Consider the following 72,089-nt stretch of genomic DNA (forward strand, 5'->3'; position numbering starts at 1 on the left):
CGTTCCCAACAATATGGACCATACCTATAAATTTGTAAACCATTTATTTTATTTTATTGTTTAAGCGTCTACTATGTCTTTTCTTACATTTAGAGGACAATTTATGAAAGAAATCCGTCTACTGAAAGAAAAAGGACGAGACCAAAAAGGAGAAATGACGCCGGCTGCAGCAACATCTATTCAAAAAGTTTGGAGAGGATTTATAGCAAGACGGGAAACTAAAAGGAGAAAGAGAGCCGAGCAGCTACTGATAGGAATGGATCTTCCTACATATATGGAGTCAATGGAAATCAAAAAAGCTGAAGAGGTACTCTTGACATGATAAACTTTAGCTGCAAACCGTATTGAAAATAGTCAGGAGATAGTTAGTAGTAGCACATTGTAAGCTGATTTTAACTTTGATTCCAGATCTTGCAAACTATTTGACGTTGTCTGTTTATTAAAGTTATACTCGTAACAAAATAGAACAAATAAGTCAAACAGGATATTAAAATATTAGTAAGGACATTAAAAAAATTGCTAGAAAAGTCACTGAAATATGATTTTCAAATTCATTAACAATTTTTGTAATATATTTAATTACTGTACATTATGAACACATATGTTTGTGCCTAAGAAATTTTTGAACATTCCAGGTCAAAGACTTCCGTCGTCAGCTACAAGTTCAAAGGGAGAAAGAGTATCAAGAGGCCTTAGAGAAAATTGAAGAGCAACTCCGTATTCAAAACGGTGTAAAGATTAATGAACAAATAGGAGACGAACTAAGGCGTTGGATTAGGGAATACTACGATAGAACTGGAAGGTTCCCGGAATTTCCTTCTGAAGATGCTGGTGGTAGTAGAACTATGTATAGCCGACAAGGTATGCATGAGCAAACTTAAATGAGAACATTGTTTTTGTTTTAATTTTAACCTGTATACGTTTTAATATTTTAAAAAAGGTCAAAAACCTCAGAGCATAATATCAGTTGATTTTGTAAGTCGAATTGTAAGCTCGCATGAGTACGGAAATCATAATTGGAATAAAATAAGAGATAAATATATAAAGAGACTTTGAATTCATATGTTGAGATGCTTTGCAGCGTTTTTGTGCTGGTCTCAAGATTTATTACCACTAAAATCGAACTTTTAAGAAAGAAAACATCACGGTATGTTGCACCAATATTTATTGATTTATTCTATAGGTACTGGTGTTGATAGTGATTTAAGCAAATCATCTCCTGTCTCATCAAAAGAATCGAAGAGAAGCAAAGAAAGTAAAGACAAGAAGAACAGCAAAGCAGAAGAGAGCAAGAATAAAGACGAAGTTGATGATTTACAAATGTACAAGTGTCGGAGCTCTGCCTTCCTGCAGGAAATAACAAATGCGAATGAAGAGTATGGTGCTTTTTACTATTAGATAGTATCTATCGAATAAATTCAATTGTTGAATTAAGGATTTATCTAAAAACTAGAGGCTAGATAATAATATTTTACTTGTCATTTAAAAGAAGCTAAGTTCATCCAAATATACAAAGGCGAGCTTAATCTGATTATACGTTTTTATTCAGAAAACTATCAGTAGACACAAATGGCATATACATATTATTGAATGACCTGACCCAAATTTTTAAAATATACCTAAAATATTTCTGCTTTAAAATTTGGTGTAAATTGTGCTATTATAATAATCCGTAATACTACAAATGACCAAATACGATTAATTAATGGAGCGGAAAGAGATATATTGGTTGATTATATTTTAAAGTGATTATGTTTGGATGTGAAGTCATACGGCAAGTATAAAATTTAATAATAATACAACTTCGTTACACAGATTCGAAGATATCTGGAAGTTCAAAGATGATGCTGATAATCCTCACGAGCGATACTATAAAGACATGATAGAAAGAGAAAAGATGGTGAAAATAGAGCATGAGATACGAAATGTAGTGGATGAGATGATGAGAAGTGAATTGGAACTATTACAGGCAGCTTTCGATAAAGATAGAGCACACAAAGGAAAGAAATCTAAGAAACCACAGAAAAAGGTTATAGAGTGTATTGAAGATTATTTTACATATTTCCAACTGGCATCTTTTAACTAAGATATTTGAAATAAATGTCATAATGAGGCTATTACTAATTAAGCATAACATTTTAGGTACGGCGTGGAGGTAAGAAGAGTAAGAAGAAAAAAGAAAAAGACTTAACACCAGACAGAACGACTGAATCACTTTTCGAAGAGTTAGTCATGAATGGTATAATAAAACCCTATCCAATAGTTAAAATTGATGATTATTTGGGAGAAAAGTGCTACGTTGGCGGCGAATGGAGAAATGAAGGAAAAGAAGCGACACCATGTCTTGGAGATATAAGACAGCTGATCAAAGAATATTGTATACTACCATTGGGTTCAGAACAAGTAAGAAGTCAGACCCCGTTAGTACGATCTGTTCTATTAACTGGTAAGACACGTAAAATTAATTTTGTATTGCAGTTCATTCATAAACCTATTTATTTTAAGTCTATGTAAAATATAAGTTATACATAATATATAAATAAGATATTATTGAATAACTATATTAATGTTATGAATAAGGTTATGTATTGCATGCTGTCGAATACAGATAGTATAGATAAGTCGTCGTCACTAAACTAATTTTGTTATTTACACCATTCACATTTATTTTATACTATATAAAGTTTGCTATTTAAGAGACCAGTCAAACTTACTAGTACATTAATATTGCAGGACCAGCAGGTAGTGGAAAGAAATTTTTACTCAAAGCAATTTGCAGTGAAGTTGGAGGAACACTTTTTGATCTAACTCCAGCCAATATAGTTGGGAAATATCCTGGTAAATCAGGATTGATCATGTTGATCCATTTAGTTATGAAGGTGTCCAGATTGTTACAGCCATCTGTTATTTGGATGGACGAAGCTGAGAAGCCATTTGTAAAGAAAATACCTAAAACTGATAAGACTGATCCGAAAAGATTAAAGAAGGATTTAGTAAAAATTATAAAGGGTTAGTATCAAATTTGATATTTTCTTTTGTCAGCAAATTCTTTTATTTTGTAAACTTTTTCCGTTAAAATAAAATCAGATTAGTGTTTCAGTACATTTTTATAACAATAAATATTAACCCTTAACACGCCTAATGTCTTTAATTTGAATTCAATATTTTTTATTTTTTCAACTTTTATTTTTCTGTTTAGGGATATGTCCGGAAGATAGAGTGTTATTCATTGGAACTTCTAGGACTCCGTGGGACGCTGAACAAAAATTACTATTCCAATGTTACCAGAAAGTGATACAGATTCCCAGAGCTGACTACGGAAGCATATCTTTGATGTGGAAAACAAAACTGCATAGAGCTGGTGCACTATCTCCCAGATTAGAAGTCTCATGTTTATCTAGGATTTCTGACTCTTATACTATTGGTATGTATTTATTTCATTATCAATCGCAGAGTAAAAAAGAACAATTATTGTTGATTTCCGAGGGTGCCCTTAAAAAAACCGTGGCCGTATTAAGTTCTTTTTGCACATCAAAACAACCAAGGTTATAGATCACGATCATCTGAGTTTTTTGAACCTAAAAATGTCTCTGGGAAGATAGGGATAATGGAAAAGGTTCCAAAGCGTCTAGACATTTTCGAATAGCACGTTGATCGAGATGCCTTAGTTCAGAATAGATCCACCAAAACTATCAATTGGGTGTCATTAAAGGTAACTAAAAGATTTACCCGAGAAAGGACAGCAGCATTCCCAAGCAGAGTCCACCGTCTCGCAGAAAGAGGCAGTGGATGAGAGAGGGAGAGCTTTTTTTCCCTCTCGGCGCCGTGCCGCTGCCGCCATATCCCGGGCACCAATGTCGTTGGTCGTCGACTATTGCCTCGACGATAAATCGGTCGGGCGTCCTCGGGGTGGTGTCGCGAGTCTTGTAGTTATTTCCTGCAAGAGCCCACTACTCTGCCCGGGCTCTAACCTCGGGTGGAGATCGGAAATCAGGTGAGAGAGTGTAAGGCGAGTCATTTGGTGCGTAAGGTCCCAAAAACAGGCCCGCAGTCCGCTTGCACCATCTGCGAACCATCAAGACTCACATACCCCGTGCGCCCCCTAAGCGAAGAAGCATCATGCATATGGTTCCCGAAAAAAGTGTATACTGTATGTTTCCAAATAAGTAAAGTACCACTGTCCTTTGCATTTCTGCCCTGAAGCATTCAAGCGTTCTGGCTTGAAATGTCAAACGGCCGGAACACAATAGAATCGAGACTTCAACTATATGCCTTAAGATGGGTGGTAGCGTTGATTTCGCACCAGTTTTGAGCAGCTCCATGTTTAATGATACTTTTTTTGCTATCAAAGGTACACTTCTGTCAGTACTAGATGAAGTTCTAACTACGAAGCGACGGCTACAACTCCGAGTACGTGCTTTAACGGCTCAAGAAATTGCTGTACAATTGAGTTTCAGAGAACCGGTCTATGTCGAACATGTAATTGATTTTTTTCTTGTTCGAATACAACTTCACGAAAACGACTAAAGAGGTCTTACTACCGGAAAAATCTCATTGAACTTCCTGGCAGTAAATCATGGGCTTATACATCAGAATGTGAAATTGAATTAGTTTTGCACTAATTCAATATGCACATGAAGTCTGGATCTTATTTTATAATAGTATCTCACCTTTCAAATCGGAATGCAAGACTTTTTTTATTGTTTTTATGGGAGGACAAGCTCACAGCCCACCTGATGTTAAGGGGTTACTGGAGCCCATAGACATCTACAACGGTAATGCGCAACACATCTTGAGATATAGTTCTAAGGTCTCAGTATAGTCACAACGGCTGCCCCACCCTTCAAACCGAAACGCATTACTGCTTCACGGCAGAAATAGGCGGGGCGGTGGTACCTACCCGTGCGGACTCACAAGAGGTTCTACCACCAGTAAGTCCTCCCGTAAACCTACGAATTTGGAGTTAGCGTAGTGTTCATTGGAGGCATCGATTTGCTCTATTTCACCTAACCTTAAAGATGATGTGGACTACACTGTAAAGGCTTCAAACAGTAATTTTAAGTACATATTATATACATGAATTTTGTACCTAGATGTTAAAATTACGAGCGCGATTTTTATTGCCTAGACCCGCGACTGGAATGTATAATAAAAATAAAAAAAATCTCCAAATTCAGAATACGATATTGATGAGAAAAATAATCACATGCCCCTTGTAAGATACACAAAAGATCACCTTTGTGACGTCATCATAGTTCTGCCTGTGTCGTCGTGATTTCGAGCCTAGTCTTTTGTTACTTATGACTTCGAAGATGACAAGTTACGAGGTCAATGAAAATAGGTCTGTGTGGATGTCGATTTGTTGAAAAACCTTTGCTTCTACAGTTACGTAATAACATCGACCGTTGATATGTGAACCGTGTTAATGATCGTCTACCGCGAGACTTGAGTTCCAACTTTAAATTGTTTTCGTCACAAATGAGCAGAAGAGCATACGGTCTATCTAATATAAAATAATTCTAAAACCCTTTACCATATTGTGGTGGAACTCTTAATTTAGTGTTGAACGGTGACCGTGTTCTACAAATCGGAAAGCTCTATTGCTTCCTGATATAAAAATACAGAGTGATGGTACCTATCCAAGGGACTAAGAGCATACTCCAAAATTTGCATTCGCTTTCACACTTTTTACTGGTGGTAGGATCTCTTGTGAGTCCGCGCGGGTAGGTACCACCACCCTGCCTATTTCTGCCGTGATATCAGTAATGCGTTTCGGTTTGAAGGGTAGGGCAGCCGTTGTAATTATACTTGAGACCTTAGAACTTATATCTCAAGGGTGGTGGCGCATTTACGTTGTAAATGTCTATGGGCTCCAGTAACCACTTAACATCAGGTGGGCTGTGAGCTCGTCCACCCATAGAAGCAAAAAAAATTTTTAATTAATTTCAATATTTTCAATCAGGATGCTCTAGCAGAGGCCTGGATGTTTAAAACGCCTTTGGAAAGAAGAAAACAGAAAGCCCTGCAGAGACTCCAAGAACTGCAACAGGAGGCAGAAGCTGCTGCCAAGTAGACCACGAGATCTTGTCATATATGAGGCAGAAGAAATAAAAGCTATATACAGAAGTATCGAAGGCAGTACGAGTATATTTTTAATGCGTTCGTTTTGTCATTACCAACATGTATTGTTTAAAGAGACGTATAAATTTATATAACATAAACAAATATGAGCTTTATTTTTATACTTATTAAGTTTTCAGATCGTAAATCAAAACGGTAACGATCTCGTATAAAAAGTATCTCACAAATAGACAGTTAAGTGAGGTACTTAAAGAATTTAAAACTCAGTCATTCACGAGCCGAACATTAAAATTCGAGATTCGCAAAAAGGGAAATTCCCTAAGAGAATCGCGTATAAAAGTACTTTGTAGTCGAAACTTATGTGCCGTGGATTGTCGAAAAACAGATATGCTATTTTTTTATTTACCAATACCTATTTAGTATTTATTATAAACACTAAAATAATGAGTAAGATAAATTTAAAGCAAATTCACGGGTGAATACAATATGCCGCATTATTACTCAAAGCATTGATTGACGAGACGAATCGGAAAACTATTACTTAAAGCAATTGTAGATGACCAATCAGTAGTGATCAATGTCACTGATGGACCATAATGATGTTAAAGGCACAGCCAAAGAAGCTGCCACAGTGAAATCTTTTCTAATCTAAATTGAAGATAGACATACAGTGCCAAAATCTGAGGAGAAATCATTCTAGAGCCAAAGTAAGCCAGAGGCAAACTTGAATTTCTCGGTCAAACACGATGCTTCTATTTATCAAAAAAAAAAAAAAATTTATTGCTTAGATGGGTGAATGAGCTCACAGCCCACCTGGTATGAAGTGGTTACTGAAGCCCATAGACATCTACAACGTAAATGCGCCACCCACCTTGAGATATAAGTCCTAAGGTCTCAATTATAGTTACAACGGCTGCCCCACCCTTCAAACCGAAACGCATTACTGTTTCACGGCAGAAATAGGCGGGGTGGTGGTACCTACCCGTGCGGACTCACAAGAGGTCCTACCACCAGTAATTACGCAAATTAGAATTTTGCGGGTCTGATTTTTATTACACGACGTTATTCCTTCACCGTGGAAGTCAATCGTGATTTTGTTGAGTACGTATTTCCTTAGAAAAATTGGTACCTGCCTGGGATTCGAACACCGGTGCAACGCTCAACACGAAAGCACCGGACGTCTTACCCTTTAGGCCACGACGACTTCAAAATTCTTCAACGACTGTTCAAGGGTCTCTTTTAATTGCCTTTTTGGTCTGGAAATATCCCGAAACCAGATTCAATTTTATTTCGTCGCGCATTGTACAGACAAAGAGTTTCTTCTTTGTAAAAAGGGGTGCCTGGAGAGGTCTGCAAAAATTCACACCTGTCCTTTCACACGAGAATCAGATATAGAGGGTATTATAGTCGGGTAATATCCGATCGAACGCCCTTTTCAGTCGTTGAGTTATGTTCATTTCTATATCTGCAATTATTGAAATACATTAGAAGAGCTTATTAGTAAGGTATGGTGGAATCCCAGAACTGTACTCCAGGTCTGATTCTTTATACAACGAAGCAATCCTGCATTCCAGTTGGAGTTATGACAGCGATTAACTTCGATCATTACGTGTTAATACATCGTCACGTTAACTAAGAGTTCATATGATAGCTTTTGTTTAATAAAACTAATAAAATCTATTGATAAAGCAAATTTTACATATTATTCAATTAGAATATTATTACGAAGCCTACAAAAGACGTCGACTATGAAAATAAAACACATTACTTTGCACACACAAAGGTACTCTTACAGAGATTTTCAGTTTTCCCTTTGTGAAGTTCCCTCTTTGTAAGAGGTACAAAAATAGTGGAACTCGATTTTTAGGGTACCGTTATAAGGTGATAGATGCTTTACGAATAAACAATATTCTAACGGAGAAGATGTTCATACAACAGACAGACACCCGCTTTGCTAGGTAGACGAAGAGTCCAATTGGAATTGTTATTGTTCTAGAAATTTCTGGATTCTCAATTTTTTTACACTTTTGTTCGATTTATGTTGCATATTAAAAATAAAAATATCAAACATTTAGGGAAAACATTTAGGGAAATCCGGGCACCACTAATGCCACAGATTTTGGACGTAAGCTTGGAAGTTAAGCGTAAAAATACTATTGTTCTGGCAAGTGTATACGTCGTAAGCGGATCCTCTTGTTTATGTTTGTTAATATTGCTTAAAACACTTGCCACTAAGTGAGCTGTGAGATCGCTTGTGATTTCCGAAATTGTTAATATTAAAACATGGGTACGCTATTTCATAGACTGGGACAGGAGAAGCAAGCCTTTTCGCCAATCGCGCAAACAGCATCTTGGTTACAAGCCGACACTGATATTTTATACTGAACTCTAATCTCTGTTCACAGGACATTCTTGACCAATATTTTTTGCGTACCAGGATTCGTTTTGTGCATTCTCTGGGTTTTTTTTGTGAGGCCTGTTTGCTTCTGACGTCAAGCATTTTAGCTGCAAACGATTATTTAACTTTATTTACATTTTACTGTTGCCAACTTCTAATTTACTGGTGGTAGGACCTCGGTGAGTCCGCGCGGGTGGGTACCACCACCCTGCCTATTTCTGCCGTGAAGCAGTAATGTGTTTCGGTTTGAAGGGTGGGACAGCCGTTGTAACTATAATTGAGACCTTAGAACTTATATCTCAAGGTGGATGGCGCATTTACGTTGTAGATGTCTATGGGCTCCAGTAACCACTTAACACCAGGTGGGCTGTGAGCTCGTCCACTCATCTAAGCAATAAAAAAAAAGGGTTTTATAGGAAGTGGATGTGCCGGCCTCCCCCCGGTGAAGGTCAAGGGGCGACCTGAGGGGGTGAGGCCGCGCGGCGCGCTACCAGCACTCTAGCGCGCTGCCGTGGAGTGAATAGAGCGACCGGTCGACGGTGTATCGCGTCCCGACCCGGCAGGCTGGTTCTGGTCCAGCGGGGTATTCCGGGACACCAGCGGCACCGTCTGGGCGGCCCGACGGGCTGCCGTACCGAGACGGCCGACGTTTCAGAGCCTTCGATTCGCCTCGAAAGCTCCGTCGGCTGGGCGTCCTTGGGGTGAGCCGCGCCGTCTGGTTGTAGTGTTGACCGCGGTAGCCCCCCTACCTTATCCGGGTTCTGACCTCGGAGGGGATCGGACGTCGGGTGTAAGAGTGCAGAGGAGTCGTTTAGTGGGTGGGCTCTAAAATCCTTGGGCCCGCGGTCTGCTCACAACACCATGCAGATCGTTGAGTCTCACATACCCCGCGCGCCCCATTTGCGCGGGGACCTCGTAGGAGGTTCGGCCCTCTACCCGAAAAAAAAAAAAAAAAAAAGGAAGTGGATGTGCAAAGGGAAAGTTGAAGGCAACAGATCTAGAGGCCGCAGCCATACTCGTTGGTCCGATCAGATCCGCACCGCTTTGGACAGTACAGTGTACAGCGCGCTGCATGACGCCGTGGACAGGGGAAAGTGGAAAAAGATCCTAAGATTGAAGCTCATGGGTGATGGTGGTCACGACCCTTAGACATGAGGAACACGACTCGAGGAGGAGGAGGATGTGCAATAAGCTCTTGGCTATGCGTGCTGTGAGACTAAAGGAGTAAGTTACTTTGATAGACTGAAGAATATAAGAAAGTAATTGAAACAACACCAGCGAATTCTCTTAATACTCACCTTTAGACCTTTACAAGTCGAAACAGGGTACCCCAACGTCCATTAAAGAATCATTACCGTAACTGCTTTTACGGACCGTTTAGAGCCTATTCGTTGATCGGATAAACAACGTAGGCTAGGTTTCGGTACAGGGGCGTATTCAGGAATTAATAACATTAACCCCCCAGAGTTTTGATTACTTGTTTATTCAATACAAGCAGCCCGCTCCGGCTCCGCACGGGTCTTTAACAAAAATTTCAACGATATTTCAGGTTTATTTTTAAATAACACTTTTTGCGGCATAACTATAATAGTTAGACATATGCTGTCACGACACTTTTTGTAAATAATAATGACATTATTGTGTTCTACAAAGTCGTAGTGCATTATTTTATTCTATCATCAATAGTTCTCGCAGGCCACGCGATGTAAATAATATTTTAGGTAATTTTTTTACACCTTGGGTTACATACATTGTTTGAGTTTTAGTAAGGATTACAATATTTTTCAAAAAAAATTATATATAGCCTATGTCACTCGGGAATAGTGTAGCTTCCAAACAGTGAAAGAATTTTTCAAATTGGTCCAGTAGTTTCGGAGCCTATTCAGTACAAACAAACAAACAAATCTTTCCTCTTTATAATATTAGTATAGATTAGCGATCGAGCCTATCGTTCTGAAATGCATGTTGGATCATCTCCGTTACAATGTAATTGATGTCAAATCATTTAACACAAAAGCGGCTCCTAATAATATTTTATTCGAGTTTTCAATGGCAAGGTATAACCTAATCTTAATGTAATAGACATTGGGCTTGTTTTAACTCTTTTTAATACTTTTGTAGGCAGATGAATATGGACCACAGCAAAACCTGAAGTACTGCCAAGGTTCTTCCTGCCCAACTTATGTCACTCTTGATCCTACAAAATTTTCGCTCTTCTCCTCAAACTGCTCATACTGTGAGGTGGTCCAGAAAATTAATTCCGACCCAAAAAAGTATTATACAAATTATTATTGTAGAACCTGTTTTTAAAACATGATATCCGATGTATCGAATCTTTAGTATCCGTTGTACCGGAACATTTGAGACAATAATAATGATAATAATAATAATTCATTTATTTGTATAGAATGCAGGTACATAGTCTTAGTATAAAATATATTCAATCCCACTACATTCTGCCTGTTGGCATACAAATTTGAAGGAGAAACTTACTAATTTAAACTAGGTAGATAAATTTAAGAATGGGTGAGATAAATTTAAGAATAAGATCACAAAAAGTTTATTATAAAAATTGAGATCTTAATAAGGAGAGTGTTACAATTCATTATTTAGGAAATCAGTAACAAAGTAATAACACTTCTTTAATAGCAGCGAAGACAGGAGTTGTTTAAATTTTCGCAAGGGCTGATTGTTGAATATAATAGGAGCCATACCAATAACGACAAACACAAGATAATGCTTGTAATTCGGACCTATGACTAAATTCCAAAATTACATAAATAATTTAATAGATAAAGATATAACACCTGATATATGACATCTTTAAATTTCAATCAATAAATACAACTATAATAATTACAAATTAAAATTAAAGAATCCTAATCAGTCTTACCAGCGTTTAATTATGTTTATCGAGAGTTGTATAATTTGAAAATCAAACTGCATTATTCTTAATACTGCCCAGGGCAATGAGGGCGTAGAATATTCATGTGTGGCAAACACTGTCCCTGGAAATGCCTCGTTGCTTTCCCGTAATTTGTTCCCCCGTCTTGTTCGATCCGGGCTAAGGTAAACACGGTAATGGGAGCCACCAATTCTGATTTAGACTAATAGCCGAACCGATAGATTTCGAACTTTACTCGATTAGGTTAGGTAAGAAATATCAAGAATTACATTCCTATTTACAAAGAAAAATAATTAATCCACGTATGGATTCTTTTTAAATGTTCTTTAATATCTTGTATTGCGTTAATTTAATGAAGTCGTCGCGGCCTAAAGGATAACACGTCCGGTGCATTCGTGTTGAGCGATGCACCGGTGTTCGAATCTCAGGCGGGGGTACCAATTTTTCTAATGAAATACGTACCCACCAAATGTTCACGATTGACTTCCACGGTGAAGGAATAACATCGTGTAATAAAAATCAAACCCGCAAAATTATAATTTGCGTAATTACCGGTGTTAGGATATCTTGTCAGTCCGCACAGGTAGGTACCACCGCCCTGCCTATTTCTGCCTTAGAACTTAGAATTTATATCTCAAGGTAGGTGGCGGCATTTACGTTGTAGATGTCTATGGACTCCAGTAACCACTTAAAACCAGGTGGGCTGTGAGCTCATCTAACCAACTAAGCAATAAAATAAAATAAATCAACATTAAATCCATTAGGACCGGTGACACAAGTGAGATGTAGACTCTTTTACCTCTAAAGACAATGAAATAAGTACTTTCAAATATGTATGTACTAATGCGTTTCATATTTGTTGCTTATGAAAAAAAAGGATACTATCATATTCTTCAGCAAACAAAAGATTGAAGACAATTTTCATTTTATAGTCATAGTCACATTTCAATAAAGTTCAGTCTAGTTCCGGTACGTACTTATTGACCGCAGCCCTGCCAAGTCTTATCTGCAAGAGAAGCTTATGGTTTTCATTTGGTGTATGTGATAGAATTTAGCGATTTTTTATTTATTTAATATTATTGAATAGGTTTTGGTTTTTTGCCGACCGAGAGGGCTGGTGGTCGTGGCGCCGACGACCGCCAGTCCGGCGTCCCGAGGGGGAGAGATGTGCTCCGCACTGAACGCTTCACTTTCCCCATTTTGCCTTTTCATGAGCTCTGTCTCATACGAGATTTGGATGCTGGTTGTTGAGCGACAGGAGCTTTTAGTCGGTTCGACTCCGACATGTCCCGCCCTCCATCCCCAGTGAAGGGCGGAAGTCCGGCGATTTCCTCCTGACAAAAAAAAAATAATCTTATATTGTATATTTTCTTATATTGCTATTTAGCAAACCAACAGTAACCAATTATTGATTCATATATTGTATAGTTCCAACTATATCGATAAATCTAACGATGCTACCTACAACAACCTGTATAATTTATGATTTTAGAGGCCCAAATAATTAATCACCTAGTCTATATAGCAGTTTGTCTAGCTACTGTGTCGCGCTCAGTAGATTGCGCGGGTACCGGGCAAGTTGGCGGGAGATTTCAAAATGTAAACCCCAAAATCGAACAGCTACTAAAATTCTAAATAATTTCTGAGGACATGTAATAAAATCGCTTGGAATTATGATTCTTTGAACTCTAATGTACAATGGATTCTATGGAATCAAATAAATAATCTTTCGAGATTCTACCATCGCACCGCCCGGAGTTCATCCATACTACCTAGAACCACTACGTTTATCTACAGGGCATTTCCAGAGATCTCTTCAGCCGCGTATCATCCGGATTTAGAATGAACTCCCTTTTACGGTGTTTCCTGGTCATTATGACATATCCTTCTTCTAACGAGGTCTGTGGAGAGTATTCAGTAGTAGGCAGCGACTTAGCTATGCTACCACCACCATCAGGTGAGCCGTAAGCTCATCTGCCTCCAAGGGCACTGGTGGTAGGACCTCACTTGAGTCCGCACGGGTAGGAACCACCATCCCGCCTATTTCTGCCGGGAAGCAGTAATGCGTTTCGGTTTGAAGGGTGAGGCAGCCGTTGTAAATTTCTATGGGCTCCAGTAAGCACTTAACACCAGGTAGGCTGTGAGCTCGTCCACCCATCTAAGCAATAAAAATAAAAAGTAAAAAAATGTGAGCCGTCACGGGACGCCTGGCAGATGTGAAACATCGACATTGTTTTGTAAAAGTAATATGCAGAAAAGAACAGATTGTGATAGGAACTAAATATGTCCTAATGATAAAATAAAATATTGCGAAAAAATTATTTGTTTTCAAGTAAAACACAGGCTATGTGTACTTAAAGTTAAGTTTATGTGCTATTCAAACTTTTTGAGTTAGGGATTGGGCTTTGCGACAAATATAGTACCTGGCCTTGCGGACTAATATGACTAACACCACCAGATTTTACGCAAATTATATTTTTATAACACTATGTGCATTTTTACATCGATTTGAGCATCGACGCAATCACATCGCTCGATATTAGCCGGGAGTCTTATCCTTTAGGCCACGGCGACATTTTTAAAAGAATATTTCTCAACTTTTTTTCAATTAATCGTTCGATGCTATTTCGTTTTATGGATCGCCATGACACTACTTGCACGTAACAATTTTTCTATGTATTTAATCCGAATTTATTATTTTTGTATAATAAGGATTTAAATTACGAAAGATTATTATTGTAAATCTCATCAAAACTATAAAATTAGAATACCTTGTGCAGTGTAATAATAGCCAAAGACTATTAAATATATATTTTAATTAAATGTATTAATTTGATAAAATGTTGTGCAATTTTAATACCGATGTTAACTTCACGAACAAAATCGTACAGTACTGTATATCGGATTAAAAGAGGAAATATAACATAAACAGTAATAATCCAACTATTATCGCTACAATAACACTCGGCGACCCTCGTAAAATGCGGCGAAATGTGTTTTATCAAGGTACCCATGCAATTCCCATAGTCACATACCATTTACTGCCCCTTCGTTCTATGGGGTGGGATGATGAATGACACAAAAAGCACCGGTTTGTTTTTCGACAGAGCTTTCTGTTTTTTTTCGGCTTATTAGAGTAAAATAATAAAGTCTCTTCATAAATTTTCATGATAAGTATATTTTCTGTAAGTAGTTTTATTTTAGGACATTCTAAAAACCTACAAGATATTACTAGTATTTTATTTGTGTGTGTGTGTGTGTGTTTTATTTAGTATCGGTCTATTTCATTATTTTTCAATTAGATTTATTTACTATCAGAGACCATTGTAAATGTAAAAAAAAAAGATGTGTGGTGCCGTGGGACGCCGGACAGGAACGAAGTTCCTTATTATAAAAATAATAATTTTAAATTCTATTCGAGGTATAAAGAAAATAAAACTGGAGGTTTCGCAACAACCCACGGCCATTCGGTAACGTGCGAACTTATTGTGGTACACCTCATTCACGGCTGTTTGCATAAGAGTTAGTGTATTACACAAACGAACGCTCTGAGATCGTGTTCAATGAATGATAAAAAAAAATGTTATTTTTTGTACGTTATTACAAAGTTAAGTCATGCACTGTGTGCATTACTAATTTGTACGTTATTACAAAGTTAAGTCGTACACTGTGTGCATTACTAATAAAAATCTTACGTTACGGACGTTTTTTCCCGGTTAGGGTACCCCGTCCCATAAGGAACTACGTTCCAAAAATGTAATTTAATTTAAGCTCCAAATAATGGACTACATATGAAAAAATCGTATTAAAGAACATAAGAACTGGACATATAAAAAGTCTATCCGAAAACACACGGAGGGACGTTCAAGCCATCTGCGCAATGATTTATACGGGGTGTTTCGCGAGAAATACGTTGCTTTGCGAGACCATAAATCATAAGTCACCGAGTTTCGTCGAGACTCTGGCATGTCATAAATAAAGAAATCTGTCTTCAGATTCGACTATTAAATGTCTCGTTTTCGTATTAAAAAATCTTTGAAATTGAAATTGAAAATTTAATCATACCTTATTATCTTGTATTGTTATATGACTGTGTAGTTCACATGCGGTACTTATTTTATTTTTATCTTTTTTGCTTAGTATGGTGGACGAGCTTACAACCCACTTGGTGTTAAGTGGTTACTGGAGCCCATAGATTTTTTTTTAATTGCTTAGATGGGTGAACGAGCTTACAGCCCACCTGGTGTTAAGTGGTTACTGGGGCCCACAGACATCTACAATGTAAATGCCGTCATCCACCTTGAGATATGACTTCTAAGGTCTCAGTATAGTTACAGTACCTACCACCACTTGAAGCTATCTCACCAGAAAGAAGTATTCTATCTCTGTTCGTCTACATTTTGGCGTTTTCCATTCGATTAATCGAGTTTTAAAACACAACGATGTTATCGAAGTTATAACTTCAATAAATAAACGTTTGACTTATATGACCTTTATATATTATATGTATCTTTTTAATTTTATGTATCTTTTTAATTTTTCTCTTATTTTGGCGCCTTTTTAGACTTTGTAAACATACGTGCAAGACCAGAAAATGCACACTCCGAACTCGAATAGCAAATATCTTTGGCAAGAATATTTTAGCCCTCACCGGTAATCGGACCTCGGGCAACAGCAGTCGGGTTTCTAAGCCAGTAGACTAACGAAGCGAAATTCCATTAGACTGTTAGTACATATCCATGTATGTTTTAATTGTTGACCACCCCTAGAATATTCGACATATGTTATACAATAATTCCCTAAATTCAAAATTCATTTTTCAAAATTCAGAGTCAATTAATTTCAGTATTCATGTGCACATATTGTTACTAACTGGTGGTAGGAACTCTTGTGAGTCCGCGCGGATAGGTACCACCACCCTGCCTATATCTGCCGTGAAGCAGTAATGCGTTTCGGTTTGAAGGGTGGGGCAGCCGTTGTAACTATACTTGAGGCCTTTGAACTTATATCTCAAGGTGGGTGGCGATTTACGTTGTGGATGTCTATAGGCTCCAGTAACCACTTAACATAAGGTGGGCTGTGAACTCGTCCATCCATCTAAGCAATAAAAAAAAACATCCTACAATAGTCATGAAACATTTTTTTTAATTGAATTTAAAACAAGGCCAAATAATCTGAATAACACAAGCCTGTCTGAATGTTAATTACGCTTGTGCAGCACTAACCTCTCCTAGCTACAGTTAGCACTTCCACCCCACCATAGACTCCAGCTACAATTTTGATTTACAGCTTTTCAAGATACCATTTTCTACTAAGAAACCTTCAAAACTGTCTTCGTTCCAGACAATTATATCAAAACACAAAATTAAGGAGAAACTCCGAAACCTTATTAATTCCCTGGGCGCATCGAGATAATTAAGAAAAGACATTTATAATCCTGAAACAAATTTAACCTGAGGGGACTTTAGGATCTAAACAAATTTCGAACGATTAAGAAAATTTAATTTCACAGCTATTCCGACAAATTAAGCCCTTTATTCATTTTAGGAACCGAGATTGGATTTATTTCGACAGGCTTTGATGGAAAAATAACTTGAAGGCAGTGAATCATTATTAAAAATTAGTGATACTGGCCACGTTCCATTGTAGCTGTAAGCAAATGTGCAGAAAAGCGGTTGTCGCGCGCGTCGCCTGCCTCGTATTGATGGTATCATTATAGAAAACTTCCTTGAAGTAGAGCGTTTAACGCATTGGGGTATTAAATCTTTCTCGCGTATGAACGCAGCGCCATGATCACAATTGACACAGAGTTTCAAAATATCGGCCGAATCGCTTCGGCAGTGTTTGGGCTGACCCGTCGGGTTGTCTTGTCGCCTAGACCGAGCCTCCAGCACAGCCTGCCAAGTTCGGATCTTCCACGCTCTAAAATTCCGTTTGTCGATATTACAATAAGGGTTGAACGCCTCGATATTCTGGATCCAGAGCGGTCACTTCAACAGGGATGGTGATTTAAACACGAACATTGCGATATTCGATGATTCAATACACAAAAGCCATTAACCTTATTTTGATTGGCTTGGATTCAAACAGTCGTGGGGTTTTAAGACCTAAAATTCCTATCTACAGCAAAAAAGGGCCAAAGAATAAGGGACGCAAGTGTTTAAAGTAACAAATTACAATGACATGTTAAATTGGGGTGCAGAAGTCGACAAGAAACTTGCTAATGGCTTGTTTTAGGTCACCGTAAATGACGGTCTCACGCGTTTGTTGAGCGTCATTGCACGAAAAGTTTTTGTTACGCGCGGACCCTGACAATCGGGCAGACTTGTATTGACAGGAGTTTTGGTGCAATCATCCATTACATATTTACTATAATCTTATCAAAATGAAATTCGTGCACTCGTAATTCCATCGACACCAAACGTTGAGGGAGGTCAATATTCAATATCGGAGGTCTGTAGATTCATGATAATGCAAATAAAAACGATACTAGTCTTAAACACTTTAAAATAATAACAAATAGCTATTATTTAATGTGATAAATTAAAAAAGCATTATTACAAGATATGTGTCAAAATGGGCCAAATATTAATGTCCACTTAATGGATTAACAGCCGTTTGTTACTAATTTACACTGATAAACACGATCACTTTCTCTTCTGTCTCTAAATGAATTAGGTGCAAGTGTATTATCATCTTATCACCCCTGTTACTGCTGTGTCTAATTGCTATTGAAAGTAGGTTTTGTATTCGCTCACCGGTCATAACACAATGTCTAAATCGTATATTAAAATTGACATTGCAACTGGTATACATTTTCAAACCGAACTAATATTGTTTTTTTTTTGTTTAATAATTTTCACACTAAAATATACAATAATTTATTTACGAAAATAATATAAGGTTACCACAATTTCGAGTCGTCCACTATACAGCTAGTTAGTTGCCCTCTTGAGGTACTCAGAAGGGTCCAATATTCCCTAATATAGGTCAGGAAAGGTACTCCTCATTTCAAGTGACGCAAAATTGGATCTTTAGATTCAACCTTAATATAAAAGGGAATTACTAAAATAGAAAATCTTCGTGGATATTTCTGGGTACCAGATTTTTCGAACTGGAATAATTGTATTAAAGCAGGGAGGATATTTGAATCACAAGTTAATAAAATCTAACATTGTTGTCTAAGATATTGTGCTAATGAATTTTTAAATACTAAACTTCGACGTTGTGAATTAGAACTGTATAGAAATTTGTTAAGAATTTTATTGAGTGAGAAAGAGCTGTAAAACGTCATCACATAGTTGGTTCTTAAAAACAAAATGAAAATCTTTGGGTAAATGTAATAGGTAGGGTGATGGTGATTTATCTGTAAAGCCCTAAATGCCATCGCTAAAAGAGTAATCAACTAATTATCCGAAAGTTATCATAACTAAAATATAACTTTCGAATAATAAAATTTGGTCTGTCAATTTATTAAGCAAAGACATAACTATCCACCCTTTCTTGAATCTTCACTTTGTATTGGATACACCTAATAAAGATTTTTAAGTCCATCAAATTCAACAAACTCGGTCGGTTTATGCGACATTACTATAGATCTCCTGTAGATTTAATCAATTGTGTGATATCCTTTGTGAATTAAATCTCGCATTGTCACAACCTCTTACTTGGTATAGAAAAGTGGGTTTCCCAATCCGGAATACCAAGTAAAGAAATCTTATGAACCTATAAATGAACAACTTATTGGTAATTAGGTACGTATATAAAATCACCATTAACCAAATTATGACGCATGTATTTATTATAACTATAATATATGAACAAAATTACGAAAGCCAGTTAAGTTAAGCTAAGTCGTCGTGGCCTAAGGGATAAGACGTCCAGTGCATTCGTGTTGAGCGATGCACCGGTGTTCGAATCCCAGGCGGGGGTACCAATTTTTCTAATGAAATACGTACTCAACAAATGTTCACGATTGACTTCCACGGTGAAGGAATAACATGGTGTAATAAATAAATCAAACCCGCAAAATTATAATTTGCAAAATTACTGGTGGTAGGACCTCTTGTGAGTACGCGCGGGTAGATACCACCACCCTGCCAATTTCTGCCGTGAAGCAATAATGCGTTTCGGTTTGAAGGGTGGGGCAGCCGTTGTAACCACGGAATAGAACGTTATTTATCTATTCCGTGGTTGTAACTATACCTGAGATCTTAGAACTTATATCTCAAGGTGGGTGGCGCATTTACGTCGTAGATGTCTATGGGCCCCAGTAGCCACTTAACACCAGGTGGGCTGTGAGTTCTCGTCCACCCATCTAAGCAATAAAAAAAATAAAAAAATATCTTAACTCGAATTAAAGTATTTACAAGTTTAAATAAGTAAAGGTATAAATACAATTATTCAGTTGACTGCACATGGACATGCAATGCATTTTAAAGGCAGACGGGTACCGTTTCCATTCCCTCGAGATGTTGAATTCTTCGTATGCATTGACTTCTAATTGTATTACATTGCCTTCGATTTTAAAATAATAATCTCGGTTTTCCAACGTTCCAACTTTCTGATCATATTCGCTAGTTTCAAACTGTAAGCTGAAATTATATATTTTTTTTAGCGAAAATTTATTTTTGCCATTTAATAAATAGCACTACCATTTGTCTCCATTTCCGAGAATGATTCCAAAATCAATACTATACTTACATATGTATATATATGTATACATACTTAACACACAAAAGTTCAGTAATTAACTCCATCTATAAAAAGTCAAGCACTAATATATATTTCATTGTCACGTACAAGAGCTTAACAAATGTGAGGTCGTTGCCAAAAGGGGTCCCAAGAATTCTCATTACGTGCTCTCACCTCAGGCCCGGGGGACCGAATTCGACATGTGAAGGGTCGAAAGGAGTAACTGGTGAACTTAAATAATTTTTATTTTCTATTTTGGCTGTAATTTTAGAGTATTTGGAATGAACAAAATTTACCCGAGGATCTTAATGACAAAAGTCTGCTCAGCTAAATAAGGTCAGAAGACAAAGATATCTGACCTCATTCTCTTATAGCTACCGTTTTTATATCTGATTCGTTTTTATATCCCTCTTATCCTACCTTGCTGTCTAATATTACCTTCTTAATTCGTATGCTATTTGGGGGAGATGATGTGGTAAAGCCCCCCTCCTGCTTATTTCTGACATAAAACAAGCGCTATCAGCGTCAAGATGGTAGACGCATATATACTGTAGTAGCTCTGACATCTGATAACCTGTTAGTACCAGATGGACCAAGGGGTCTATCTATCTATCTATGCTAATAAGCATTTTATACTACCCTATAATAAACAATATTACATAAATCTATTCTATTTTAATCTATTATATTTTATTCTATTACATTATAAAGCCATATCAATTGTTGTCAGCTTATACACGCTATATTAAGGATAAATGTATATTTATGGTTTATGTAAATAAATGCAAAATAAATACAAATATTTTAGAGATAACCGATAACATGTTATTGTTCATGTCATCTTACACGTTGCAAATTTCAATGACGGGAATGCGGAGAATCATTAATTACATACATAGTTTTTGTCATTGAAAATTTGGTGTATGTTGTGTATCCAATGCCAAGTGAAAATTGGATATGCATTGCAAGGGTGGCTATGTTTTTAATAAATTGACAGACCAAATTGTATTGTTCGAAAGTTATATTAGCAACATTTCTTGATATTGTTCCTTGCGCGTTTCCAAATACTTAGTGGTCCCGCAGTAGTCGAAATTCGACTATAATTAATTGAAATTATAAGTTTGAACATTATTATGGTTCTGTTGTCAAAGACTTACTTCTATAATCACAAATTTCGCTAAGACTACACTTTAGACAAATATTAATAAAGACAAACAATATTAACATATTCTCAATTTGAACATAGACTTTAAGCAATAATAAAAGTTTGACAATAAGCAAATAGTATGCATACGTGTGTGTGTGTGTCAAATACACGGTAGTGTGTGTAATGTTTTTTTTTATTGATTTAATGTATCTTTTATGCATTATTTTAAAAAAATATTAACTTTCTGCACTCCTTCTCTATATTCTCTATAAGTGTGAGAAATTTTATACTCCTCCGACCGCGCAATTTTCGTAAAAAGCGCTACAAAGTTTCTGCTTCACGTATTAATATATAGATTATATTATACCTATATATATTGTACAATGCTAATATTTTTTTAAAATAATACATAAATGATACATTAAATCAATAAAGAAAACATTACACACACTACATACCATGTATTTGACGCACACACGCATGCATACTATTTACTGTCAAACTTTTGTTCTTGACATCTGTTGTCAAATTGAGAATAGAATATGGTTTGTCTTTGATAATATTTTTTATAGTGTAGTCTTGGCGAAATTTGTGATTATAGAAGTATAAAATACAATCATAATAGTGTACAAACTTACAATTCCAATTAATTATAGTCGAATTTCGACTACTGCCGGACCACTAGTATAGATAATTATAGATTTGTCAGTTGTCACATATTTGTCGATAGATTAGAATTTAGTAATTTCTGAACGGACATAAAAGAAAAAATTGTCTGCATTCATATCATTTTTAAGTTTGCGTATTCGATATTGAAGACTATGCAGATTGTGTTAGTTACACTAATTGCCAAATACCCGGCTCAATAATTGGATCTATAGAAGTTATAGTATCCGCAATTCAGTAGGTCAGCTTCCGGATTGGCACAAGGCATTCAGTTCACTAATCTGCATACCGCCTTTGTAGCTTGCGTCGTCTTTGTGAGGAACGTGTCTTTAACCAGCTATATAGTAGTGGAACGCACTGGATAAGGATTATTCATTGATATTCCTTCAAGTGGATCAAAAACCATTTTTGATTCATTGTTATTAAAATTTGTTGGTCGCGTCGTTATACTAATGCTTTAGGGAATTTGGAGTACATTTATTGAGTACTAGCTGACCCGGCAGACTTCAAAGTGCCTAAATCGATAAATAAAATACCTAAACTTTTGTATAAAATAAACTTAAAACAAACAAAAGGAACCCATCCGATGGGGGACACATCAAAGGAAAAACAAAATTGTTATTTTTATTTATTTTCGAGCATTTTTATATTTATCTACCATTTAAACCTTCTCTGGACTTCCACAAATAATTCAAGACCAAAATTAGCCAAATCGGTCCAGCCGTTCTCGAGTTTTAGCGAGACTAACGAACAGCAATTCATTTTTATATATATAGATTATTGAGTATGAGTATATAGGTATGTTAAATAAATTTCGAACAGTGAAAGCCTATTTGGTTTAAGCCACATTTTGCTTAATACGCGACTTTTATCTTTGTAAAGGTCCGTTTTATTTGGCATTAGTATCAACAATTCGATGTTTTTAATTGAACTTGAATTAAGTTTACCCCATTCAAATAACTAAAGAAAGCTTTTCGGTATGATATTTTTTCCAAAATTTTAACTTTAAATGGCTCTCTTGTAAAGTTGCAAAAATGTCTCTTCGATTTAGTATCAGGGACGTGCTTGTGGAACCAATACTCATCATTAGCGATCAGACCGCCAATTGGACACTTTTTGTATTTAATGTTTCGCATTGTTTCTTTTGTTGGTGCAAAAAAAAGAACACTCTCTCTATCTCTCTCTCTTATCTCATTACTTTAAAGTGAACTAAATTTTTTACGTCGAGATACAATTCCTACCGTATTGGTATATGAAACAGTTGGATTAGCTGATGCTGTAAAGAAAATAGTATTCAATTAAGGATTGTGAAGATAGTTCTGGAATGCTTAATTGAATTGTTATTTCAGCTACTACAATAAGTGGTGATAGACGCACTGATATTTCCATAGGTTCTGGTAATCGCTTAATATTATTATTATGTTCTAACTATCTAGTAACCAGTACAGGCATATGAGAATGCAAGTTGATAACAATGACGTCAAATATCTGAAGCTTTGTCTTTAAATTTAGCAAATCCAAGTACATTACTAACGGCGTATAGTTACTTAGTAATGAAAAGCTGGTAACATTTTCGGTGAGCTGAATGCCTCATTGTATTCTCCCGTCTCTTGCGACGAAGGGCTCGGCGAGTAAATTAACCCACAGAGACAGCCCACTGAGTTTCTCGCCGGATCTTCTCAGTGGGTCGCGTTTCCGATCCGATGGTAGATTCTGCGAAGCACGGCTCTTGCTAGGGTTCGTGTTTGCAACGTCATCATGTTTGAGCCCCGTGAGCTCACCTACTAGTCCAGTGACGCTATTTCTCTAAGACCATCAGTTAAGGTAAAAAAAAAAAAAAAAGTTTTGTCGATATTTGATAAAGGCTTAGTCTGAAATGCGAGTTGAATTGATTGCATTGTTTTAGAATATATCACTTATATTTTCTTGCATTATGGAAATCAATGAAATGTATAATAATAATTTAATTGAAGGAAATTTTGAAAATGAAACTGTAAAAGCGTTACCTACTTTCTAGGTTTTTCGTGCTTTAAAAGCTTGAAAGAAAATTAGAAAATTACATTAAAAACGACTTACGCGTTATGACAGATCAACAAATGTAGGTATTCATCTTTATATTATCATCAAAAAAGTGGTTGAAATAAAAGATAAGGTATAAGTTTTTTTTTGTTAATTTAATGCAATACTTATAAAAATACTCTAACATAAATATATCAATATATTCAACAATATTGACTTAATATAAACACATAGGAGTATTATAAAAATATTAAACTCAGTTTTGTTTCTTTTCTTGCAATAGATCGGGGAACGCCGTAGCGATTATTGTGTATTTGGGTTTTAAATGCATATATCTAAGAGTGGTAATATTATTGTAGGTACAAGGCTAGTTAGTAATCGGACGAGAAATTATTGTTTTTGATATATAAAGTTTTACAAATGATCACGATACACAACACAATTCTTACTCCGATCATCTGAGTGATAGGACAGAGCACAGTCTGCTTGCCACTTTTATTATATTCTACTCCATCTAGATTATTCTAGATCACAACGTTGATTTCTCGTTCAATAATTTTACTGATGAACCGGATGCAACATATAAAATACATTCTGTCTATTACTATATATAAAATCCGGGTACTATTCTATAGCTTCTATGCTATTAAAAATGCAAGGCAGATTGGGCTATGAAAAGTACTTTTGTCAACTGCAACAGATTTTCTTTTGTTTTCAACGTACGTGCCAAATCCGATGAAACAACCCGACGAATTTGGGGAATTACACTCGAAGTGGACTCCAAACAAATTAGTACAACAGTCCAGGCAAAACAATGTGCATTAATAGAACAATATTATGTAGACACGGTAAGGCAACATTTCTGATGTGAATTTGAAATTTATTCCAATAAACCTCATGTCTCAAGGTAGATGGCATAGACCCTGATAACCGCATAACGCAGGAAGGAGTGTACGCTCATGGTATAGTTAGTGCTAAGAACCTACTGTGGAACACTACAACCTAAATACCGTCCTTTCGCTTGAGCCATTAGGTTGAAGATTCGAAATGTTGGAATAATGTCGAATTCTTCAAAGTAGAATGCGTGGTGGCTTCGCAACTGAAATAAGGCTCTGAACATTACGAGTATAGTAATTAGATTAATGAGTTAAGTGGTAAAATGCGAGTGCGAGGATTTGTAATGTAAGATCAACCTGTCTGACTCGTATTATAAATTAATTTTTTATTTGAATAGTTTGGTAGCCCCTCATAGATATAATTTATCATGAATAGCGCCACTCACATTGAGAAAGAGGTCAAGGTCTCAAATCTATTTTTTATTTTTATTTTCTTAAAAAGGTGGACGAGCACACAGCCCATCTGGGGTTAAGTGGTTACTGGACCCCATAGACCTCCACAAAGTAAATGCGCCACACACCTTGAGATATAAGTTCTAAGGTCTCAGTATAGGCACAAAGGTTGCTCCACCCTTCAAACCGAAACGCATTACTGCTTCACGGCACAAATAGGCGGGGGTACCTACCCGTCCGAACTCACAAGAGGTCCTACCACCAGTATCTGTTGTGTCTCGGCTGTTCTACCAGATTTTAGTTCGAAACGTATGCATGTTTCGCAGCAGGTTAACCTACCCAAGCGGTTTTACATTTCTCCCTCCCCCTCCAGCAGTATCGGCCCAATTATAAAAAAAATATGTGTGGTGTCGTGCGACACCGGATAGGAACGAAGTTCCTTATTATAAAAATATTAATTTTAAGTAATATTCGAGGTATAAAGTTAAGAAAATAATTATTCGGGTATACATTTTTTATTATGATTTTTTTATTGATAAAAAAAATTACTTTACAAAGTTATCAATTTTATTTTATTCACAATGATTTATAAAAAATATATAATAAAAAAATATGTTAATTTTTGTACGTTATTACAAAGTTAATTCGTATTCGCTTGTTTGACTAGCCGATGCCTACGCGCGCATTGCTGTTAGCGTGGACCTTTATGTTACATAATATGACGACGCTTGCAGCTGAAAGTAAGTATTGTACTTTTTGACGAAGCATGTTGCTGATAACTTTATTTCTGTAATCTGACGAAGCATGTTGCGGATAATAACATGTACTTTTAGGTTAGGAATATTGTGTTCTTTTTTTTATAATAAATTTATTGTGTCTTTAAAAAAAAAAAAATTAAAAGAATATATAAAAAAAAAAAGAATTATTTTATAAAAAAAAAAAAAAAATCGTACACTGTGTGCATTACTAATAAAAATCTTACGTTACGGACGTTTTTTCCCATGTACCCAACTTTGTATCGTCCCATAAGGAACTTCGTTCCAAAAGTTATATTACCTTACTCTCTGTATCGTGCGTTGCCATCGGTTTCTGTTGCACTGTTCTGGGGCAATCAGAGCTAGTGCAATTAACGTCTCCGCACAAAGGGGCCGGCCGTTTGACTAACGCAGTTCGGAATTACGCGGCTGATTTACAGAAGCAGCTCAGTTATGACGAGTTTATTGTACTACCGTGGCGTCGTTCGTTTATGTCTGTGACAAAATCACTCGTTCAAATATGTTTTGTTAATGCGCCAATTGTGTTTTTGTGTGGTTCATTAAAATTAATATGAGTTTAACTGGTATTTGTATGAATGAAGAATTAAATTCATAGGTGGTTTTCGGATTTTCACAACTTTGATTGGTTAATAGTTCACTGCTAGATTATTTTCTATTGCATAGATTAACAAGAAAGAATATACAGATAAAAATTTCATAATTTATAGCATTTATTACTGAAAAGTTTTTTTTTATTGCTTAGATGGGTGGACGAGCTCACAGCCCACCTGGTGTTAAATGGTTACTGGAGCCCATAGACAGTTACAACGTAAATGCGCCACCAACCTTGAAATATAAGTTCTAATGTCTCAGTTTAGTTACAGCGGCTGCCCCGCCCTTCGAACCGAAAAGCATTACTGCTTCACGGCAGAAATAGACGTGGTGGCGGTACCTACCCATGCGGACTCACATGAGGTCCCACCACCAGTAAAGTCAGATGGTACTCAACTTGAAATCGCCATGCACTACGAATCCGCGAATGTGTCGTCGTAAGACCAGATAAAGTTTTGTGTCTTTTGGTCGCGAAGCATTTTTGCTTTATGATTTGACGATTTTTGCATTATAATAACTGTTCTTAATGTCTATTGTTGTTCTACAAATGAGTCTTCGAACTCATCAAGCTCGGCACTAACTAACAGGGTGAGCAGTGGAAAGAAGACATGATTCTACCAATTATTATATTAGTAAAAGAAAAACCTGTTAATTAATCAACGCCTAAAAATAATTAACAATGAATCATCGGTCTTGGATCTCGAATGCAATCTACCAAAGTCATTTAGGCGTAATTTATTTCTATAATGAAAAGAATAACCTTTCCCCCTACCAATTAGCATATTTGGAGGGGGGGGGGAAGGAATGATGAATTAACGGAATCGAAGGGAAACCTTAATTTTTCATATTAATTGCTTTGCGAATGAAGCTTCCGTCTGAATGACTGTAGCAGAAAAAAAAATTTTTTTTTCGTGTTTTGACGGCTTTAGGCTAAATAAGTAAGTGTTAACATGTTGTAAACGCTTAGCTTGTAATGGATTTAGTTTTTATATGTATTCTTTTATTAACTTCAAGTCATACGATTAACTTGAAAATTTGCACACCTCACAAAGACCGATAACAATAAAATCATCTCATTACTACTAAAAAGATAATTAATTCGTTGTGATATTAATAAAGCGCGTTTTCGTTAAACAAAATTTAATTCCGCACACGTAGGGGAGACCGGGGCAAGATGAAGTTCGGGGCAGGACGGGAAATAAGCCTGTGTCCATGAATGGTAATCGTGTTCGGACCGGTAACGGCGCCATTTGCACGAAATTCAGACTGCGCAAGTGCGTCCGAGCAGAGCAAACGTGTTGGATCTCGTTTTTGCGTTATATAGGAAAAAAACTGATTTTGCAAGTGTTTTTATCCGGTTTTTGGTTAAGAAGCTGATGTGCAGACATGTAAGTACTTGAATTAATATAATGTTTTAATCCTCAGCGTGTTGTAGTACTATAACACTTTAAATTCAGATTAGATTTTTGCGCCGGTAAGATTTAAGATTAGAATTGCTTCAACTTATTTGAATACATGTGGGTCGGGGCATAATGATCGGGGCATAATGATCGGGGCATAACGGGATACTATCCCGTTTTACCCCTTCCTTGTGGTTTAAATAATACCTTCTGTCTACTGTCTACCTACTTACCTATCGATAGTATTGTAACCTCGTTTTGCAAGCGTCCATAGGCTACGGTAACCGCTTTCCATCAGGCGAACTGTAAGCTTCTTTGCCGACTTAGTGGTATAAATAAAAGTATAAGTACATATTGTTGTAACTTCTACATTAGCAAGATATATCGTAGCTTCTCTCATAAAGTTTTTTTCTCAGATACAATGGTTCGGAACTATAAACGAAAAACAGATCGTGGCAAATGGAACCCTGAAGTTCTGGGTCTTATGCGTTCTTAATAACAGGATGGGGCTTCCTCGAGCCTCAGCAGCATATGATGTTCTGCCGTCGTGTAAGAAAAGCTCTTGATACTGTGGATGACGACACTGATTCCGGTAACGACTAAGTTTGGGAAAAAGTATTTGTGACGATTCAAAACTGTTTTTACAGCAAATAAGAAGACGAGTTGGCGCAATGTGTGTTATGGAAGCACGGTTAACAGGAAAATAGCTTCGTGTAATAGCTTATCAGTTGGCTCAGCGAAATCATATAGATAACCCACTTAATGAAGAAACCGGCATGGCAGGAGAAGATTGGCGTAAAAAACAAATACATAAAGTTGAAATAAGAAGATAAAAAGAACTGAAAATAAGCGTCAAGCTAAAAGACTCGCCAAAGAAATAGAATCGGAAGATAGTTTATCTTAAGAGGAGGACGGTGACTGGGCCTGCATCTATTGTGGTTACTTATACTAAGAATCAACCGAGGGTTGGACTATCTGCAGTATTTGTCATGGTTGGGCACACGATTCCTGTGCCGACGTAGACGAAGAAGACGACGAGGCACACATTTGTGAACGCTGTCTGCTCGATTAAAATACGTACTCCTTTTGCCCCGTAGCATTTCTCATCTTACCCCATCCATGGGGCAAGACGGGAAATTCGCCTCATTATCGTTAATCATTATTTGTCAAAAAACTTCTATGATTTTCCTTGATAAAATTATTAATTTTAAGAGACAAATGTATAAGTGTTACTTATTTTCTTAAAGAATTTAATTAAAGAGTATAATTGTCTTTGTACAGCGAGTTTTGTCTTAGCTATCTCATCTTGCCCCGGTCTCCCCTACGTACGTGCGTGTTAACGGAAAATAAAGCAAAATATTATTTAAAACAACGGCAGTTTCCACGCAAAAACATCGGCTGAAAAAGCTTTGTGCTCACGCTTTGGGACACACGAAACTAATTGGAGACGTGTTCGTCCGGAGCGTCGCTGCAAAGAGCTTTGCGCCGCACCTAAATTGAAAACTTGCAAACCAGATTCACATATCGCGTGCCTGTTTTTATCACGATCAAAACAAAGGGTGTACATCCTTTAACTGTTACCGACGATCCTATATTAACCCGGCGTGAATGAGGTGAGAAGTTGTTACACCAGCAACGAGGTGGGTATGAGATACCCGAAATGTTGCCCTAGTTGTTAAGTGGTTACTGGAGCTTATAAACGCCGTAAATGCGCCACCCATCCTGAGATATAAGTTCTAAGGTCTCAATATAGTTACAACGGCTGTCCCGCCCTCCAAACCGAAACGCATTACTGCTTCACGGCAGAAATAGGCAGGGTAGTGGTATCTACCCGTGCGGACTCACAAAAGGTCCTACCACCAGTAAGAACCTCGGTATGACATACCCCACCTCACTCAGGCCTGGTTAAGTAAATATGGGAGAACGCCAATTCCTAATTTCAGACTCAATATTTAGGTTATATTGTATTATATGATGATTGTCACGTTATTCGATGCTCAGTACAGCCTTACCGTTGTGCCGCGAAGAAGTCACACTTTTCTATTATAATTAAAGGCAGGAATTAATATTCTAGACAGTGACGTCATTAATAAGCTGTGGTTATTGCGATATTTGAGCGACGTCCGTTCCTTAATGACCTTGTGTATCGATTTGACATCTAATAAGTCGCAAGCAAGTGAGACTCACAAAATATCACTATATATATTTTTTATTGCTTAGATTGGTGGACGAGCTCACAGCCCACCTGGTGTTAAGTGGTTACTGGAGCCCATAGATATCCACAGCGTAAATGCACGACCCACATTGAGATATAAGTTCTAAGGTCTCAAGTATAGTTACAACGGCTGCCCCACCCTTCAAACCGAAACGCATTACTGCTTCACGGCAGAAACAGGCTGGGTGGTGGTATCTACCCGTGCGGACTCACAAAAGGTCCTACCACCAGTAAATTAATTTTAATGTAAGTATTTTTTTACTAACATGAAATACTGAATAGCTATTTCACTAACTTGATATAAAAAAATGCAAGCACTCGATTCAAAGCGACAGAGATCCGGAGAAGAACTTCCTACGTTAATTCAACAAAAGGCTCTTGTAAAAAAAAAATGTACCTTTGGAAATAAAAATGTCCAAATCACGGAGTGACAAAAAAATTCTTCACAATCAAACTTTTTCCATTTTCGACGAAGGAACAGAAGCTTTAGGCGTAAAGACGCAGTATAGTTGTAAACAGTATGTCAACAACATCTATACTGTGTTTAAAATAATATTTAGAGCTCGCACTCTTAAGCAAAATGTTTTTTTTTTAAATATATCTGCCTGTCTGTCTATTGTTTATGCAATCCAATTTCGGAAGTGACCAAATCAATTTATTAGGTAGAAAAATTTAAAGATAGCGTTGAATTTGAATAAGACTATTACGTTCAATATTGCATTATAATTTTTCTATTGAAAGATAGTTTATGAAATGGAAAAGCTCAAAACTGGACAATAATACGAAGGAAGGCCTAAGTACACACTCCAAGAACACCATACTAGTAGAACTAAAAATGGGTACCTCATTTTGTACCTGATTAAATTTGCAATGCCTAAGGCCAGTCTTGAAAATTATCAAAAAATTGCCATACTGAATTCCTTCTGCACTGCAGAATTTTCTTCAACATTCTTTCCTGGAATCCTTCAAAAGTTATCTGAGTGATGACGACGCTCAACATATTTCGCTTTTATGAACTTCCACAACGGAATACTTGTGCTTAATGCTTGTAAAACTGAGGGATTGCTGCCTAACGATCCCCCGAATTGGCTATTTGGTGAAACAAAACAAGCGCTCGAAGAGACTCGAAGAATTTTCGTCTTTTTGTTTTTGGTGAGCTTTTTGGGATCCGGGTCTAGTTGGTATTTTTTTTATAATAGCTACTAATACGCTTGGTTTGTATGACGTTTTGTGTGTCTTCAACTGTACTTACCAGGTCAACAACATTACCCGAGGTACCAATAAATAGAAATTATTATTTATATTGTCATTAATAAATTTATTTATGGATTAGATAGTTAAGTCGTCGTGGCCTAAAAGATAAGACGTCCGGTGCATTCGTGTTGAAGCGATGCACCGGTGTTCGAATCCCGCAGGCGGGTACCAATTTTTCTAATGAAATACGTACTCAACAAATGTTCACGATTGACTTCCACGGTGAAGGAATAATATCGTGTTATAAAAGTGAAACCCGCAAAATTATAATTTGCGTAATTACTGGTGGTTGGAGCTGTTGTGAGTCCGCGCGGGTAGGTACCACCGCCCTGCCTATTTCTGCCGTGAAGCAGTAATGCGTTTCGGTTTGAAGGGTAGTGCAACGGTTGTAACTATACTGAGACCTTACAACTTATATCTCAAGGTGGGTGGCGCATTTACGTTGTAGATATCTATGGGCTCCAGTAACCACTTAACACCAGGTGGGCTGTGAGCTCGTCTACCCATCTAAGTGATACAAAAAATGTTTTTATTAAAAAGCGACTGTTCGTGTCGCGTTGCATTTAATGCTATACAATTGAGACTTACAACTCATGTCTCAAGGTGAGCCGCAATATTCGCATTGTGATTGTCATACATAATGATAGCCACTTAATATCAAGTGTGCCGTAACATTTCTTAACCATCATAATCATCATTCTCCTGCTCTTGTCCCAGTCACCTGGGGTCGGCGCGACATGTTTTCTCCTTCCATACTCCTCTATCATATTATTATCGTCTTTCATGCACGTAAGATTTCTTAACCGTTGAATTAATAATTAGCTCAGAATTCATTTTGTTTTGATGAATAGGATAACTAACATCCACAGTTCCACCGACCTGGCTAGTTCTGTCCCGTAGTATATCGTAGTGAAGAGTAAAGTCACATTTTTGCCTTCTCTCAGAGCCTCAGCCAAAAAGACGAAACAAATTCTGCTGAAAAATAAGAAAGAAAAAAAACAAATATTGAAAATAATAAAACAGACTATTCATTTGCAAACGTCACTGCAGACTCTGCGTCCATAATTAGTTCTTTTACCTTCGTAAAAGGTACTTTTTCGTTATCTTGAGTACCCTCAGTGCTATGGGGGCAAGATACAAAACAAAGTTTACATTGAGGGCAACATTCATCAACCGGACACAGGCTAGTTACGAGTATTCAAAAACAAGCAAACGAAAACGGACGAACAGAAAAGTAGCCGATGAACTGTCTAGACTAGGAAATACCCCTACTATGGTCTTTTCGCTGCTGTATAAACACCAATAACATTTCCAATTTGCGTCAGATAATCCGTCAGATGCGTCTATTGCGTCAGATGCTATGAACATTATATATATATTTTTTTATTGCTTAGATGAGTGGACGGGCTCACAGCCCACCTAGTGTGAAGTGATTACTGGTGCCCATAGACATCTACGACGTAACTGCGTCACCCACCTTAAGATATAAGTTCTAAGGTCTCGATATAGATACAACGGCTGCTCCACCCTTCAAACCGAAACGCATTACTGCTTCACGGCAGAAATAGGCAGGGTGGTGGTACCTACCCGCGCGGCCTCACAAGAGGTCCTACCACCAGTAAGATAACTTAATTATAACTTAATTCCGTAATTCAATCTTTGATTCTTAATCGAGAGTCCTATGGGGGGACAAAGGAGAGGATCTTCCAGGGAGCAAGTGTAATAGTATGATAGACAGTCAATCTGACTGTTGTAAACATGGTATCTTATTTAATGATTAACACTCCTTTGCGCATAACAACTCTTTGCGATAATTTTTTGGGTGATCAACCCTTTTTATGGCGTGAAATTCACTTTCAGATTTGAGACCGATGTGGTGGCTGTTCTGCCTTGAAATTGTCTGCTGAAAAATAGCAAGAGCTCACCGTCTTCGATTATGTTTCGCTGAATAAAAAAATCGCTATTCGCAAAGCTTATTTCTATATATTCTTTAATCTTAAGCAACGAAGTTCTGAGTGCGGGCGTTTTTTATGATGTTCACCCCTTACGTCCTACCAACAGTAATAATAATTATGAAAATGATAATTTTGCTGGATTGATTTTTATTACACGATGTTATTCCTTCACCCTAGAAGTCAATCGTGAATATTCGCTAAGTATGTATTTCATTCGAAATTTTTTTTTTCTTGATTTGGTGCCGAACCTCCTACAAAGTCCCTACGCCTAAGGGCCCAAACGTCCGATCCCCCTTTCAGGGTCCGAACCCAAGCAGGGTGAGAGAGAAGGATTGGGAGCTGCCTGCGGGATCCCAACACTGTTGCATCGCTTAATACAAATGCACCAAGTTTATTTTTTAGGTCACGACAACTTGAAAATCCATCCACACGATTCTGACTAAACCATCTGCCCATCTCAACCTAAATGTCCTAGTACCTAGATGCGATTTTTATCGATTTTTATGTCGTGGTCAAGACGAGAATTCTAATTCGCTTTCATACCTATTATCACCTCTGTGCTATATATAAATATAAATACACATTTAGAATTTTCGCGACACAATTTCCTTATTTTTAAACAATATTAAGTCAAGCAAAAGAATTCACGATAAATCAAATTCAATCGAAATTCAAAACTCATGGTAACACTGGAATTTCGAAATACAGCGCTTAGGAAATACTCCCCAGATTTCCATGGAACTTCCCTTTCGTAGTGTTTTCAGAAAATGCCCGCCAAAACTTGGCCTTAAGTCTGTTTATTTGGCAAGAAGATTTTGGTAACGTTCAGTTTTAATAATATTGGAGGATTCCTGCGGTAGCTGATGCAAATAAAGGGTTTACGCTGGTTTTAGTGTTTAGAAATGAAACAATTTCGGTAGAAATATTTTCCTTATACTTTTTCACAGCATTTTTTTCTAAGTTTATATTTTGCTACTCTGAGCCGAGATATGTTTTCATTTGAATTGGGGTGGTAGCGACAAGGTTGACTGATAGTAGGGTGTTTTTTTACATAATCAAGAAAATTGAAACATGTTATATTTCTATCGATGTTATTGCCTTTATTGCCAATTATTCCTTCTCTTTCGAAGGTTTGAACGACTGTTGCACTAAGTCACCTAACCTCATGCGGAAAGAGCTCTTACTAATTAAATGATAACTAGTCTTTTTTTTAATTATAGATTCTTGCTCTCTTTAATATGCTTTTATCAGCCTGACCGTTATTTGACTTTCTCATTGACTGTCACAAAAGCTTTCAACATATTATAACAGTTTTTCAATTTCATCTAAAAATCTGCACACATACCAAATACTGATGCATCCTATTAATATTAGAATTGTGAAAGTTTATGAAGAGCTTTGGATCTTTGCTGCTGGATCACGCATAAAAAATCCGTTGAACAAATTCGGATCAAATTTGACACACTGTAGATAGATCATGTTTTCCTGAACTAACAGATATGATAATTTTTACTATCGTAATGTGTTCTAATAGTTCCAATTTAATGATATTTTAACGAAACTTTAGTTGTGAACTTCATCAATAGATGGCACTGTTTTATCTTTTTTTTTTTTATGATTGAAAGTTTACTGGTGGCCCGAAGGCCTTTCCAGTTTCACCAGGACAGGTGGGCGAGCAAAGGCTCAGCCAAGAGGGGTGGGATTTGCTAACAACTGCCCGAGCGCCTCCGAAGGAGACCTAACAACTCAAGAGCAATTGTTTCGCGAATGAATCTACTACCGGATCGGAATCGCGACCCGTTGAGAAGATCCGGCGAGAAACTCAGCGGGCTGATGCATGGGTTAGGTTGCACGTCGACCTCTTTGTCGAGTTCGACGAGTACGGTTACCGGGGTCCCTAAGCCTGCCCCTAGTATTAGAGCTGAAGGCATCTAATGCAAAGGTTATTGGATCTGATGGATCCGTAAGGACGTGTCTAGGGCGTCGACGGTGACTGGCTCCTGCATGATCAGGATTCGGGGAGTAGTCAGCGGCGGCAACGATAAGGCGATTATCATGACGCATAGCCTTATCGAAGTATCGTTCCGACGCTGACTTCATGTATTTCCGAATTGATTCGAGGCCCAGGTCGTCGTGTAGGTCAACGTTCCTCACGAACCACGGAGCCCCGACAGCTAACCTGCAAAAGCGGGATTGTAGGGATTGGAGGGTGTCTATGTGTGTGCGGGCCGCGTGAGCGAACACCACACTCGCGTAAGTCATGACGGGCCTTATGCAAGTTTTGTAAAGTGTCACCTTGTTCCGAAGGGACATTTTACTCCGCTTACAGATCATGGGGTAGAGTCTACCGAGAATAAACGCGGCACGGTCACGGACTGATTTTATATGCGGGCGGAATGTCATCGATGCATCCAGGGTAACGCCCAGGTACTTGACCTTCCTGGCCCAGGGTATGGGTTGTCTAAAGAGAGTAATCGGGGGTGTGAGATTCCTCCTCCTAATCCGGGAGGAAATCCGTGTGGAGCTTCCCCTCTGAAATAGCACCGCAGTACTTTTCGCTGGGTTGATGTCTATGCGCCATTTTCGGAACCACTGTCCTAGGGCTAGGGCTGCGCTCTGAAGCTTCTTCGCGATTAGGGACTTATTTCTACTAGAATAGTAAACAGTCGTGTCGTCGGCGAATAAAGCTAAATGGGTCGGCGGCGACCGGGGAATATCGTTGACGAATAAGCTAAATAGGAGGGGTGAGAGGACAGAGCCTTGCGGGACTCCAGCTGTGAGAGGTCGTGGGGAGGAGCGGGTTCCCTCGACTCGATATCGAAAAGAGCGGTTCGACAAGAAGTCCCGTATGATGAGCACGAGACTATCCGGCACGCCCATGTTGAATAGTTTGAAAATCAAACCATTGTGCCAGACTTTGTCGAACGCTTTTGCGACGTCGAAGAAGAGAGCTCCCGTGTATAACGGTTTTGGTCGATTAAGCCCCACAAGAATGTGCTCCGTGAGGCGGTGCACCTGTTGAACGCATGAGTGATTTGTACGGAATCCGAATTGTTCATCGATAAGAATGCCCTTGGATGAGACGAAGTCTCTGAGGCGTTTGTAGAGCAGACGCTCATACAGTTTGCCTAGAGACATGAGGAGGCTAATCGGGCGGTAGCTCGTCGGATCATTTTTTGGTTTACCGGGTTTATGTATGCCGATAACGTCCGCTTCTTTCCACACCGCGGGAAAGATACAGTTCGCCATAGCGGCATTGAAAATAGATGCCAACATCACGATGAGTTGGACGGGTAGAAGTTTAATAACGCGGTTGGATATACCGTCGGAACCGGGAGCCTTGCGAGGACACTGTTTTATCTATAGAGTGCACTATAGTCCATGGAATGGGTGCTTAAGTGCTTCGGAATATCAACACAATACGTTGAATAGATTTGGTTAAAATTTAATTTTCGGAAAGTTAGCTTTTATCGGGGTGAAGCCAAGGGCAAAACCTTGCATACAGTGACTTTATTATTTTGACGTTAATTCTCTGACTAAGAACATCTAATTAAAACATTTATTTATTGACTTTTGTTCGGATTGCTCTTAAAACTATGATCGTTATTGGGGGCAAAGGTATTTCATAGAGTCAATATTAGAGCACTGATGCCTTCCGCCTGTAGATATGGGGTTGAACTTTTGGAAGAATTAAGCAGACGGATGTCAGAGTAAAGTCAAAGATATTGTAACCGTATGGACCCCGGTTAACCGGTTTAATATCATAGGGACCTTGTCTGCTTCTCATTGTCAACTCAAATAATGACTATAAAGTCTCCCCATTACAGTGAAACGCCAGAGTCTTAATATTTGTAAAAGAAAACAAAAATGAATTTTACAACATTTTCATAAAATGTTTTACAAAGGCTTGGTCAGTCGAATCGCCTTATAATCATTTTGACACGTTCTCATTGACATACACATATTAATTGGATGGGAAAATGTTCGTATGGTATTCGACAATATGTGATATTTTATCTTTATTTCATTGCTCCTGCTGTCACGGTATGTATATATTTCATAATTTTTCATTCAATCTGAAATAATGCCCAACGTGTCGCTTGAGGTCGATAGTTTTATCCTTTGGACCAAAATAACTTAAAACGAACTAAGGTACAAGATTTTGATACTATAATTAATTTACGATGTATAATTTAAATATAGTAAAATTATCGAAAACTTAAGTCAATTTAAAATATAATATATTTTCATACGTTTAATGTTTCTTTTATAATATTTACGATAATTTTTTGTTACCTAGTGGATTCGACCGGTCGATCCAGACCATTGCGTTCGGCTAGACTGAGTTACCTTTAAAAACCCCTGTGACAATTACTATTATGAAAATATGAACAAACGACCACAAAGACCTAAGTATTATTTGGTAAAATACATCTGTGCAAAATATCACACGACTTGACAATCACCATATCAACTACAGATGCTCCGGTGATATCAGCAACCGATAAAATTGACAACGCACGCATCCCCCATAAAATTGCTTTCCGAGTTACTTTTTTGAGAATTGACTACAAGGGGTGAAAACGTATAAGCAATTCCGATTGCACACCCTCAGGAGAGGAATTCTAACCCCTATTTTTGATATTTCCGTGAAAAATATGTTGTAGTCATCATAATTCAAGATTTTGTGAATATTTTTGGAGTGTGTTTTGTGTGACTGACTTGTTCGAATGTTCATTAGACTTTATGTGGAGATTTTTAAACCTATGTCCTTATCTATTGATATCTGTTTGAGGATTTGTCCATCCATCGTTCAGTCTATACACTTTTTGTTCATCAATTCTATTTAAGATTCTACAGTTATTGAAAATCATCCTTCAAATCATTGCATCGTGCTTTCTTGTCACCCCCTTTTTTTCCCTACCTGTTCTAGTAACCTCGAGGGGCTATTCTAGATTCAGTGAACTAGTAGGTGAGCTCGCGAGGTTCAAACCTGACGTTGTTGCTAGCATTGGCCCCAGCAAGAGCAGTGCTTCGCAGAATCTACCACCGGATTGGAAATGCGATCCACTGAGAAGATCTAGCGAGAAACTCAGTGGGCTGTGTCTATGGATTTGGGTGAGGACGGTGACCGGTATTGGTGTATAAATCATATTATAGTGATTTCATATTACATGTAAACGGTATATATCCATATATTTATTGTATGTGTATCTTCTTTAATAATGTATTGTTAATAGTACACCGGAACATACCTACTTATCTTTTTCTTTTTCAGAATTTCTGTAAATAAAAGACTATCTGACAGAGATCGCATTTAGCCATAAAACCGCCTATTGTAAAAATATATCTACTTGTTGACTGTTTTTTTAATGTTAATTGTGTTTTGGTATGCAATAATGTACATTATCTCTTTCTTTCTCTATATCCCACTCGCACTCGACTTGAGAAATAGATACGCCATTTTCCTAAAAAGAGGGAAACTTAGACTTCCTAATCATCTTGATAGTTTGTTCGTTGGCGTATCGCAGTATTTTGGTTCGAAAACAGTATCTTCGTTAAAGATACTTGATATTCTACATGTACTTTTTCTTCACTCGGATGTGTTTCTAGAATCCACAATGGAGATTAAACTTCTAGTTTGGACCGTTCGATGTAAGACTTTAATCACGTGACTTGAAGCCGAGAATCTAAATCATTAGAAATATTTAAAATAATTACGATTTTATATAGATTTAAACATAATATAAAAATTCTCAAATAACACAATAATTTTTCTTAAAATAGCAAACCGTCTTGTACATTTTTTTTTAATAAATATAATTCAGTAATAAAATTCTCAAATAATAAAAATTTAAAAGCAATCACTTAAAATAATTTAAAAAGAAAATCTAGTCAACGAACTTTATCTCGAAAACAGATTTTTTTTCGCGAATCTTTCCATTTATTCATCAAGTTTGAATAATGGTTACACTTAGTAGAGATCTTGTCTGTACTAATTCCCTGCCTAAATGAAGATCGGCCCAAAAGCTATTTCAATTAGGTTGAAAAATCACTGGCAATTTCGAGGTACGGGAGGAGTTGTTTATAGTGTTTTTACAAGCGTTATGGATGAAAAAGCACATTAAAGTAATTGCGAAAAAAGCGTCATTCGTTTTCGTTGATGCAACTTTTTTAATTTACCGTTCACCACTGCAATTGTCGTCAACTTTGTGTGCAGTGAAGTCTAAATTCCTATGCTTTTCATTGTGCTACAATAATGCTCAATTTTGCATCCAAATAAAATTATCTTCTCCTTGGGTGGCCTGAATCTCATCGTTCAGATACTTCAGATACTTATATACTCTACTATACCAGTATGATGAGCAGTTATCCGATTTTTTAAAGAAATCACAGAGATGTAGCAGATGTATTTAGTTGTAAAGCACGTCTTATTTCACTTTACTCTAAGAACTTGCGTTGTTTAGCTATTTCCTCTTTTACTCGATTGTACTGACTTGAAGCTATTTACTTTTCTCCTGGTTTTAGCCTGTTTTAATAATCGAACCAGACAAGCGAGTTTGCTAAAGAAAAGAAAAAAATCTGTACAGAATCAAAACTTAACAAACATCCAACACCAACGCCAAGCACCTCTGATCATATCTGCGACAATCACAAGTCTAATGATCTAGTGATCTTCATTTCCTCTTTCTTTTTAAAACACCTAAAATCTTTGTCGAAAATAATCTCAACGCATAAGGTAATGTTGATCTTACTATATTAGAAACCTTCACGAAATTGAAGTTACTAACCGCTGTATAAAATTTCAACACATCGCGAGAACGACATTCAAATTCGAACAATAAAAACCTGTAAATTTTAATTTTATATATGACTAGCCGTACTCGCCCGCTTCGCTGGGCATTTAAAATTAACATTATTATTTATTGGTCATTATTAGTAGGGAGTCCAACACTCATAAATATTAGCCTATCCATTAAGTACATATATTTTCTACACGGATAAAAAGTTTCAAGTCAATCGGATGCATGGTTCAATAGTTATAACGGATCATCCGTAAAAACCACTGTAGATTTATATATTAGTAGAGATAAAATATAAAAGTAATATTCCCGTGAGTCGCACGGATCACCACGCTATCATTAAGTGAGGAACTATAAGGTTTTAATCTGTCGCCAGACCGTATGAAGGATGCTGACCCATTTCCAGCAATTTCCTGCCTCAAGTGCCGTTCTATGTTGACCGTCATCTGTCTTAATAAACAACTTGACAAACGTGACCTATAAACTTTAGGCAACAATCTGCCTTTTAAATTTTGTAATAACTTGATTGTATTGTGCAGACAAAATTTTGAAATTCGCCATATTTGCCATCGCATTTATATTCATTTCAGTTTGATATTTTCATTAGTCCGATGACTTAAATAACATTTTTTTTCTGTTTTTTTTTGTCTTTGTAGACAGATGAGCAAACGGCCCACCTGATCGTTACCGTCGCTCATGGACATCAGCAATACCGAGGGCACAGCCAAGTCGCTGTCTACCGAACTAGTCAAATCTGAGGTATTTTAATATGATTATCAGAGCTAGATTAATTTCTATATCAATAGCTAATAGTTAAGAGCTATTAGCTAGTCCACCAGATACTCTATGATTAGCTGCGACTAATAAACACGATACTTCTTCTAACGGCCAATTTATAAATGTATTCTTATAAGTACTAATAATGTATCTAATACGGCCTATAATAGTAACGACGATGTGTTTTGGAATAGAGTGATACATATAAAGGTTGATAATTAAAAACTAAAGACCAATTCTCAATAAGACCCAAGACGCTATAGAGTGGACCACGGCAAAATAAGGATTTCTTATCCGCAATTAGTATTTCCGCTTCCCAATAGCGTATACAGCGGGAAGATACCGGAGCGTCCATTTCCTGCGGTTTCCTGTCACGGGTACTCCTTGTTTTAACCATCTATCTTATCATAAATCTTGTGGATTGGTTCGGTTACTTAACGAAATACCGGATTGTTTTCGCAAACACGAATTCTATAGGTACCAGCTTAATCTTTACTGGTGGTAGGACCTCTTGTGAGTCCGCACGGGTAGGTGCCACCACCCCGCCTATTTCTGCCGTGAAGCAGCAATGAGTTTCGATTTGAAGGGTGGGGTAGCCGTTGTAACTATACTGAGACCTTAGAACTTATATCTCAAGGTGGGTGGCGCACTTACGTTGTAGATGTCTATGGGCTCCGGTGAACACTTAACACCAGGTCGGCTGTGAGCTCGTCCAACTATCTGAACCAATTGAAGGATTACTGGTGGCCCCGAGACCTTTCCAGTTTCACCAGGACAGGCGGGCGAGCAAAGGCTCAGCCAGGAGGGGTGGGATTTGCTAACAACTGCTCGAGCGCCTCCGAAGGAGACCTAACAACTCAAGAGCAACTGCTTCGCGAATGAATCTACTACCGGATCGGAATCGCGACCCACTGAGAAGATCCGGCGAGAAACTTAGCGGGCTGATGCATGGGTAAGGTTGCACGTCGACCTCTTTGTCGAGTTCGACGCGTACGGTTACCGGGGTCCCTAAGCCTGCTCATAGTATTAGACCTGAAGGCGTCTAATGCAAAGGTAATTGGATCTGATGGATCCAAAAGGACGTGTCTAGGGCGTCGTCGGTGACTGGCTCCTGCGTGATCAGGATTCGGGGAGTAGTCAGCGGCGGCAACGATAAGGCGATTATCATGACGCATGGCCTTATCGAAGTACCGTTCCTCGTCGTCTATTTTGCTTTAATACTTGTATTAAGAGTCTTTAACGTTTCATTTCATACAGAATTAACTAGCAGTATCTTGAGTTCAGGCAGTTTTATGCCGCTATTTAGGATTCCCTGTGTTAGGGGTACCAGAGATTGATTAACATACATATATGTTTAAATGTATACATATATAGATAATAGACACCCAGAAAACGAGCAAAAACATCTGTTCATCACATAATGTTTGCTGGATGTGGGATTCGAACCCACGATCCTCGGTACCACAGCTTAAGTAAGTTTTTTTGACTTGGATTTTCTTTTTCTTTTCTTTTTGGATCGAGTTTTTACTTGATTTAAGCTGTGTTTTAATATTTTATTATGCCGCCATAATTTAAACATACGCCATATCTTCTGCGTTCCCCAACCACCACGCACCATTCACTCCCACGGTGGGACTATTTACACGCCCCACCACCCACCTTCGCTATTGGATTAGCCATATATCACAGCAAGAGCAACTCTGAATTAAACACCATCGCAATAAAGTCGAAATTACACTGAATTATTTATACCGTAACCATCGACGAGACCGCACCACACTGTATTGCAACTAAAACTATACATTACAGATAATAGAACTGGCTGTGTTCCAGATAGTTTAACGCGAGAGCCGATGACGGCGGCATTAACAGATGCACTATACTGTGCAATTTGTTCTGCTAACTAAGGACAGAACTTCGACCGATTCTAAGAATTGAGGTATAAAGATAATGAAATAATTTAAACTGCTTTTATATCGGTGACCATAAGAAATTTAAAGAAACTAGTACACAGCCCTGCAGTAGTCGAAATTAGACTATAATTAATTGAAATTACAAGTTTAAACATTTTTAGGGTGCTATAGTCAAACACTATTATAATTCGATAATATAATCACAGTATTCGCCAAAACTGCACTATAGATCAATAATATTAACAAACAATATTAATCTATTTTCAATTCGACCACAGACTTAAACAATAACAAAACTCTCCCAATTGACAGTAAACAAAGAGTGTATTTTTATGTATGTGTGGTGTCAAATACACGGTAGTGTATGTAATGTTTTCTTTATTGATTTAAAGTATCTTTTATGCATTATTTTAAATAAATATTAGCATTGTGCACTCCTCCTCTATATTCTCTATAAGTGTGAGAAGTTTCATACTCCTCCGTCCGCGTAATTTTCGTACAAAGTTTTTGCTTCACGTATTAATGTATAGATAATATAACGACAATAATAACCTGAGATTAAATCGCAAAAGTACTTGTAATTGTGTGTACGACTTGCAAAAACTGAATATGGCTATACCTAATGAAACAAAGTATTTTTTCCTATGAGATTTAGAATTATCTCTAGAGCTTCTACTACAAGATGAATTGTAAAATCCACCTCAATGTAAGAAGAACTGCAGCCGTGAATGCATACGTGGATACATAATGACGAATTTGGATATTTTTTATTTATTTTTATGGTAAGATGACCGCCCCACATCATCAATATGAAGTCTAAATTATAGTGGGTTACTGCCAACCTCAGTATAATAAATATGACAGTCGATGTTTCATGAAACTTCAATCTTCAGGTAGACACTGGCATTAAACAGTGACCGTAAGGTCTATTCATAAAAGTTAGTATACAAATAAGTCTGCCATATACAAAATCAAGTGACACAGCGCGCACCGCATTATAATTGAATAACAAAATGCCTCGTGCAAAGAATTCCGAAGAATAAATCATTTTTCACGTGAAATACGATCACATAAAGCGTTTCCGAAAGCAATTAGTTCCTGTTACGACCGGGGCTGTGAAAAAAGCTTCAGTCTACGCACTGGAGCTTAAGTTGGCTGCTGTAAATTAATTAGGGGTGTGCGCTTTTTATTATAAGAGAGGTCAAAGGTCATGCCCAATGGCGTACAGTTGGAGAGGCCTCTATCTACCAGGGGACTGGTATGGCTTATGATTATAATGATTCTTTTTATTAATCACTAGCGGCCTGCTCTGGCTCCACTCGGGTCTTTAACAAAAAAATTCAGCGATATAATATATGACGTTGTTTTATTTTTTTAAATAAAAGAACACTTATTGCGGCATAACTATAATAATTAGACATATGCTGTCGCGACACTTTTTGTAAATAATAATGTGTTCTTCTAAGTTGTACTACATTATTTGATTCTATAATCAATAGTTTTCGCAGGGTACGCGATGTAAAGAATATTTTAGGTATTTTTTTTTACACCTTGAGTTACATTATTGGAATTTTAGTAAGGATCCATTTAAAAAAATTCTTTAAAAAAAGGATCTATAAAGAATAAAAAAAAATATTATATCCTATGTCACTCGGGAAGAGTGTAGCTTCCAAACAGTGAAAGAATTTTTCAAATCGGTTCAGTAGTTTCGGAGCCTATTCAATACAAAAAAAACAAACAAACAAATCACTCCTCTTTATAATGTTAGTATAGAAAAATGTTATAAATAATTTCGTTAATTTAAATAATGTCTTTATAGACAGACAAGCATAGCCCGGGCGAAGATCGGACCTCGGGTGAGAATGTTCAAGGGGGCAGACGAGCATATCCCCCTGATAATGAGTGGCTGCCGTCGCTCATGGATGTCAGCATTTCTAGGGACACAGTCGATGAGAACTCTTCGCAAACCTTGTTTAATCATAGCGATTAGCGCATTTAAGTTATTAAACACAGGGTACTGAACCCATAAACATTACATCCTAATCTTTATATATATATTAGCTAACCCGGCAGCCTTCGTAGTATCGCAATCGATAAATAAGACCTAACCTTTTGTATAAAAAATACTTGAAACAAACAAAAGGAATCTAGTTATCGATGTAAATTTTTAGTTATACTACTGAACTTCCAATTTCTTTTGTACCTCCATCAAATTGGCGATGCACACGAATAACATCTGTACTATGTGAATGCTATTTTACGCAAAAATGCTTCACACAAACGCGTACGACCCAGCTCCAGTGCGTGAAAAATTCAATAAAAATAAATATTGTATCGCACATGAACGCTGTGAGCTTTACGATATAGCCGCAATAATTTAATACTGCGCCGTGTATTAGGTATTTATTTAGGAACCCAATAATAACGGTGTAGGTCGGTCACTTTATCGATGTCGTAACCATTAGCCGGCTCATTTATAATACAACAGCGACTGTGTCCACGAGATGACTGATACATCAGAGAAAATCAATTTCATTGGCGATTGGGTGTGTTGCGAGTTAGCGCGTGCTTTGTCTCTTCTGTCGCCAAGGAAGGAACACTGATTGTTAGCACCGGTTGGAACTGAGAGGTATGGCACAGAGATAGCCACAACCTTCATCATGATTGTGGCCGTTCTTTAAACCAGAATGCGTGATTGCTTCGCGACAAATCACGGTTTTGATTGTGAAGAATGATGAGAATGATGCGACCAAACTAGGTTACTGTTCTAGAGTCAAATTATGTTCAGAGAATGTATTTTATTGCGTTGTCAGTGATGAAATTTCGAAGAATTAACGAATGGAGTTTTTTTTATTACCCTTGTAGGCGGAAGAACATACGGCCCACCTGATGGTGAGTGGTTACCGTCGCCTATGGACTTCAACAATGCCAGGGGTAGAGCCAAGTCGCTGCCTACCGTTAAGGACTCTCTACAAGCCTCGTTGAAGAAGAACATATCAATGGCGCTTGGGTAACACCGTAGAGGGGAGCTCATTCCAAAGCCGGTTGGTACGCGGCAAAAAAGACCTCTGGAAACGCACTGTGGATGAACGCAGTGGCTCCAGGTGGTATGAATGAACTCTACTCTGGTGGCGTGCGGTGCGATAGTAAAAACGATATGATGGTATCATCCTCAAATAGACAAGTTTTGTGAGTGTCTGCTAGTTAGAATCACCGTATTACTCATTTCCTCGGGAAATTTATCTTTTGTTTCGGACATTGACAGTGTCACAATTCAATTGAACTTCAACAGTACTTTCCAAACTCTTAAATGAAAATATAGTGATTACAATGAATTAATTTGAGACTTGAAATTTGTGGCCGGTTTGTGACACCTCAAGCCTCAGCTATAACATCTATTGGATTAGTGTTCTATGACGGTTATCGTTTTGGCATTAAACCTGGCCAATGATGAGTAAGGCTTATTGTCACCGCATGTTTCTTTATGTCTGGGATTTTAAGATAATTTGCAAAGTTGCAAGTTTTATATAGGAAGTAAGTAATATGATGGCTGTAACTACGCATCGATTTCTAGATCTCTAACCAGACTTTCTTGAAATGAAATTCGTCATTGATAACAATAGTTTATTTTGTTAATTTAAAAACTTTACGATTTCAAATTCAAATTAAATTCAAAATCATTTATTTTAACTTAGATGCCAGTATAACACACTTGTTGAATGTCAAAATATAAATAACAATGTTAACTCTACCACCGGTTCCAAAAAAAGCCACAGTCCTAAACTAAACCAAGTCATTGCATCTTACAAATAATAAATAAATTCACGAAAAATCCATGTAACTATTTAAATTATGAAACAATATATAACTAGTCAGGTCATAAGTATTGTCACACAGTAAAAACTTTTCTTTTAGAATGCTGGCCACAAAAAAGTTTATTGAATTCGAATATCGAATTGTTCATGAAAATAAAAATGTATACTTTTAGAATTTTACTCATTTTTAAATACGGAGTGGACGCTTAAAGAAGACCGTGTTGCAGTTATTGCGTTGCATCGTTGCGGTTACGCGCCAATTCAAATTTTTAACATACTGAAAAATTTGAATATAACCAAAAGATTCGTTTATCGTACCATCAAACGATATAATGAAGACTCTAGTGTAGATGACAGGTCAAGAAGTGGTCGCCCTCGGTATGTTAGGACTCCAGCAGTGATAAAAGCTGTGAAGGCGCGAATTCAAAGAAATCCCAAACGTAAGCAGAAACTGTTGGCCCTTCAGATGGGGTTAAGCAGAACCACGGTGAAAAGGGTGTTAAATGAAGACTTAGGGCTTCGGGCATATCGAAGAAAAACAGGACATCGTTTGAATGCTCGTCTAATGGACCTGAGACTGAAGAGATGCCGCGCTTTGTTGAAGCGGTACGCGGGAAAAAAATATCGGGAAATTCTTTTTTCGGATGAAAAAATTTTTACCGTACAAGAGAGCTACAACAAACAAAATGATAAGGTGTACGCACACAGTAGTGAAGAAGCGAGCAACCGTATTCCGCGTGTCCAACGAGGTAATTTTCCATCCTCGCTCATGGTATGGTTGGGAGTTTCTTATTGGGGCTTAACAGAGGTACATTTTTGTGAGAAAGGTATAAAAACAAATGCAGTTGTGTATCAAAATACAGTCCTGACGAACCTTGTGGAACCTGTTTCTCATACCATGTTCAATAACAGGCACTGGGTATTCCAACAAGATTCGGCGCCAGCTCATAGAGCGAAGAGCACACAAGACTGGCTGGCGGCGCGTGAAATCGACTTCATCCGGCACGAAGACTGGCCCTCCTCCAGTCCAGATTTGAATCCGTTAGATTACAAGATATGGCAACACTTGGAGGAAAAGGCGTGCTCAAAGCCTCATCCCAATTTGGAGTCACTCAAGACATCCTTGATTAAGGCAGCCGCCGATATTGACATGGACCTCGTTCGTGCTGCGATAGACGACTGGCCGCGCAGATTGAAGGCCTGTATTGAAAATCACGGAGGTCATTTTGAATAAACTTTAGTGTCATAAGAATCTATGTTTTGTTAAGTTCATTTTGGTATATGAATGGTTACATAATGAATAAACTTGTTTCAATTATTTTACATTAAACATGTGACAGAATTTATGACCTGACTAGGTATATAAATAATAAATACCTCACGTATGCATAACAAGGTATAATATACACTTTATAGAGCAAGTTAATTTAGTTCCGACCAACGGTTATAGAGTACTGTCTCGTTGGCATGTGTTAGGAATTCTGCAGAAATTCAATAAAGCGTTTTAACTAAACCTTTTCCGACGCCATACGTTTAAACCTAGGGTTCTTCTGATAGCGTTTATGTGTTAAATAAATAAATTAATAAATGTTTTAGTATCCTTAATACGCATAGACCAATATTAGGTAATTTTGAAGTCGTAGTGGCCTAACGGATAAGACGTCCGATGCATTCGTGTTGAGCCATGCACCGATGTTCGAATCTCAGGCGGGTACCAATTTTTCTAATGAAATACGTACTCAACAAATGTTCACGATTGACTTCAACGGTGAAGTAATAACATCGTGTAATTAAAAATGAAACCCGCAAAATTATTATTTGCGTAATTACTGGTGGTAGGACCTCTTGTGAGTCCGCACGGGTGGGTACCACCGCCCTGCCTATTTCTGCCGTGAAGCAGTAATGCGTTTCGGTTTGAAGGGTGGGGCAGCCGTTGTAACTATACTGAGACCTTAGAACTTATATCTCAAGGTGGGTGGCGCATTTACGTTGTGGATGTCTATGGGTTCCAGTAACCACTTAATACCAGGTGGGCTGTGAGCTCGTCCAACCATATAAGCAATAAAAAATAAAAAAAAAGAATCAATCCTTTAATCTATCATAATCAAAGATGCATTTCGTCAATATTCCAACTAGTTCTTTATTATATTAGGCATATTATGTGCTTAAATTTAATTTTAGATAGGATAATAAATAAACAGTTTTTTTTGTAATGAATGCTAATTTAATAAATTATACAAATAGACGTGGCTCGCGGTTTTGCCGAAGTTTCACAACTTATAGCTTATATTGAGCTGTCAAATACTCAACTACTACAGCTACAGCTACTAAATAAAGTATAAATAAAATATTTCGCCGATAAATAAAAAATAGCGGTTCTTGGTATTTTTATTGTTTATTCGTTGTGGTTCTTGGTTTTCCTTAGTTGAGTTTCGGAGGCTAGGAAGGATAATTTGTAAATAGCCAACAAATTCGTCAGAAAAAAGACAGTGCGTTATAAAAACAAAAAATGTATGTGTGTCATTGTGTGTGCAAGTCACACACGGTAGAAGTGAAACTTATAAAATATTAAAATAATCGCAAGGGTCAACCACTCCGCAGTGCAATGGGGCAGCCGCACCCGGGTGGAACCGCCTGCATTATTACGGTATCCCGACGCCAGGTAGGTATGATTTAGCAAGAGAAATACGAGAACGTCTATCAACTGTGTAACACCTCGTCACCGCGATTCAGGAATTGTTGAATTTACGTGCAGCGACATCAAATAAACATGGCGCGTAACGGTGAAATTAAGATGGCGCGTAACCGAAAAACGTTACATACGTTTTTTCCTCCCTACGTCCATAAAGAAGCTTCACTTCAATAAATGTCTCCGCTTATACTAGAACCACGCTACACCGGCAGTTTTAATTAACTTTCATACAGGAATTTCCTTCATTACAAACTACAGGAAAAAGTGATGCCAGATAAATTAATACACGAAGCTTATCATAAACGAATACCATGAAATTATCTTTGTTTTTCGGTTTATCATTAATTATTCTTTGTTCTAGTTATATTATGAACAATATAAATCTTTAGTGCAGTTAGTTATCTTATAATTTTTTTTTAAGCTACGTGTATGTTTGTATTAGCTTGTGTGTACATAAATCGGTTCATTATTATTATTTTCGGTAGGCAGGGGCTTGACTCTGGCCCTGGCATTGCTGGAGTCCATGGGCGACGGTAACCACTCACCATCAGGTGGGCCGTATGGTGGACTGCCTACAGGGGCAATAAAAAAAATAAAAATATTAAACACATGTTAAAGAGGCCGGTATAAGCGATACGCGGTTAATACAACGTAAACCATCGATTAAACGGCAATAATTCTATATCATCATTATCGGCGGACGTAAATAACCGCACCCTTATAAAGACCCTTTCATGAATTTATCGCCTTTGTAAATCTGAACTTGGGCCTTACTACTGGTTTACGCACGGGAACACGACCGACGCGACGGTAAGATAAAAATTGATATCGTTAATAAAAAAAATTATAAATTATGTTACGCAAACTCTTATAAATAATATCTTATAAAGCACGGGTGGATATAAAAAGGGAAATAAAATTGTAATTGTAACGCTTTGGGCGGTGTCTTTGTATGTTTGTACCTTATTTATCTATTCCGTGATTATAATAATACATATTTCATACTACTAATACTAATAGTCAGAGAGCCTCGCGGGTATCCAAAACTTACTTATAAAAACAATTTATTAAGAATATGCATCTTTTCGTACAAAGGGAACTAACATTATCTTTCGGTCTGGTAGATTGTTTGAATTGAAGAATTTAAAATAATTAAAGTGAGTTTTAACCATAAACGTTGTTGTAAAAATGTCTGTAAATTGCAAAAACCACTTTGAATGAAGCTTTGAATGAAATATAAAACAATATTATGCTTTTTAGATGATTTTCGTAGTAATCTATTATTTAACTTATTGATTTATTATAATTTTGCACTGAGATTAGTACGCTGCAAAGCAATAGTAGGACTAATCTCAATTAAGCACAGGATTATTCACATATTTTCAAATTAAGCACGACACCCACACTGTACGTGTCTGTAAATCCTGTTATATTGGGAGATCGAGGGGGACAAAGCCGCACTGGAAAAGGAATTAACGCATCTCTAAAATATTGTAGTATTAATTTTTGGACGAGCTAACATTATTACCTAGATCAGGATAGAATGTTTTTTTTTTAATACGCTTTTATCAGCTTCAGACATATTTAAGTTAGTATGTAACGGAATCTTTGAACATGATTTTGACCCCCTTCAAAACGTTTGATTAACTTGAAATTTGGTATACATATTAAGGACCGATGACAATAATTCAATATTTAAAAAAAAAATTGAAAAAATTAAAATTCAACTAACAAATGAAAAATAAATAATAGCTTAAAAAAACTAACAAAATACGTTTTTATAGAAAATACCACTAAAAAATAGAAAATAAATTTTAATAAATTTCAATTGGAAATAGTGTAAGTTGTTTTTTTAAACTATTATTTATTTTTCATTTTTTAGTGGAATTTCAATTTTTTAAATATTTTTTTTAATCATGCTTGAAGACTCGTCGGTACAAGAGAGATTATCGGTTGTAATGACCTTGGGACACACGGTCTGAATTTTAATCCTCTTCTATAACGACAGTCTCACCTTTCATACTTCTTTCATGACTACTTCGTTCCAGTAATATTTAAGAGTGTGGTACCTACCCCGGCGAGCTTATATTGCACTATATACTAAATGAAGAGGGCATAGGCATAGGTACGACATAGTCACACACAGATAGTAACTACACACAATAGAGTTGTGTTCTTGTCGTTAAGAGGCGACCATTTTGCACTAATTCGTTTTGCACCAATTTTTAATGTTCCTAGTTACTTTGTCATGCCCTTGCTAAATTCAGAGTAACGAATGGTTTGAATATGATACGATTTTTAATAATTATTGTTTAGATTTGTCAAATTTTATTACATAAACTTCATTCTAGTTAAAGTTACTATGCTTGATAATATTTTGAATCATTATCATCATTACATTCAATTAATGAAAGAAAATGTGAAGAAAGAAGGGTGTAAGAACGAAGAATTGAAGACGTGGAAATCTGTGAGGAAATTCGACTCAAGGCCCCCAAAATTTTCGAAAAACAAATCGTCAACTCGCCCATCTCATCTCATCCTCCTCTCAAAAAAACCACCTAACAAGATATCACCGGTGTCCGGCTTGGCAGGGAGATCAAGCCCAAACAAAGTGAATGTCCCTAAGGTTCTATCCATGCTCCGTATGGGAACACGAAGACCCGAGGACTAATCTTTAGTCTGAGAATGTCAGACAAATAGACGCGTCGTTTTTTAGTCGTCGGTGCGCCCAGTCACGGCCGGAGTTCCTCAGGGAAGCGTCCTGGCCCCACTCCTCTACGCTCTCTGAAGTCAATTGTGAACATTTGTTAAGTACGTATTTCATTAGAAAAATTGGCACCCGCCTGCGGGATTGCAACACCGGTGCATCGCTAGATACGAATTCACCGGACGTCTTATCCTTTAAGCCACGACGACTTCAAGTCGTAGCGTTACTTCGACTTTAACCTTGGACTAATAGCTCACCTTCATATCAGTACATCGTCGGCCGTTTTATCATTGAGACCACAATAATTCATCGTAACTGCATCAGCATTAACAAGATTCCATCAAAGTCACCAGCTCTTTTCTCGTCTTGCTCTGACATATTTTTTTGATTTCCACTGAAATAATGTCACTTAAATTTTTCTAACACACACCTCTTTAGACGCGACAGAGCTATAAAAGTCATAGACACTCCTGTCATCACTTTAGAGAAATTTTATGAGGACTCTTAATTTTCAGCGCATCTTCTCCATAAATTTAGTTTTAATGCGTTTTCTACGCCTGTATCGTGTTAAATAGTGGGATTTGGCTAAAAAGTGTCTTGGCCCTATAAATCACATAAAGTTAGACGAAATCTTCGTGGTTTAAGTTGACAACAGAGTCAATGAGTGGATATAACATATAGTAAGCAGAAATGTAGCATTTGTTTTGTTTGGCTCACTCAGGCAGTTAATTAATTAAAAATAATTTAATAGAACAACATAATTTCAGATTCCACGTCCGTCCGTTGTATTCGTATCCAAGGATATGAATAAGCCGATGTTTGGATTCCGCTGGCAACTTGAATTTTTTATAATAAAATACGTATTAAAACATTTCCCCGAACAACTTCCACGATGAAGTGGTAGTATTGCGTAGTAAAAATCGAAATTATATTATACTATGCGTAATTACTAGATACGCACGTACGTACGTACGGCAGCGTATTGCCATTGGTACGTTGCTAGTAGGGCATTTTGGTTACTGGTGGTAGGACCTCTTGTGAGTCCGCGCGGGTAGGTACCTACCCGCGCGGACTGCCTATTTCTGCCGTGAAGCAGTAATGCGTTCCGGTTTGAAGGGTGGGGCAGCCGTTGTAACTATACTTGAGACCTTAGAACTGATATCTCAAGGTGGGTGGGGCATTTACGTTGTAGATGTCTATGGGCTCCAGTAACCACTTAGCACCAGGTGAGCTGTGAGCTCGTCCACCTATCTAAGTAATAAAAAAAAATCGTAGGCGCAGTGGTTCTAGGTGGCTTGGATGAGCTCTGTTCCGGTGGTGACCTTGTCTGATTACTAAACATCCCTGTAACGGTTATATGCCACCAAAACATAATTAATACATATTTAAAAAAAAAATTGAAAACAAAATATGATTTTTAACAAAAATGCTTACTCTGTACCCTTTCTTGTCTGTGACAAAGCATAAAGTTGTTTAGGAGGTTTCTGTTCGTAATAGATTTCTTGGAACGCTACTGAACGATGAATAAAGCTGGATTCGTTCGATTTTAAGGCTAATTAAATGGAAAGCGTTGATGTCTTAGGAAACGACAAAGGCAAGGTTTTGCTCAGAGAGGATGCTAAAGCACGATGATATAATCAAAAAATGTTGAAAACAGTTTTCGGGAGCACACTACATTTAGGCCATTTGCTCTGAGGAATCGTTGAGATGATACCATCTCGTTTTTACCATCGCACCGTCCGCCACCGGAGTAGAGTTTATCCATACTACATGGAGCCACTGCGTTCATCCACAGTGCGTTTTCAGAGATCTTTTTTGGCACTTACCATGTGGCTTTGGAATGAGCTCCCCTCCACGGTGTTTCCCGAGCGCTATAACATGTCCTTCTTCAAACGAGGCTTGTGGAGAGTACTTAACGGTAGGCAGCGGCTTGGCTCTGCCCCTGGTATTGTTGAAGTCCACGGGCGACGGTAACCACTCACCACCAGCCTTACAAAGGCTCTCCCTACAAAGGCAATAAAAAAAAGGCTAAGATAACTTAATAAAATTGAAGCCATAATTATTACAATTTTCCACGCCCACAATCCTATTTGTAATGCTAATGAAGCATCGTAGACATAATTCCAAACTTTCGGTTTTAATTTAATTACCGTTTCGGTCGTCACACCTCCGGGCCCTATGTAACCACAGCCTTACATACACGCCGGCTTGATATCTTCATAACAGATTCATTGAAGGTTTTATAACTCCGTCGTGCTCAACCCACTGTTCGTGTTTCAAGAGACCATACCCGACAGTCGACTCTAAAGGATTAATATTTTACGAAAAATTTGTACCCGCCATAAGCATTGTTAAATCAGTGCAATTCTTTTTTTTTATGATTGAAATATTACAGGTGGCCCGGAGGCCTTTTCAGCTTCACCAGGACAGGTGGGCGAGCAAAGGCTCAGCCAGGAGGGGTGGGATTTGCTAACAACTGCCCGAGCGCCTCCGAAGGAGACCTAACAACTCAAGAGCAATTGCTTCGCGAATGAATCTACTACCGGATCGGAATCGCGACCCACTGAGAAGATCCGGCGAGAAACTCAGCGGGCTGATGCATGGGTTAGGTTGCACGTCGACCTCTTTGTCGAGTTCGACGAGTACGGTTACCGGGGCTCCTCAGCCTGCTCCTAGTGTTAGAGCTGAAGGTATCTAATGCAAGAGTTATTGGATCTGATGGATCCGTAAGGACGTGAGTGCAATTCTGACTTACGGCGCGCACTATTGCTATAAAGAAACAATTAAATAAATAGCTGTTGGCTTGTTTTATGCAAACAATTGACGATAAGTTCGGAGATATTAAAAATGATTTTTTTATGAGATAGGCATATAATATATGTAAAGAAAAACCTTTATTATTTAGAACCTTTTAGTTTTTTAAAAAGGATTTTTTTCAGTGTCATTCTGTGTCATAAAGTGATGTCTGTCATTCAGTAAAAAGAGAGTTCAGTTTTCGATAGTTTGTTAATGTTTACTGTTTAATTTTTAATATCTTATACCTTTAAACGAGCAATTCTTGTATATCTATACTAATATTATAAAGAGGAAAGATTTGTTTGTTTGTTTGTTTCGAATAGGCTCCGAAACTACTGGACCGATTTGAAAAAATCTTTTTCCATTAGAAGTCGACATTGTCCCTGATGAACATAGGGTACTTTTTTTTAAAAAAAAATTATTTTATTTTTTTGGTTTCATGTGTGTTTTAATGTTTCCGAAGCGAAGCGAAGGCGGGTCGCTAGTATTATATAATCTGAATCTCGGAAACGGCTTCAACGATTTTCATAAAATTTAGTATACAGGGGATTTCGGGGGCGATAAATCGATCTAGCTACGATTTATTTTCGGAAAATGTTGTTTTTTTTTCCTGTTTTCAATAATCAACTTTATCGATAATCAACTTTATGACTCTTCCCGACATCTATTGGCGAATAATAATACTATTTTTCTTAATTGAGAGAAACTAACTGCTAGACTAAGACACAACAAGATGGCGTTATAAAAAAAAATACCGAGTAAAGCTCGGTCATCATCTAGTTAATTTTAAAAAGAGATTAAAGGCTAAAAATATTGTTTTCTTATTATAATCACAGAAAACACAATTAAGTCTTTCATTGTTTATTCATTCGGAAGTACTCCATAATATCTTATATATAATATACTATAAGCAGTTCGATATGTAAGTGGTGGCGTTCGGTGAATGATATTTGGATTCATTTTTTGTATCACATTCTCTTATTTGTTATGTGATTGAAAATAATCTTAACAAAGTAGATATGTATATGATATTTATAAAACACGTTATATACTGCCGTGAAGCAGTAATGCGTTTCGGTTTGAAGGGTGGGGTAGCCGTTGTGACTATAGTGAGACCTTAGAACTTATATCTCAAGGTGTGTGGCGCATTTACGTTGTAGATGTCTATGGGCTCCAGTAACCACTTAACACCAGGTGGGCTGTGAGCTCGTCCACACATCTAAGCAATAAAAAAAAAAAAAAGAACTCTAAACACTAATAAACGATAAATAGTTATTAAACACGAAACGAAAGAAAATTGGCAGACCAAATGTCTTTTGTATTATTATTAACTATTTAATGTATTTCTTAAAATATTCTGGAAATGAATATAACAAATACAACTGATTTGTTACAATAATAATTTTTTTTTTCGCTTTCACGCTATTTTGGAAGGCTTTTGAAAGTTAAGATTAATTTTGATTCTTTAATATCAGTGTTAAGTGTATCTATAAATTTAATATTATATAGTAAGTACTAAAATTAAATGTTAACCCAAAGTTATGAGTTAATTGATTTTGATACTTCATTGAAGATAGTGTCTTGGTAAATATTATTAACTAGCGGCCCGCCCTCGCTTCGCTTCGGAAAAATTTAAAACACACATGAAACCAAAAGAAAAAATTTAAAAAAAATTAAAGAAAGTAGCCTATGTTCATCAGGGACAATGTCGGCTTCTAATGGAAAAAGAATTTTTCAAATCGGTCCAGTAGTTTCGGAGCCTATTCGAAACAAACAAACAAACAAATCTTTCCTCTTTATAATATTATATATATTATATATAAGTATAGATAGATAAATTCGGTATCAAAGTACTTACTCTTATTTCGCATACGGAACAGTAAGTACTAATGAGTGACAAAAACACATATTATTATGTTTTTGTCACTCATTATACAGGAAAAAAAACTTTAGCCTACGGCCGTCATTTGTGAATATATGTATAATTACTAAATTTCTTACGATTATTTACTACGTACGCGTGGGCTACACTATATAGCGCGTGGGCGGATGCTCAGTAATTAATGAAAGGTAGTATTTATTATTTGCCGAAGCTCAAAAACAACTTGCATGCAAAATTTCGTCATCAGTTCAATCGTTTGAGCGTAAAAACGTGATAGACAGTGAAAGTTAATTATAACAAAGTATATTGCCTATATCGTCTTCTCGCATTAAAACTGTATATAAAAGTATATATTTTGAAGTCGTCGTGGCCTAACGGATAAGACGTCCGATGCATTCGTGCTGAGCGATGCACCGGTGTTCGAAGCTCGGGCGGGTACCAATTTTTCTAATGAAATACGTACTCAACAAATGTTCACGATTGACTTCCACGGTGAAGGAATAACATCGTGTAATAAAAATCAAACCCGCAAAATTATAATTTGCGTAATTACTGGTGGTAGGACCTCTTGTGAGTCCGCACGGGTAGGTACCACCACCCTGCCTATTTCAGACGTGAAGCAGTAATGCGTTTCGGTTTAAAGGGTGGGGTAGCCGTTGTAACTAAAACATGAGACCTTAGAACTTATATCTCAAGGTGGGTGGCGCATTTACGTTGTAGATCTCCATGGGCTCCAGTAACCACTTAACACCAGGTGGTCTGTGAGCTCGTCCATTCATCTAAGCAATAAAAAAAAAATGTTACTAGTTTTACAGGAGAGTGTTTTAAAGGTTTCACATGTGATATTTTTAATATTAATCATATGTGCAACATTAATTTTTAATTTTTTATTTTTTACAACTTAAATTATCTGACTTTTAAAGTAAGATAAAATTATGTATTAATTTTGTTGTAGTAGTCAAAATGTAGTGAAACAAAAAAAAAACTAAAACTAAATTACGCTCTTTTGGCAGTATTTATAAGAAAAATACTGGTGATACCAAATGATTCCGCATATTAACTTAATTTCGAATATTTTTGGAAATTGTACACTTTTAATGCGAAAAGACGATATGTCATAAAAATGCCATAGCTCAAAACAGTTTTTGAAACAATATCAGCAAGAAAGTTAATGTCTCTTCCAGTGAATCGTAATCAAGATGCTAGGCCAAAGAAGATTAGTTAAATATGGTATCATCGTCACACTAATGACGAACCAAGTGTCTTGAACATAACTTTGAAGTCAATCGGATGTTTTGAAATTGGTGAAAATTGTTTAGTTTTTTTTTTGCTTAATGTGTGGACGAGCTAAAGGCCTACCTGATGTTAAGTGGTTACAGGAGCTCACAGACATTTACGACTTAAATGCCGGCACTCATTTTGAGACGTGAGTTCTAAGGTCTCCGTTTTTACAGTACAACAACTAGATGATTCCGTTACATGGATAAATAGGTCAAACTAAAAAAATAAATAAAGTATTGTGAATTATTTTTATTTCATTTCGTAGTCACCGATCCAGCGACCATTACAGCTGTGCGGTTCAGAACCTATCATTTGACTCAACTAATCACACCCACGTAATAAAGTTATAGACCCACAAATTTCTATAGAGATGACAACGTAATTACATTGTCTATTAATAAAAGCGGGCACGTTAATTTTGTGGGCGTGACTGATGTCGTTATTCTTAGTATGATAGTGTGAATTAACTGTATTTTTTTTATATTTTTTAGTCCGTACATATGTTTTTCTTAAGCGGTACAAATTAAACTATTACTTCAAATGCATTTTTATTTATTTATTGCTTTATTGGGTGGACGAGCTCACAGCCCACTTGGTGTTAAGTGGTTACTGGGGCCCATGGACATCTACAACGTAAATGCGCTACCCACCTTGAGATATAAGTTCTAAGGTCTCAGTATAGTTACAACGGCTACCCGACCCTTCAAACCGAAACGCATTATTGCTTCACGGCAGAAATAGGTGGTGGTGGTACCTGCCCGTGCGGACTCACAAAAGGTCCTACCACTAGTAATTACGAAAATTATAATTTTTGCGGGTTTGATTTTTATTACACGATGTTATTCCTTCACCGTGGAAGTCAATCGTGAACATTTGTCAAGTAAGTATTTCATTAGAAAAATTGGTACCCGCCTGCGGGATTCGAACACCGTTGCATCGCTAGATAAGAATGCAACGGACGTCTTATCCTTTAGGCCACGACGACTTCTTGATGTTGTATCGATTCCTTTTCTATTGTATCCAGTCGAGTCAGATAACAACAAATCGCCTGGAGCGATAATTTCGTTGCTTATTGCATAGAAGGGTGAACGAGCTGACGGTCCATTTGGTGATCGTAAAATACAAAACATGAAAACCGTCACCCCCCTTTTTAGACAACCCCCTTTAGACATGAAGTCAAAAAACCCTATAACGGATGTCTATTGAAATCGAAATAGGCAAGATGCAAGTGATGAGAACGTTCACCGATGTCCATAAACATAGACAATACCAATGTTATAACCGAATCGAAAACAACATAAAATATCGCAAAGTGATCATAAAATATTTAGTGCCAATTCATCTAAGGCTTAATCGTTAAGCTAATCGTTTTTTTTCCTTTCAATTACGCAGACTGACCTCGACAGTTATTTATCATGATATATTATAATTAGTTATAACGATAAAAAACGGATAATATTAGATTACATTTATCGTATCGATTTTTAGTGACATACATATTGTTACGCGTTGGGGTTCGAGGTAAATAAAACTTCCAGCGAAGTACAAATTAAAACTCTATTTAACACTTAGAACACTTCAGAACACTTTACACTTCATAATTAACTTCTTCCGCTTCGCTTCAGGTGATCCGTTCGCTGTTTCGCTTCGAGTAGATCCGCTTACTAACCGCCTTCACGACATCCCTAGAATTAACGAGAACATTCCTTACAGGTCGAGTGGTTTCGATATGTGTTTCCGCAATTTGATAATAGATGGCGTTGCACTTTTTGAGCGCTCTGCGGTTGCCCCATCCTTCGAACCGAAACGCATTACTGCTTCACGGTGGTGGTACTTACCCGTGCGAACTCACAAGAGGTCCTACCACCAGTAATTACGCAAATTAAAATTTAGCGGGTTTCATTTTTATTACGCGATGTTAGTCCTTCACCGTGGAAGTCAATTGTGAACATTTGTTAAGTACTTATTTCTTTAGAAAAATTGGTACCCGCCTGCGGGATTCGAACACCGGTGCATCGCTACACACGAATGCACCGGACGTCTTAGCCTTTAGGCCACGACGACTTCAGAACGACTGAAGAACATGATCACCGCAGCGACCTATTTGAGGCCTAGCTTTTATGGTCTAAAATTATCAGCAGCACGTTGTGTTTGGTAATACCATATCAGAAATAAAAAACTTGGAAATACCAGAAGTGATGATACCAAATAAAATTCAAGTAAAAATAAAGAAAAAAAATCCTCTTAACGTTAAACCATAAATAACCCGAAATAACTTAAAGCCATCAATGTCAACAAAATAAAAAGTTGAGACGTGTTTTAATAATAATAAACTTTATGGATCTCCCCGAACTTAATTTATGGTTACAGAGCTTTTAATTTGGAACGTAAAAAACTTAAGTGTGCTTTCCTTAAACGATTTTTATTGGTTTAATTGAATTTCTTTTTGATGGTGAATGTTAAAGAGGTAAAGGCGATATTATAAGTATTCCACGGGAATCTATGCATGCAGCTTTGTCGGTTGGACTTCAGACAGTAATGGACGTGAAATCATTTTTATTGCTGCCGTGGGTAGATCGGTTTATATCTCACCTCAAATTAAGCAGTTAGTGATAAGCAAAAAAAAAGTAAATACCGCCTCTAATCTTGGGACATGAGACCGAAATCTCAATTACAGTGTGTCACGACCATCCGGCTATGGAATGAGCTCCCCTCCACGGTGTTTCCCGAGCGCTATGACATGTCCTTCTTCAAACGAGGCTTGTGGAGAGTATTAAACGATAGGCAGCGGCTTGGCTCTGCCCCTGGCATTGCTGAAGTCCATGGGCGACGGTAACCACTCACCATCAGGTAGACCGTATGCTCGTCTGCCTACAAGGGCAATAAAAAAAAAACGACAGTCTCATTTATCAAAGCGATATGCATAATAACTTCGGGGTATAATAGGTACAGTTGCACTAGCGCTCTATAATACGTCCGAACTTCAAAACACTTTATCTGTCCGTTTTATCTTTCGGATAATTTTAATTATTTTTACTGGTGGTAGGACCTCTTGTGAGTCCGCACGGGTAGGTACCACCGCCCCGCCTATTTCTGCCGTGAAGCAGTATTGCGTTTCGGTTTGAAGAGTGGGGCAGCCGTTGTAACTATACTGAGACCTTAGAACTATATCTCAAGGTGTGTGGCGCATTTACGTTATAGATGTCTATATGCTCCAGTAACCACTTAACACCAGGTAGGCTGTGACCTCGTCAACACATCTAAGCAATAAATAATAAAAAAAAACTACTTCAAAACACTTTATCTGTCCGTTTTATCTTTGGGATAATTTTAAAGAAAAAAAAAAGTTGATATCAAATTTTGGTACGTAGAGCAACTGCCTTCGTGGCGCAATCGGTTAGCGCGTTCGGCTGTTAACCGAAAGGTTGGTGGTTCGAGTCCACCCGGGGGCGAAATCGTTTTGTTAAAAAAAAAACATAAAATAAATTAGAGGTCCCGCAGTAGTCGAAACTCGACTATAATTAATTGGTATTGTAAGTTTGTACACTATTATGATTGTATTTTATACTTCTATAATCACAAATTTCACCAAGGCTACACTATAAAAAAATATTAATATAGACAAACAATATTTAATCTATTCTCAATTTGACCACAGACGTCAAGAACAAAAGTTTGACAGTAAATAGTATGCATGCGTGTGTGCGTCAAATACATGGTATGTAGTGTGTGTAATGTTTTGTTTATTGATTTAATTTAACTTTTATGCATTATTTTAAAAAAAAAATTAGCATTGTACACTTCTTCTCTATATTCTCTATAAGTGTGGAAAATTTCATACTCCTCCGTCCGCGCAATTTTCGTAAAAAGGGATACAAAGTTTTTGCTTCACGAATTAATAAAATATATAGATTATTTTGTACGTGATGCAAAATTTAGTATGAGCCCAGTTGTTGTAAATGAAAGTCGTTACTAACTCACAACTTATATATTTACGGAAAATACAATAGGTAAATACAGTTTTAGTATAGCTATAAGCAACTCAAGCACTCAACAAAAATGCTTACAGGCGTCAGCCACTAGATGGCTTCGCTTCGATTAGTGTCTAATTGCTCCTGTAGATGGCAGTAACATGTTACCAATATTCTAATCTAATGAATGTCTATAACAAATAAAGACTTATAGCTATCTAAGTGGAACTGTTCACTGTATGACCGTTACAACTGGACTATCGTTCCAATATCCTTTTCCCACAAGCGTCGAATGGTGAAGATGACGTAATGCAAGGTATTACGTAGCCAGGTAACACGCCACGTACGTTATTAAGGAAGTGTGTGTGACCCTACACAAAATAATTAATAATCATATATTTTTTTACTAGTGGTCCCGCAGTAGTCGAAATTCGACTATAATTAAATGAAATTATAAGTTTATCATGGTCCTATTGTTACAGATTTCGCCAAGACTACACTATAGACAAATACTCGTAATATTAAAGATAAACAATACTAACCTATTTTCAATTTGACTACAGAATTTAAACAATAACAAAAGTTTGACAATACTTCAGTGCAATAAACAAAGAGTATATGTGTGTGTGTCAAATACACGGTAGTGTGTGTAATGTTTTCTTTATTGATTTAATGTATCTTCTAGGCATTATTTTAAAAAAATATTAGCATTGTGCACTTCTTCTCAATATTCTCTATAAGTGTGGAAAATTTCATACTCTTCCGTCCGCGCAGTTTTCGTAAAAAGAGATACAACGTTTTGCTTCACGTATTGATATATAGATATTCATAGCATTTTTGTTAGAGGAAGTCTGAAAGTGACACCTGTGACAGAGAAGTTGAGAAGTGCGCATTTGGGATGGTATGGGCATGTGATAAAACGAAATGACAATGAGGTTTTAACTATGAATGTGGAAGGCTTTAGAGGAAGAGGTAGACCTAAGAAGAAATGGATGGAATGCGTGAAAGACGATATGTTTACAAGGGGAGTGAGCGAACAAATGGTATATGATAGAGGAGTATGGAAGGAGAAAAAGTGTTGGGCCGACCCCAGGCGACTGGGAGAAGGGCAGGAGAAAGATGATGATGAATATGTTTGTTATAGCTATCACAGCAGCTCCATAAACATAGACATAGATAACATTACTCAGATGGGTAGAACTCACGACACACCTGGCGTTCAGTGATCAGCGGTCACCTTGAGTGGAGACGTCGTACTGGACGTCATAACGTGGGCAGACAGCCAACGAGGTGGACCGATGACCTGGTCAAAGTGGTTGGTAGAGTTGCTAACACCAGCCATAGCAAGAGCTGTGTTTCGCAGAATCTACCACCGGATCGGAAACGCCATCCAGGGCACATAGGGCGAGAAACTCAGTGGACTGTGTATCTGTGGGTTGATTTACACGACGAACACATCGTTGCATACAACGGGTTCGACGAGAACGATGCTTGGAATGCCTAAAAGCACCGAAAGAGCATTCTAATTATAGCCGACGTCTATTAGGACATAGAACATCAAGATTTACACAAAAATAAATAAAACTCAAACTTTATCTGTTTAATATTCATTAGATTCTCTCTTTTAATATTGCTATCCGACAATCGACTATCGCTTCATAAAAACGCCTTAGGGTGGATTCGACCAAACTTAAATTTAAACTCGAGTAACTATACGAGGAATAACCTATTCCATGATTTTAATCTCGAGTAAATTCATAGTCGTTTTTCCACGTATACTTGCGCTAGGAATAACAATACGCGAATAGCAGAGTGAATGGTGAACAAAAATAAAATCCGGCAAATAAATGTTGTTGTTCAACGGCATAGTGTAAGAGCATACAAATCGTCAACTCGATTTTGCCGTATTTTAGTGTGAAAAAGTAGCTGTTGTGTAAGATATCCAGCTGTCAAACGTATTATTTTTATTTCTTGTTTGTTTGAGGGAATTGTCAAGTTTTGTCGTGTGGTTTTATCTTTTTTCGTTTAAACGTTGCATTCAGACTATTAATAATCATTTAGTGCATTGCGTTGACTTGAAATTAAAACAGAATAAATATTTATGAAATGACAGAAATCAGATGTTGGACTGACAGACGCCATTACTTTATTCTAGGAATAGCTCCGTTATTCCGTGCGAAACGGCGGTATAGTAACAATTCCCGAATAGGCCCACTATTCTTAGAATTGTAGATGGTAAAACGTAAAATTGATTTACTCTCGATTAACTGACGAGTTATTCTAAGAATAAGATTTACTCTTGTTTGGTCGAATCGACCCTTAGAAGAGTAAATAGTTTAGTATTCATTCACCGAACAGTAAATCACTTGAGTCGTTATTGAAAAAAGCTGCTTTATGGCACGCAAGTGGGATGAGGTCAATGACTTCGTTGACAGTTCATTATGTTTTTTTATTGGTGTATATATATACATAGAAGCAATCTTAGACGACCCGGTAGCTGGAATATGTTCGGAAGAATGTCGTGTTAAGTTAGGGTCAGTAACTTTAGGAATCTTTTTCGAAGATTCTAAAGATGTCACCCGAAAATAAAGTCTACAAAATTGTGGATATGGTATATGGTTGGTGTGGTTTGAATGTTGGTATGGCTTTAGAATTTTTAAATATAAAAGTAATTTCAATCATGTCGCAAAAACCAAACGGGAAACACAATTTTCTCACAAATTATAAATAAATAAATATTTACTAACAATCACGCTACGTTAACTGGTCGCGTGCTAAGTTCGTAAAGAACTTGTGTTACAGCCCAGGTACCAGATAACGGATATAAATGTAAGATTTTTATTATATACATACATATATTTAATATACATCCATAACCCTGGAAAAGACATTTATATTTATCATACAAATATCTTCCCTTGGCGGGATTCGAACTCGCGACCCCCTTGTGTAGTGACCATGTCACTTACCACTACACCAGACGGCCGTTTTATTATTTATTGAGCAACGGATATTTTTAAATATATGTACGAATATTCCCAGTAAGGTTTCCTTAAACAAAAGAATTTATTTCGAACCCAAAAATACCTTAAACGAAAATTTTCCTCAAGAATCTGCTCGGCATGCTTTTCTTACGTTTCGCGTATTTCTACAATACTCACCCCTATATCTTTCGGGTTTAGAGCGATATTCCGATGTGTGGATGAAAGAGTTGTTGTAAATTGTTAAATTCAATATATTAGGTACCAAATTTGCTGGTTTAAAGGCTTATACTATTAGAGTTTGTTGGATAGTTCGGTAAGCTGAGGAAATTCTTTTGATAAATTTTTCACTGTAAAGAATTTTGAAATATATTTACTTATTAGGACATCATGATTTAAGTTTATCAAACGCCTATCCACTGTCGGTAAGTTATGACAGATGTTACAAATTACTATTGAGAATTCAATCCCATGAAGTCTCAAGGTCAGTATAGGTGTTCAGGTTGTGATGTCCATGATCTCCTATCATGTAGTAGGCCGGAAATCCATTACGAAAAATAGTATTATTAGTAGCTTTGATAATAAGCCTTAACTACCGTCATCATTTACAATTTTATAGACATACTAGTTGACCCGGCAGACTTTGTAATGCCTCAATCGATAAATAAAAGACCTAAGCTTTTGTGTAAAATAAACTTAAAACAAATAAAAGGAATCCGTCCGACGGGAGACACATCAAAGGAAAAACAAAAGTGTTATTTTTATTTAATTCCGAACATTTTCATTCATTTATCTACCTTTTAAACCTTCTCTGGACTTTTACAAATAATTTAAGACCAAAATTAACCAAATCGGTCCAGCCTTTCTCGAGTTTTAGCGAGACTAACGAACAACAATTCATTTTTATATATATAGATAGCTGTCCGTCCGCTTCGCTGGGCATTTAAAATTAACTTTATTATTTCTCACCCCCACAAAGATTCTCATCATTAACGCCCCCGCAACTGGTGTAGGGAGTCCACCACTTATATAAATATTAGCCTATCCATTAAGTACATGTATTTTCTACATGGATACCAAGTTTCAAGTCAATCGGATGCACAGCTCAGTAATTATAACGGAATATCCGTAAAAACCACTGTAGATTTATATTTTTGTATAGATTAGGGCTGAAGCTTGATGCTTGTCATATATGTGCCAATTCTATCACTATGTACTTAGATATGTATTATTCCATACAGAAAGCCACAATTTTATTACGTTTTTTCTATTTTGTTTTTAAATAAGCACAAGTTACGAATCGTGATATTTCGCTGCAAACATTTTCCGCGTGATATTTCCTTGTGTAAATATTTAACTGTACGTTTGGCTTGAAATGCGATGTTTCTCTGCTCTCCAGGCAGTGCAAACGAGCCGTTATTTTAAAATTAAAGTAGTAAGAGTGCCTGTAATTTATCCGCCATTGTGGCCTAATTATTAAAACAAACGGTATAATATTCATATACAGTTTACAACGTAAATGCCTCCACCCACCTCGAGATATGAGTTGTAAGGTCAGGTTTTAACAGTACAACGACTGCCCCACCAACCAACCGAAACGCATTACTGCTTCACGGCAGAAATAGGTAGGGCTGTGGTATCTACCCGCGCGAACTCACAAGAGGTCCTACCACCAGTAATACGATCATGTTGGGCTCATGCGTCAAAATGTTCGACCGCCAATTTTATCCATTATTACTTGAAAAGTGAGTTGAAATATTAGTACATGAAAAACAAAAAGTGAGTTGAAAAAAGATATCTCGTAGATTTAATTAGTTAGCATCATTAGTGTTAAGAGGGTCTGTTACATAATATGTTTGGGTAGATACCATAATTATGGAAGAGCAACTTGGTTGGCAATGTATCGCATTCCGACCCGATAGGCTGGTTCTGATTCAGTGGGGTATCCTGGAACACTAGCGGATCCACTCGGGCCGCCGTACCGCCCAACGATAGCCTCGATGACCCGAGAGACAGGTGGTCGCCAACGACAGCCTCGATGACCCGTCAGGCATCCTCAGGGTATCACCGAGTGTCTGGTTATATTGTTGACCCCGGACACCCCCCTACTCTGCCCGGATTCTGACACCGAACGCAGATTTCACGTCAGGCGAGGAGTGCAAGGGAAGTCTTTTGGTGGGTAAATCCGAAAAACTCTACTGTACTTTTCGACCCCATGTTTAAATTGAGGGCTTACTTTATCAGGGCTCCAGTATCATCTAATATTAAGTACATATTGCTACGCGCTAGGATTCGGTATAAATAAATATTCCACCTAAGTATAACTAAAAACTTTATTTAACACTAGGAACACTTAAAACACTTTAAAATTCTCAATCCGCTTTTTCCGCTTCGCTTTAGGTGATCCGTTCGCTGTTTCGCTTCGAGTAGTTCCAATTACTAACTAGTCAGTAGTAACTAGCATCATTAGCATAGCGTAGCACCATTTCTGCAACGCTTTTATAGCCGATACCACATCCCTAGAATTATCGAGAATATTCCACACATTTCGAGTATTGTGTTTCCGCTATCTAACAACAGATGACGTTGTAGTTCTCGAGCGTTCTAGATACTACTAGATCCTTCGATATTCGTTCGACTATTCGGCGATAAATGGCGTTACTCTTACCGGCGTAACAATATTATAAATGAAAAGTCAAAATGGAAAACTACAGACATTACCGCAATTATATATTTCATTCAACTTGAAAATTTCTTGCCTTCAAAGTCGCCCGTCTGCGATATCCATCTCAGTTGTTTTGACAGTCCAAATTGACAAAAAGAGTGACATGTTTTATTTAGGACAGCAGAGTGGAACACAAAGCACCTAGGCTTCTGTTTAGAAAACAATCGTCATTCTAATGTAGATCTAAGAATAGAAAATGCATTTTGCAAATGGTAAAATAGCGTTAAAATCACAATTCCCTGAGTTTCTTGGCAAATCTTCTAAGCGGGTCGCGATTTCGATCCGGTGGTAGATTCAGCGAAGCATTACTCTTGTGAAGCAATCAGGCGTTTCAATTTGAAAATAGCTGTCATACAGTATGATTGACATCCTCTTGCAGTCTCAAGATTGTCTGAAGCCTCTAGAAATGCATTACAGATAGACCTGGTCACCAGAAAGCGCTTAAATTTTCACTTTTTTAGCCCTATACTTTCCAAGTATTTTTCACATTCATCGATTTTAAGTTCTAAGTTCAATAACAGTGTCTACATTGTAGTGGCCTTTTAACGGTACGCAGCGGCTTGGCTCTGCCTCTGGCACTGCAGAAGTCCATGGGCGACGGTAACCTCTCACCATCGGGTGGGCCGTATGCTCGTCTGCCTACAAGGGAAAAAAAAGTACTCTGAAACCTTTTGAAAACTTTTAAAACACCAGATGCGTCTATTCACCTGCAATACAATAATCTATTGAAATAAATTAATACGATTCAACAAAATAATGAATATTCAGAGTAAACGATCGTATATTCGATGCTTTATTAATTGGAGCAAAATAATTTGCGATAAATTCCACTCACATTATAATAATATGCAAGCCGCCGCTTTTGTTCAATGGATGTTCCGAATACAAATTTTAAAATTATTATTATTACCGTTTATTATCATCTCGAATATTCCAGATTCCCGAATGTATTTTACTTGTGTTGATTAATGAGCAACTATGAGTAAAGCTAAATTTAAGGTTTATTTTTTCTTCTCATTTTACGATCTCACCACTTACGATATCACTCATGTAGGTTTGGCGTCTTACGAGGTCGCACGAGCAGGAACTAATGCTTTGACTATTTCTACCACGAAGCAGTGATTTCAGTTTGGAGGGAGGGGGGTAGCTGTTGCTATGTAAAGTTGAGACCTTAGAAATCATATCTTAAGGTGGGCGACGGCATTTATGTTTTTGATGTGTTGGACTGTGGTAACCACTAAACAACATGTGGTAAGGAACATGAGGAAGCAATAAAAAAATCAGAGATACCTATACTTTACATAACTTTTTTTTATCTTTTTATTGCTTAGATGGGTGGACGAGCTCACAGTCCACCTGGTGGTTAGTGGTTACCGAAGCCCATAGACATCTACAACACAAATGCGCCACCCACCTTGAGATATAAGTTCTAAGGTCTCAGTATAGTTACAACGGCTGCCCCACCCTTCAAACCGAAACGCATTACAGCTTCACGGCAGAAATAGGCAGGGCGGTGGTACCTACCCGTGCGGATTTACAAGACGTCCTACCACCAGTAAATAAAACTACTTTTATTTGCGTCACGCTTATTCCCATTCATTGTGATTATTGCGAATATTATACAGAATTCTTGAAAGTAAAAAAAAAAAAAAAGTGTGTGTGTCCGCTCCGACGCACGACTGGAGTTTACTGGATATAAAAAATTAAACGAAACAATACGAGAAATAGTTCTATATTACGACAACACGATACACTACAGATTATTAACAAATTAACGAGACACAAAACAAACGACTAACAAATATATGAAAATACAATAATGAGAGAAACGCGCGATCAGTACGAGGCTTTGTGGCGGACTGCCGGCGCAGCAGCCCGGCGTCACCTGCAATAACGCGGCCGCGCGTTGGCTCCTGATTGGCGCGCGCACGCATCACGCAATCAGGAGCCAATCAGGCGCATAACGCATTTCGTGTGACATGCTAGTACGATTTTGATTGGCGCGCGCACGCATCACGCAATCAGGAGCCAATCAGGCGCATAACGCATTTCGTGTGACATGCTAGTACGATTTTGGTCCCCATAATTTTCATACCCCGGGCCTATATATGTAAATCGATTCTAAAGGAGTAAACTCCAAAAAGTGTGTGTGTCCGCTCCGACGCACGACTGGAGTTTACTGGATATAAAAAATTAAACGAAACAATACGAGAAATAGTTCTATATTACGACAACACGATACACTACAGATTATTAACAAATTAACGAGACACAAAACAAACGACTAACAAATATATGAAAATACAATAATGAGAGAAACGCGCGATCAGTACGAGGCTTTGTGGCGGACTGCCGGCGCAGCAGCCCGGCGTCACCTGCGATAACGCGGCCGCGCGTTGGCTCCTGATTGGCGCGCGCACGCATCACGCAATCAGGAGCCAATCAGGCGCATAACGCATTTCGTGTGACATGCTAGTACGATTTTGATTGGCGCGCGCACGCATCACGCAATCAGGAGCCAATCAGGCGCATAACGCATTTCGTGTGACATGCTAGTACGATTTTGGTCCCCATAATTTTCATACCCCGGGCCTATATATGTAAATCGATTCTAAAGGAGTAAACTCCAATAAACTCCAATAATCGTTTTTTTTTTAATCAGGTCCACAGTTAACGAAAACTAAAGAGCAGACTAGATCATTTACAGTCTTCATAGTAATTTAGTAGAAGAAATGTTGAATCAACAATACGCGCTTTTCCAGCAACCAACCAGATCAAGATTATCCACGCTCAACTGGGGGGTTCTTTCAGGCCCAGGTATGGTAGGAGTACGAGTGTTGGACAGCCCTTCTATGAAGAAGTTCAAGGTCTCGTGCTCCGCGCGGAACCCATCATGTTGCCCGGTCAGCTTCCAGCGATTTCCATTTTATCCAAAATTGTTGCAGAAGCTATTGGATCAACTCCGACATTATCCGCCTCTACCCTCCAAATCGTAGGCGACAGTTTTTTTTTTATTGCTTAGATGGACGAGCTCACAGCCCAGCTAATGTTAAGTGGTTACTGGAGCCCATAGACATTTACAACGTAAATCCCCACCCACCTTGAGACATAAGTTTTAAGGTCTCAGGTATAGTTATAACGGCTGCCTCACCCTTCAAACCGAAACGCATTACTGCTTCACGGCAGAAATAAGCAGGGTGGTGGTACCTGCCCGCGCGGACTCTCAACAGGTCCTACCACCAGTGAAGTGAAGTGAGTTCATAGAATTCCTCGTTACCCAAAAACTGAATAAGCATTAATAGTGCTATCCTAATATAATGTGTGGCTCCTCTTGTCGAAATGATCATAAAACTGCTCTGATTTCCCTCGAGATAGCTTTTTAATACAACACCGCGTTTGACTCACCGTTTTAATAGACGTCTGTCTCTTCATAAACGTTTATTGCCGTGCACGCTATGAATTACAATTGTGTATGAATTTTAGAAATATTTTCTAACAATGTCGCGTTTAATTATTAACCAATTTACGGTTTAATCCCGCGTTCTATATCGTCATGATATTATTCCGACGTTTATGGATATATTAAGTACAGTTTCAAAATCCATGACTCTAAAAAAAAAAGAAAAAAATTAAGACTATCGCCGCTCGTTTTTTATTTATTGTTTATTGCTTAGATGGGTGGACGAGCTCACAGCCCACCTGGTGTTAAATGGTCACTGGAGCCCATAGACATCTACAACGTAAATGCGCCACCCACCTTGATATATAAGTTCTAAAGTCTCAGTATAGTTACAACGGCTGCCCCTACTTTCAAACCGAAACGCATTACTGCTTCACGGCAGAAATAAGCGTGGTAGTGGTACTTACCCGTGCGGACTCACAAGAGGTCCTACCACCAGCAATTAAATAATTAATTTTGCGGGTTTGATTTTTACACGACTATATTTACATTTGACATGGATAATTTTTTCATTATTTTATATTTAATTAATGATACCTAGTATATTCTTAGTGAGACGTATTTTGAGTAAAATAAATATGTATTATTATTATTGAATTATTATCATTGAATTAAAGTGAAGGTATAATATAAAGGGACATGTAGACCTCTCATTTACGGGTATTTACTATATTGTCTAAGACATACATTAAAATCTAAGTAAAATGCTATTTGACTTATGCAGTAAATTAAAAATTTTAGGTTTCCTAAAGAACCTAACGCCAGGGAACAATGGATTGACGTGACAGGTAGAGGAAACTGGAGACAAAGACGAGTACTATTTGCTCTAAACATTTTACTGAAAATGTTTTTACCATAAAAAAAATCAGAATACACTTAGTTTTGAAAAATTCATT

The 72,089-nt window shown here is 37.4% G+C and overlaps 1 protein-coding gene, 4 long non-coding RNA genes and 1 other non-coding gene across 8 annotated transcripts in view; 4 read left to right on the forward strand and 2 right to left on the reverse strand.

Annotated features, from left to right (window-relative positions):
- Nucleotides 1–6,225, forward strand: part of LOC101740815 (dynein regulatory complex protein 11) — a 7,474-nt gene extending 1,249 nt beyond the window's left edge. Inside the window, exons 3-11 of the mRNA XM_062676002.1 lie at nucleotides 94–307; nucleotides 636–861; nucleotides 1,184–1,376; nucleotides 1,816–2,029; nucleotides 2,143–2,446; nucleotides 2,734–3,009; nucleotides 3,200–3,424; nucleotides 4,352–4,479; nucleotides 5,963–6,225. Coding sequence (XP_062531986.1) covers nucleotides 94–307; nucleotides 636–861; nucleotides 1,184–1,376; nucleotides 1,816–2,029; nucleotides 2,143–2,446; nucleotides 2,734–3,009; nucleotides 3,200–3,424; nucleotides 4,352–4,479; nucleotides 5,963–6,073 — 1,891 coding nt within the window. The 3' untranslated portion in view covers nucleotides 6,074–6,225. The remainder of the gene's footprint in view (nucleotides 1–93; nucleotides 308–635; nucleotides 862–1,183; nucleotides 1,377–1,815; nucleotides 2,030–2,142; nucleotides 2,447–2,733; nucleotides 3,010–3,199; nucleotides 3,425–4,351; nucleotides 4,480–5,962) is intronic.
- A 3,879-nt stretch (nucleotides 6,226–10,104) lies between these two features.
- On the forward strand, nucleotides 10,105–11,368 carry LOC134201384 (uncharacterized). The gene is made up of 2 exons (XR_009976649.1): nucleotides 10,105–10,200; nucleotides 10,601–11,368. It is a non-coding gene; the product is annotated as an uncharacterized LOC134201384 (long non-coding RNA).
- A 12,678-nt stretch (nucleotides 11,369–24,046) lies between these two features.
- LOC110386930 (uncharacterized) lies at nucleotides 24,047–52,518 on the reverse strand. 3 transcript variants are annotated; one of them, XR_002431928.3, is made up of 3 exons: nucleotides 52,355–52,518; nucleotides 32,315–32,410; nucleotides 24,047–25,009 (listed from the first exon to the last, which is right to left on the reverse strand). It is a non-coding gene; the product is annotated as an uncharacterized LOC110386930 (long non-coding RNA). The 3 variants fall into 3 exon arrangements; XR_009976650.1 differs by lacking the exon at nucleotides 24,047–25,009 and adding an exon at nucleotides 25,785–26,449 and having other exon boundaries at nucleotides 32,315–32,407; XR_009976651.1 differs by lacking the exon at nucleotides 24,047–25,009 and adding an exon at nucleotides 25,785–26,449.
- LOC119630594 (uncharacterized) lies at nucleotides 27,821–29,244 on the forward strand. The gene is made up of 2 exons (XR_005246326.2): nucleotides 27,821–27,954; nucleotides 28,383–29,244. It is a non-coding gene; the product is annotated as an uncharacterized LOC119630594 (long non-coding RNA).
- A 7,081-nt stretch (nucleotides 52,519–59,599) lies between the features above and the next one.
- On the reverse strand, nucleotides 59,600–60,155 carry LOC134201383 (uncharacterized). Its single transcript, XR_009976648.1, has 2 exons — nucleotides 59,895–60,155; nucleotides 59,600–59,741 (listed from the first exon to the last, which is right to left on the reverse strand). It is a non-coding gene; the product is annotated as an uncharacterized LOC134201383 (long non-coding RNA).
- Nucleotides 60,156–61,434: 1,279 nt separating this feature from the next.
- On the forward strand, nucleotides 61,435–61,508 carry TRNAN-GUU (transfer RNA asparagine (anticodon GUU)). The gene has a single exon. It is a non-coding gene; the product is annotated as a tRNA-Asn (tRNA).
- The last annotated feature ends 10,581 nt before the right edge of the window (nucleotides 61,509–72,089 follow it).

This window comes from Bombyx mori, chromosome 25, assembly GCF_030269925.1.
Source record: "Bombyx mori chromosome 25, ASM3026992v2".
Taxonomy (NCBI): Eukaryota; Metazoa; Arthropoda; class Insecta; order Lepidoptera; family Bombycidae; genus Bombyx; species Bombyx mori.